The following is a 68,918-nucleotide window of genomic DNA, read 5'->3' as shown; positions in this document are numbered from 1 at the left end:
CTTTAATTACTGTAATTTGAGAAATTCACAATTTTTCAATACTACCTCTTGACCAATGAGGTCAAGAACAAATTTTGATAGTACCTGATATGAATAAGTTTGGGTTTTTGAGTGATATACTCTATTTGAATATGTTTCATTTTAGTTCATTGTTTTCAGCCAATCGTATGGTTAAACCGCCGGTTATTTCTCTTAAGTAGCTAATTTTATAGGAAACATCGTTACTTTGTATTAGCATGTACTTTTGTTTGTTATCTTTATATATTAATTCATTTCTCTCTTGATATGGTTTTAATAATGCTTTGGGTTATATTGTTTCCTTTAGTTAAAACATGTTGTAGATCGTGGGTACGGTTCTCGTGACACGATTCGCAATGTGTACAAAACCAAACAAGTGCGTGACAGCACTACTTGTTCAAATAATTCCATAAATAATTAAAAACGGTTAAAAAGTAAAAATGCACAATAGGCTTTAAATATGTAATAAATCAGATAATTAGGCCAATTATTAATAGTTGAGCGACCGCGCTACAACCGCGGAACTCGGGAGTGTCTCACACCTTCTTCCGGGTTAACAGAATTTCTTACCCGATTTTCTATGTTCGCAGACCATAAATAAGAGTCAATTTCTTCGATTTGGGATTTTAAAATAAACCGGTGACTTGGGACACCATAAATTATTCCAAGTGGCGACTCTGAATGAATAAATAATTCCATTTCGAATATTGTCACTTTAATTGGAAAAAATTCCCCTATCCCCCTGCGGAAAAAAGGAGGTGTGACAGCTCTGGCGACTCTACTGGGGACCGAACCCAGAATCTCTGGTTCAGGGTTCAGAATTCGAGCTTAGATGACTGTTATACTTGGCTTTTACTTATTATCTGATTTTTTACGTGTTTGAGCCTAATGTGCTAAATGTCTATTTTTACTGCTTTGATATTGTTTGGACTATATATAAACTGTCACGAAACCATTCTCCTCTCTGAGTCTTCTAAATCTTCTGGGAAGTGCACGCTGGCGTGACTTCTTTTCTGTTAGTGTCATATCCTAATTTAGAACGAGGATCGGATCAGTTACAAAGCCAGATGGCCTTTTGGTTACCGGTACGTTGCCCCTCCCCCCCCTCCCCCCGGCTCGAGTTGTCCGCTCGGGTAAGCCAGGTCTAGAACCATACACCTAGGGTTTTAAGCCTAGAATAACATAGCCTCATGCTGGATCCCTAGTAGGTACATTTGTTTGCATCACGTGCATTTGACTTTGGAGACTCAACATAGGGGTTGGGTCTGTCTAGGACAGGTGTACCCAATTTAAAAGACCATTCTGATGCATTTTTTTTTTACATGCTACTTGTGTATTTATCGGTTTCGGCTTGTATGTTGACCGGCTTTTAGAATAGGAAAAGAAAATCCAGCAAAATCAAGAAGTGAGGTAGGATAGAGAAACATCCAAAAAATACCAGTGTTCAAAATATCCTGAAACCCTGCCGAATTTTTAAAAAAAGAGAGAAAAGAAAAGGATGAGTCTTTGAAAAAAATAAGTCCTATTTTTCCATGAGTCAAAACTCATCGAACTACGCGGGTTTGATTCTCACCAGGTGTGGGATACGTAGGCAACCCTCATCGGGTCCAGTCCCATTTTTGTAAAAAAGAATAATCAAAATAGGGAAATGTTGTCATAAATAAAGTTCGGCGATGCCATTTTTGCCCAAATAGCCAAAAATGTCTCGACGGGACGCCAGAAGGCATTTTGCAAAGAATAACCACTCATGTTTTTTTTTTAAAAAAAAAAAAAGAAGAAGAAAAAAACAAGAAAAAAAAAAAGAAAAATTGGCCACTTAGCAAACACAGCCCTAAAATCTTCTCCTCCGAAGTGTTGAAAGGTCGTATTTGCAAAAGTAGCCGTGATTTGTTTTCGGTTGTATTTTGCAAAAAATAATCTTTTCATGGTCAGTTTTGTACAAAATTTTAATCTGGTCACCCTAATTTAAAAATGTGCAGAATGAGCACCGTTCAGAACTTACATGTGAAGGTTATGGATCAGATTCCACTAGCACTCCACATGTGGTGGGAGGATTTGGGAAAACAAGGACGAGACATGGTCAACCAATACCTGGGGCGCGCACTGGACTATTGAAAATTCAACCTAGAAGGGACCTGATAGAGGCATTAGTGGCATTCTGGGACCCCGCTCATAATGTTTTGCACTTCTCAGATTTTGAGCTTACGCCTACTTTGGAAGAAATGGCGGGTTATACTGAGAGCACGGAGGGATTGAGATACAAGTACCCGGTATCTCCAAGGACTGTTACTCCCCACAAGTTTCTGGACTTACTAAAGATAAGCAGACAAATCAAGACTGGAAGTCTAGCAGGGGGAACTTCCACTTTTCATTTTCTATATCAGCGATACGGGCATTTAAGGGGATTCGAAGACCCGGAAAATGGACTCTGCAGTAAAGGAAACCGATCAAAATGGGAGACCCATAGATGTTTTGCCTTCATGGTGGCGTTTTTAGGCCTTTTGGTGTTTCCAAGGGAAGATGGGCATATTGATTTACGAGTAGCCGGGGTTGTCCACGTTCTGACTACTCAGGCCAAGAGTACTCTCGCACCCATGATCGTATCAGATATATTCCGAGCCCTCACATTCTGTAAGGTCGGAGTCAGTTTTTTCGAGGGATGCAACCTGCTGTTGCAAATGTGGATGATCGAACACCTTTGTCATCGTCCTCGATACATGAACTATGGGTCTACGGGAAAAAACTGCATTGAAGAGTTTGGTATACGAGTAACAGGATTCAAAATGCTGAAAGGGGTCAAAGATTGGATTACCCGCCTTCGATCTACGACCGCAGATCAGATAGAGTGGACATTGGGTTGGCTTCCCGTTGATGAGATTATTTATATGCCTGCCACTGGTCCCTACTTCCTGCTAATGGGTCTCCGAAGCATCCAACCCTATGCTCCGCACCGGGTTTTGAGACAACTTGGAAGATGCCAGACAGTTCCTAGAGATGAAGATCTTAGCACTTATGTGGTCGAAATCCGCTCTGATGCCCAATTTCTCGAAGAAGCGGTTCGCCAAATTTGGAGCGAATGCCAGTATTTGGGGGCAAACACCCGAGTACGTGATTTGTCTAGGGGTGAGGTATTACCTAGTTATGTTGCCTGGTATGGAAAGAGAGTCACAACGAATGGTGAATCTGAATGGCCAACTAAAAGACCTCATATCCAAGAATTTGTTGACGCATCGCAGGAGCAGTGGGCTTGGTTAGCCAAAGAAAAGGAATACCGGGCCACCATAAGCAAATTAGAACAACAAATCGGAAAAATCAAATTTGATAGTAGTTTGCAAGCTGCCGAGGATGAAGGAGAAAAGAAGAGATTGGTTCGGGAAAATAAGGCGCTCCGAGCCCAACTCCGGGACATGAGGATGGTCGCTGAAACACCGATGAGGAGCGAGAGAGATGAAAAACTCATCGGCAACCTAAGGATGAAGGTGCATGACTATGCGACTGACTTGACAAAGGCCGAAAGAGACTTGTTAAATGCTCAAGCAAGGTTGGCCAAAGGTGCGGAAGAACAAGCTAGATTAGTCCACCAGTTGAAGCAGAAATATGACAAAGAAGCAGCAATTTTACAGAAAAGGATGGTTGCCCTTGAGAATGAAATGGTCAAGCAAACAAAGGATTTCAAGGCAGAAAGAAAGCATTGCTACGCATTGATTTATCAATTACAAGAAAGCATGCAGCAGTTACAAGACCAAAACAACACAGATGCACAAGTGTTGGAGGCTCGGGCCCAGCAGATTGGGCGTTTACTTCAAGAAAAGGGTGTCATCAGAATGAGGATTAAAGAGATAGCTGATTATACTGTAATAAAATGCCATGAATGTGAAAACATGGCCAGGTCTATGTTTTTTGCTTCTGTGATGACATTTGTTCGCCAGGTGATGGTTGACCTAGACCACCTTCAAGAAGATATTGCCCGTAGGCCCGTGCGGAGGCCGACCGATGTCCCGCAGACCCTCGGAGTACCAGTGGAGGCTCTTATGTATTTTTGATTGTCCATTTTTTTTTTGAGTCTGTATTTTACTTTTTATCAAGTTTTATTTGTCTTTGTCAAGGTTGCGTATTGCTTTATTTCGAGTCTATAGATTTTCTTTTGTAGTCATCACTACTTTTAAGTCTTTGTTATAGAAAATCCAAAAAGATGTCTTTTATTAATGAAATATTAAAAAAACCCAAAAAAAAAAATTCTTTTCTTTCCTTTCGCATTTATATCTCTGAACTACGTAATGATCTGATTCATGCGGCGTCATGATACGTAGGCAATCCCCATAGGATTCGATCATAGTCTTTAAAAGAAAATAGAAAAAAAGAGAGAGGGAAGAAAGAAAAGAGGGGCCAAACTAAAGAAAAGAGGAAAGAATAAGTATTAAAAGAGCGAAACATAGCAAAGGAGAGAGGGAAAATCAGGATTGGAGAATTTGGAAAAGCCGGGATGAAACATATGAGCCGTCGCAAAGCATTTAAAAACATTTAACTGCTCAGGTGCATTGCATCCCCAATATGCGATTACCTATCTGTAAATTGCTTTAAAACTGACCAAGTTGTTGTGTGTGCATAAAGCTAGGTTCTGTTTTAGGTGGTTAGTTTGTTGGCATTCTGGCAAGTCACCCCTATAACACCAGATCAAAGTGCAAGGGAGTCATGACTAGCAGAGAATTGGATACGGGTGTTACCGACCCGCCAAGGGAGATTGCAGAATCAGAGTCTGAATTGAAAGAGGAGGTCTACAGGTTGAAGCATCAGATGGCAGAAATGTATCAAGCCTGGGTCAGGGGGCATCCTCCACCTTCATTCCCCGCTAACTACCCAGAAAATCCTGCTTTCATCCCACCGCTGTCACAAGCCCAAGATCCCATTACCATTGATCTTTCCCCTCAGCACGCACCAGGCTTTACCCCTTATCGCCACTACCCTGGTACCTCGTCCCAAACCTTTTATGCTCCACCAGCCAAAACAACCGCATACCCTGCTCCGACATCCGCTCCTGTTTTCGTAGCCCCTCCGCGAACTACCCTTCACAGATCTTCTAGTGAACCCGCGTTCCAAGCTCCAGATACCCAATATTATGTTCCGGAACCAACTTTCAAAGTCGCGGATCCTTATTCCCATGCCCCTCACTTTGAACCTCTTGTCGAAACTGAGAAACCATCCCGGAATGTGGAGCAGGACGAGATGTTCAGGAAAGTGAAGAGCCTAGAGCAATCTTTAAAGAACATGCAAGGGATAGGAAGCCAAGTAAGTGTGGCTTACAAGGATTTATGCTTAATTTTGGATGTTCAACTGCCCGCTGGGTTCAAGATGCCCAAGTTTGACCCGTACGATGGACATGGAGATCCCGTGGCCCATTTGAGAGGCTTCTGCAGCAATATGAGAGGTGCCGGTGGGAAAGATGAATTATTAATGGCATATTTCAGTCAGAGTCTGAGTGGGGCAGCTTTAGAATGGTACACCCGCCAAGACACTAGCAGGTGGTACACATGGGATGACTTGGCTCAGGCCTTTGCTCGGCACTTTCAGTACAATATAGACATTGTCCCGGATCGCCTATCTTTGACCAAGGTAGAGAAGAGGCCCAATGAAAGCTTTAGGGAATATGGTTTCAGATGGAGAGAACAGGCTGCACGAGTCTACCCTCTGATGGAAGAAGATGAGATGGTCGAGTACTTTATTCAAGCCCTAGAGCCCACTTACTTTGGCCATTTGATCTCAGCCATAGGTAAGTCCTTCAACGATGTGGTAAAGATGGGAGGAATGGTGGAAGAGGGACTCAAGTCAAGCAAGATCATGAGCTACTCTTCAAACTACACAAGCAATTCAAAGTGGCACTGGAAGCCTGTTAGGCAAAAAGAAGAAAGAAGATGTCGCTATGTTTGTCTCTGGATCATGGCGTGGCCCAAGGGGTCCGCCTCACCAGTACACCCAAACTCAACCCCGGCCTCAAACCTACACCCAAGCTCCATATAATCCATCCCAGCATTATTTTCCACCACAAGACCCTCGATATTCTGTCGAGCTACCCCAATACCATGTTCACCACGCACAGTCATATGCTTAACCCCCTCCCTACCCGCAATGGCATGCTCCAACTCCACAAAATCCTTATACGCCCCCACAACCATACCAAAACCCTACTGGTCCAAGTTTTCGACCAAGGCCAGATTACAGAAAAGAGAGGCAGCAGCGGAAAGAAACCTTCACCCCTCTTGGAGAGTCCTATACCAGTTTGTTTCAGAGGTTGAGGCAGTTGGACGTTTTAAGGCCGATTGAGCCAAAGATACCAAATCTGCCTCCAAGGAACCTTGATTACTCCATTAGATGTGCATATTGTTCTGATTCCCCGGGGCACGACACGGAGAAGTGTTGGCATTTGAAGAGGGCGATCCAAGAGCTTATTGATACAAATCAAATTGTGGTCCAGAGCCCGGAGGCGCCAAACATCAACCAAAATCCTTTGCCGGCCCATGCAGAGACACATATGATCGAGATAGTTCATAAGGATGGGGAGCCCAAAAACTCTTCCAAGTCTGTCATGATGATCCGGGCTAGCGAAAGTAATCCAATCGAAGCTCTAGATTCTACAAAAGCAATGTCCTTGACAGTTAAAGGGGTGTCGGAGAAGCCAAGCACGCTCAACATGAAGCCATCTGTATTGGTTGTGAAAGGGCCTCCGGTTGATGTTGAAGCGAACCAGGAAAAGCAAAAAGTAATCATACCAGGGGTCCCAGGAAAACCTGTCATAATCGTGGAAGGGGCTCGTGTTACCCCCGTTATTATTAAGCCAGTGACCCAGTTACCAATGGTTGACACAAAGGCCGTCCCGTGGAATTACAAACAGGTGATAGTAACATACAAAGGGAAAGAAGTAGAGGAAGAAGTCAATAAAACCGGAGGACTGACTCGTTCTGGGAGATGTTTTACCCCAGAAGAACTGAGGAAAACCAAGCCATTCAAGGACGGCCACATCCCAGTAAAAAAGCCGGTCACCGAAGAAGAGGCTGAGGAATTCCTGAAAAAGATGAACATGCAAGACTATTCCATTGTAGAACAGTTGAGGAAAACACCAGCTCAGATCTCTCTTTTGTCTTTGCTGATACATTCAGATGAACACCGCAAAGCCCTGATGAAGATTTTGAACGAGGCCCATGTTCCTGATAAGATCACGGTGAACCACTTGGAAAAGATTGCTAACAAGATTTTCGAAGCAAACAGGATCACTTTCTCAGATGATGAACTCCCTATAGAGGGTACAAAACACAATCGAGCTCTTTATCTCACAGTGAAGTGCGAGGATTCTGCTGTCTCAAGGGTACTGGTGGATAACGGTTCTAGTGCAAATATTTGCCCTCTGTCCACTTTGCAAAAGTTGAAGATTGGCACTGAAAGGATCCACATTAATAATGTATGCGTTCGAGTCTTCGATGGAGGAGGGAAAGATTCTGTCAGTGATATAATGCTCAATTTGTCAATAGGGCCGGTTGAGTTCACTATGGAGTTCCAAGTGCTAGATGTGGCTGTCTCTTATAACTTGTTATTGGGCAGGCCCTGGATCCATGCTGCCAAGGCAATCCCGTCTTCTCTGCATCAAATGGTAAAGTTCGAATGGGACAGGCAGGAAATAGTTGTGCACGGTGATGAGAACTTATCTGCTTACAATGACACAATCATTCCATTTATTGAAGTTGAAGATGATAAAGGACCTTGGGTTTACCAAATGTTCGAAACAGTGTCTGTCGAGAAAATTCCCGAAGGAGAATGCGCTCCAGGTCCGAAGATACCATCTGTGTCCGTCATGGTAGCAAATAAAATGTTGAAGAATGGTTTTTTGCCGGGCAAAGGTCTGGGTTCATCTCTGCAGGGTATTGTGCATCCGGTGTGTCCACGCGAAAGTTTCGGTACATTTGGTTTGGGATTCACACTCACAGGGAAGGACGTGAAAAGGGCTAAGAGTTTGAAAGGAAAGGCATGGTCACTCCCTAAACCTGTTCCACATATCTCCAAGTCTTTCGTCAAGTCAGGGGTCGCCAAACGCCCAATATCAGTGGTCCCAAAACCTGTGGTCGACTTTGATGAAGAGCTGATCAAGAGGTTCCAGAGTCTGTTCGATGAGGTTAATATGGTCGAAATCGGGGAAGGTTCCAGTAATGTCGATGTGCAGCTTGTTGGGCCAAATATGAAGCTTAGCAATTGGAAAGCTACTCCTCTCTCCATCCGGAAGGAGTTTTGGTAGTTTGCTTTGTTTTCCTTTCTGTTATCTGGGTTATTCCAGGGTTGTAATCCAGATTTTTCTTAGTTTTGCTTGTTTCGATGTACTAACCCTTCTATCCTCTTATTTTCAATAAAATACAATTTCCTATTTTCCATTAGTTCTGATAGCGTTTCATTTTTGTTTTTTGCTTTTTCTCTCTGTACAGTTCTTTTTATGCTGGTTTCAATGACATGACATGCATGAGGAATTTTCAGCCAAATCTTAAAAGCCAATCCAATTCTGAAATAACGATCCAAGAAGTAGAGGGTGATAATGAAACAGAATACGATGAAGAAGCGGCATTTGAGGAAGTCAGTAGAGAACTAAAACACTTCGAAGAAAAACCCAAGACTAATTTGAATGAAACCGAAGCAATCAATTTAGGAGATCAAAATAATGTCAGGGAAACCAAGATAAGTGTGCATCTGGAACTGCAAATCAAGAAAGAAATAATCAAAACACTGTTTGCATACAAAGATGTCTTTGCATGGTCGTATGACGACATGCCGGGCTTGAGCACTGATTTGGTAGTTCATAAATTGCCAACTGACCCTACATTCCCTCATGTCAAGCAAAAGTTAAGAAAGTTCAAGACTAACATGAGTGTGAAGATTAAAGAAGAAATCACAAAGCAACTAGAGGCAAAAGTCATTCGGGTCACTCAGTATCCCACTTGGTTAGCTAATGTGGTGCCAGTACCAAAGAAGGATGGTAAGACGGGGGTGTGTGTTGATTATCGTGATCTCAACAAGGCAAGTCCAAAGGATAACTTTCCATTGCCGAACATCCATATTCTGATTGATAATTGCGCCAAGCATGAGATCGGGTCTTTTGTGGATTGTTATGCGGGATATCATCAGATCCTGATGGACGAGAAAGACGCAGAAAAGACAGCATTCATCACGCCATGGGGGACGTATTGCTATCGGGTAATGCCATTCGGTTTAAAGAATGCTGGGGCAACTTACATGAGGGCAATGACTACCATATTTCATGACATGATACACAAGGAAATTGAGGTTTATGTAGATGATGTGATCATAAAGTCAAAGAAGCAGTCCGACCATGTTGGGGATTTGAGAAATTTTTTCCAAAGGCTCTGTAGTTACAACCTCAAGCTCAATCCGGTGAAATGTGCATTTGGTATCCTGTCGGGGAAACTATTGGGATTCATAGTCAGTCGACGCGGTATCGAGTTGGACCCGTCAAAGATTAAGGCTATCCAAGAATTACCACCACCAAAGAATAAAACTGAGGTGATGAGCCTGCTCGGGAGGTTAAACTACATCAGCAGGTTTATTGCTCAACTCACGACAACTTGTGAGCCCATCTTTAAGTTGCTCAAGAAGAATGCTGTGATTAAGTGGACTGATGAGTGTCAGGAAGCATTTGATAATATCAAGAATTACCTGCTAAACCCCCCTGTGTTGGTCCCGCCAGAACCTAGGAGACCTTTAATCCTCTATTTGACGGTCATGGATAATTCTTTTGGTTGTGTGTTGGGTCAACACGACATCACGGGCAAGAAAGAGCAAGCCATTTATTACCTCAGCAAGAAGTTCACTCCTTATGAGGTTAAGTATACTCTTCTTGAAAGGACATGTTGCGCCCTGACTTGGGTGGCGCAAAAGTTGAAGCATTATCTGTCATCCTACACTACTTACCTCATTTCTCGCATGGATCCTCTAAGGTATATCTTTCAGAAGCCTATGCCCACTGGGAGGTTGGCAAAGTGGCAGATTTTACTCACAGAATTTGACATCATCTATGTGACTCGGACCGCGATGAAAGCCCAAGCCCTAGCCGATCACTTGGCCGAGAATCCGGTGGATGAAGTATATGAGCCACTGAAGACTTATTTTCCTGATGAAGAAGTGATGTATGGTGACGAGGCTGATCATGATGAAAAGTCAGGTTGGAAACTCTTCTTTGATGGAGCTGCTAACATGAAAGGTGTCAGAATAGGGGCTGTACTCATTTCTGAAACAAGGCATCACTACCCCGTAACAGCTCAACTTCAATTTTATTGCACTAATAACATGGCTGAATACGAGGCATGCATTCTGGGTTTGAGGCTAGCTATAGACATGGGAGTTCAAGAAATATTGGTTTTGGGAGATTCAGATTTGTTGGTTCACCAGATTCAGGGAGAATGGGAGACTCGTGATTTGAAGCTCATACCGTATCGACAATGTCTGCATGATCTTTGTCAACGATTCAGGTCGGTAGAATTCAGGCATATTCCCAGGATTCATAATGAGATTGCCGATGCCTTGGTTACTCTGACGTCAATGTTACACCATCCGGATAAGACTTATGTCGACCCTCTACATATCTAAATCCGTGATCAGCATGCCTATTGCAATGTGGTTGAGGAGGAACTTGATGGTGAGTCTTGGTTCCATGATGTCAAGGAATACATCAAATCGGGGGTATATCCGGTACATGCCACAGGCGATCAAAAGAGAACCATTCGATGTCTGGCTAGCGGATTTTTCTTAAGTAGGGGAATATTGTACAAGAGAACTCCAGATCTAGGATTACTAAGGTGTATAGATGCTAAACAAGCCTCGACTATCATGGCCGAAGTGCATTCCGGGGTTTGCGGGCCACATATGAGTGGGTATGCCTTGGCGAAGAAGATTCTTCGAGCAGGTTATTATTGGCTCACCATGGAACGTGATTGCATTAGCTTTGTTTGCAAATGTCATCAATGCCAGGTGCACGGTGATTTGATTCATTCCCCGCCATCTGAGCTGCACACAATGTCGGTACCTTGGCCCTTTGTTGCTTGGGGCATGGATGTTATTGGACCGATTGAGCCGGCAGCGTCAAACGGGCATAAGTTTATTCTTGTGGCCATTGATTATTTTACCAAGTGGGTCGAAGCTGTGACTTTCAAGTCCGTGACCAAGAAGGCAGTGGTAGATTTTGTTCATTCAAACATCATTTGCCGGTTCGGAATTCCCAAAGTAATCATCACAGATAATGCTGCTAACCTCAACAGTCATTTGATGAAAGAGGTATGCTAACAGTTCAAGATCATTCATCGAAACTCCACTCCATATCGTCCTAAGGCAAACAGAGCTGTTGAGGCTGCTAACAAGAACATAAAGAAGATACTTCGTAAGATGGTGCAAGGTTTTAGGCAATGGCATGAAAAGTTACCTTTTGCTTTACTGGGTTCTAGGCGCAACTCCCTATTTGCTGGTATATGGAACCGAGGCAGTTATACCTGCGGAAGTTGAGATTCCATCCCTGCGGATCGTTGTTGAAGCTGAAATTGATGATGATGAGTGGGTCAAAATCCGGCTAGAGCAATTGAGTTTGATTGATGAAAAAGGATTGGTGGCAGTATGCCATGGACAATTGTATCAGAGAAGAATGGCAAGAGCATACAACAAGAAGGTGCATCCCCGAAAATTTGAGTTGGGTCAGCTGGTATTGAAACGCATCCTTCCACATCAGGCTGAAGCTAAAGGCAAGTTCGCCCCAAACTGGAAGGGGCCTTTCATTGTGACGAAGGTATTGCCCAATGGTGCTTTGTATTTAACAGACATAGAAGGTAAATGTGTGGATATGGCCATCAATTCCGATGCAGTCAAGAGATATTATGTATGATTTCTTTGCTTATCTTCAATCGCATTTTGTACTGGGCATGTTCAAAGTTGGAATGATGAAGGCATTTTATTCTGCTATCCCAAACACTTTTATCATTTGTTACCCCTTTTTGAGCCTTATTTATTTTCTTTCATACCCCTCTTTTGGAGTCAGAAGCAGAATTAGAAATATAAAAGAAAAGAAAAAAGAAGGAAAAGATAGAAGCAAAAGAAAAAAGAGAAGGAAAAGAGAAAAACAAAAGAAAGAAACGAGAAAAAGAAAAATAGAAGCAAAAAAAAACAAAAACAAAACAACTTTTACTAGTTTGAACTACGTTCGACCTGATTCCTTTTAAGGATACGTAGGCAGCCTTACACAGTTCGGTCCCATCAAAATAAAAATCCAAAAATTCCCCAGATTCAAAGAAACTGGGGCAGAAGTTTAGTTTTGTAAAAAGATCTGATTCCAAAAGTTATAATTTTGAAACCCTTCATCTTAAATTATTTTGAGCCTGCATGCCACCCTTTCTTTCTAACCCTGTCCAAAACCTACACTACAGTCCAAAGAAAGACCTTCTGATCAACTTTAAGGATGCCAAGTCAAGTGAGATGGAGGTATTATTTGCATCATGGGTAGCACCTTTGTTCACGGGCACGAGGAAAAGTGAACAGTCTTATTGGTGAAAACCCTCACGGGCACCATAAGGCGATGGTGAGCTGAGGAAAAAATTAAAATGAGAGAGTCTTATTGGTGAAAACCCTCACGGGCACCGTAAGGCGGCGGTGAGTTAAGAGATGGACAAATGAGAGAGGCTTATTGGTGAAAACCCTTCGGGGCACTACAAGTCAAAAGAGGTTGGTGACTTTACGGAAAAGTTGGATCGTTGAAAGCCCGGGTTTTGAAGTATGAAGACATGACATGAACAGAAATGTGATTAGTTGGATGGATTAGGCTGATCAATCTGAAATGTATGTCATGATCATTAGAGCCAGCTGATTTATTCAGATAAGTCTCTTTTCAATTTTTCTTCAAATAGTCATCTCAGTTGTTCTTTTTTATTCCTAATTCTCGAAGTCACTTCGCTTCGTTTTCTTTTGGGTCTATTTTTCTAAGTCTCTGTAAAATTAGTCTTTTGTGAAGCAAGCAAGAAAGGACTTCAAAGCTCATTACCGACTTTTTATTTGCACCAAGCGAAATTTGGCCAGGCACATTCCAAGTGACATGGTTTAGAATGAGCAATGCGATGGTAACTGAAGTTCAGGTGGTCAAGTGATTCGTGAATTTGTAGGAAATGCAAAGGTTCCACAGTTGTCAGAATGAAAGTGTTATACGACGAGTTTAGTGTAAGTGATTCAAGTCATTCAGAAGTTTTGTGTTCGAGGTCCGATTGAAAGGTCAAACAATTCTTCGTAACCCGAAGAAGCTAATCAGAATGAAGCAGGATAGTGGCAGAAGCAGACACCTTCAGCAAGGATGCCACAAACTAACCGCCACAGTTTCAAACTGACAAAATTTTCTTTGTTTTAAGCAGGGGAAAGAAATCTTGTTTGCTTTGCTAGGGATCCCCCATGAGGAAAGTATGTTCCAGATAAGTTCAGTCTTAAGTTTACAGGACCCTCCTGGATAATGGGATCTAGTTTTAATTTTTCAGGACCCTCCTGGATAATGGGATGCAACTAACAATCAATGAATGTTCCTGGTACAAACTGGGGCAGAAAATTTTCTCTGTTTTGTTTGTGTTGTCATGATTGCAGGCGCCCACCTGGAGAACGAGGCAATTTATTTCAATTTTTAAAGTAAGCAGGCACCCACCTGGAGAATGAGGGAATTTATTTTAAGTTCAAGTCAGTCATCAGGCACCCACCTGGAAAACGAGGGAATTCATTTCTGTTTTAAGTCAGCAGGCACCCACCTGGAAAATGAGGAAATTTATTTCAGTTTTTAAGTCATCAGGCGCCCACCTGGAGAATGAGGGAATTCATTTTAAGTTCAAGTCAGTCATCAGGCACCCACCTGGAAAACGAGGGAATTCATTTCAGTTTTAAGTCAGCAAGCACCCACTTGGAAAATGAGGGAATTTATTTCAGTTTTTAAGCCATCAGGCGCCCACCTGGAGAACGAGGGAATTCATATCAAGTTAAAGTCAGACGCAGACGCCCACCTGGAGAATGAGGGAATTTATTTTAAGATCAAGTCATTTGCAGGCGCCCACCTGGAGAACGAGGAATTAATTTCAAGTTTTAAAATCATCAGGCGCCCACCTGGAAAACGAGGGAATTCATTTCATTTTTAAGTCAGCAGGCACCCACCTGGAAAATGAGGGAATTTATTTCAGTTTTTAAGTCATCAGGCGCCCACCTGGAGAACGAGGGAATTCATATCAAGTTAAAGTCAGACGCAGACGCCCACCTGGAGAATGAGGGAATTTATTTTAAGATCAAGTCATTTGCAGGCGCCCACCTGGAGAACGAGGGAATTAATTTCAAGTTTTAAAATCATCAGGCGCCCACCTGAAAAATGAGGGAATTCATTTCAGTTTTAAGTCAGCAGGCGCCCACCTGAAAAATGAGGGAATTCATTTCAAGTTTTAAGTCAACATCAGGCACCCACCTGGAGAATGAGGGAATTTATTTCAAATTTTTAAGTCAGCAGGCGCCCACCTGGAGAATGAGGGAATTTGTTTCAATTTTTAAGTCATTATCAGGCACCCACCTGGAGAATGAGGGAATTCATTTCTGTTTTAAGTCAGGCGCCCACCTGGAGAATGGAGGAATTTATTTCAAGTTTTTTAAGTCAGCAGGCGCCCACCTGGAGAATGAGGGCCCACTTGGAGAATAAGGGAATTTATTTCGAGTTTTAAGTCATCAGGCGCCCACCTGGAGAACGAGGGAAGTCATTTAAGAATTCAATTCAAGTTAGAAGTAGCAGAAGCTCGCTTCAAGAATGCGAGCTGGCAGTCCGAGATGACCAAAGGAAGAAGTCTCAATCCAGAAAAAAAAGAAAAAAAAAAGAAGTGAATCCAAAATGCAGAAGTAGATGAAAAGATATGAGCTGCTCAAGACATGATTGAAGTCGCAAGCTTTGCATGTCCCATCTTGATCCGAAAAGCTGAAGAAGAAAGAACTAGCACCTGCAGTTAGCAAGCATCAAGGTTCAAGTCAAAAGTCCGTATGAAGAACCATTCAAGACTCAAGATCAAGCTTCAGAAGACTCATAGATAGAAATCTTGTAACTCGTAGCTGATAGGCTTAGTTAGTTTCTTTTTCATTTTGACTTTGGTGTAATATGGAGCTCAGCAAGAAAGAGCAGCAGCAACAACAACAGTGAAATCACAGCTTCTCGGTAGTTCCAGCTACCAAAACTTCCAGAACTACACTGACATGATTCCTCCATAGCCGAGGATATGTAGGCAACCTCGGATGCAAGGTTCGGTCAAACGTTTTCAAAACGCTTCCATGGAGTATACAAACGGTCAAAAATCGCTCGTATTTGCTCAATGTATCTTTGCCCGAAAATTCTTCGTGTTTCCAAGCAAAGAGGGGCAGCTGTGAGCACGTGATTTTTGCCCGACTAAAATATTCCTATAGAAATTCACAAATAGATTTTTTCTTAATTGTTTTTAGTTTTTATAGAATTCGTAGGATTTTTAGTTAATTGTTGCTTGCATTTAGTTGCATATTTAACATTCTAAAATCATAAGAAAAATACCAAAATGTCTAAAGTATTTCGTGCATAACATTTTAGGTCTAGTTGCATTTTGGATTTAAGTGCATGAGTTAACTGCATTATTAAACAAAAATCACGAAAAATATGAGTCGTTTTTATATTTTTTTAGCTTTAAATTATAAATTAGTAATTCTTCTTTTATTAGTCTAAATTAATTAATTATGGTAAAATAGATAACTAGGTTTATTTCTATAAATTAGATTAATTTAAGACTTAATTTAGGTTTTAATTAATTAGAATTTATAATCAAGAAAAGAAAGAAATTCTGTTTGGTCTCAAACTTGGGCCAAAACAATGTCTGGCCCAAACAAACGCCCCAAGACCACCACCAGCCGCATCTCTCCACCCTTCCCACCTCTGCCATGGCATCAACCCACCAAAGAAGCCATGGATGACGACCTCTCTTCTCCACGTCATCTCATGGTCCCCCTCCTCTTACCACGTCATCTTAAACCCTAACAAACCTCTGACAGAGAATATTCCTCACCCGTTTTTTTCCATATTTTCACTCTCTTTTTTGGACGGATTTAAGATCGATGGGAACTTCAGGATTTAAGGTTGTTGATGCTAGCCTTCCATTTGTCAAAAATACGCCCATCTAAAGAGATCTATGGGCTTAAATCATTTCTTGGGAGCAAAGACAGAGGAGCTTGGATTTTGAAGATAAATACTCTCTTCTTTCGGATTTTAGGGGCACACGGTTTTGGAACAGACTTTTTGTGAGAAACAATTCTAGGGTTTGGGGGGGTTTTCTAAATTTTGGTCCAATTTTTCTTTTTCTTTTTCTTTTTTTGTCTTTTTTTAGTAGCCAGCGAAAAACAAAAAAATTTATTTCAATTATCTTATGTTATTTCGATTTTTATTTCTAAGTATGGAGTGAGTTTGAACTCCGAATTTATGCTGGAGAGTTGATTCCAGTCATCGGTTCAAGCTCTGCTAGTTTGTTTTGCTGCTGCATTTGAGCTCGCTCGTTTCTCTGTTTGTTGCGCAGAAGTCTTGCTCGAATTCCAGTTTTGACGTTATCTTCTCATTGTAATTCCGGTCAACACGTTAATCTATTGAAGTTTGCTGTTCATTTAAAAGGTTACACTTTATCTTTATTCTATTTTCAGATTTTCAGATTTCGTGTCATGAATATTTGCATTATCTGCTTGATTTCCGTTATTTCTGCTTTATGGCTTATGTGACTACATTCTGAGTTTCTTCCTGGGAATATTTCTTGCTTCTTTTGTGACTGAGTAGATAAGTTTTGTTCACTCCTCTATGAACATTTTAAAACCTTGAATGAATGAGTTCTGTTTTCAATAATCATGCCATGGATTTTGGCTCTTCTTGCTGATATGTTTATGCTATTTGTTTCTGAGTTAGAAGATCAAAATGATTGGTTTAAGCTGTATATTTGTTTATCTTTTTTGCCCCATAGTTTACTGTGAGAACGTTATTCCATATATTTAATGGATATATTTAATCTTTGGGTCTTTTCATTATTAGCTTCATATATTGGAATAGTGAGAGAGTGATTAAGAGATTATAATAAATAATTAATATCCACAACGCTGGCAAATATGGAATGGGAAGAACGTTAGAGTCAGAATAAGTTGTTACTGTAAAATGGCTATCGCTGTAATATCCAGAAATGACTTCATTCCCTGTATGAAGATTCATCTCTTTTTCTGTTTTGTTTTCTCACTAAAGTTTTGGATCACTTTTGTTTTCATTTTTTTTGCGCTTTGAAAGTTTTGTGAACATATATTTTCTTTCCTCCCACGCCTAAAACATAAGCATTTTAATTTGCCTACAATGGTTTTGAAAGTCAACCTAGACTTTAATTACTGTAATTTGGGAAATTCACAATTTTTCAATACTACCTCTTGACCAACGAGGTCAAGAACAAATTTTGATAGTACCTGATATGAATAAGTTTGGGTTTTTGAGTGATATACTCTATTTGAATATGTTTCATTTTAGTTCATTGTTTTCAGCCAATCGTATGGTTAAACCGTCGGTTATTTCTCTTAAGTAGCTAATTTTATAGGAAACATCGTTACTTTGTATTAGCATGAACTTTTGTTTGTTATCTTTATATATTAATTCATTTCTCTCTAGATATGGTTTTAATAATGCTTTGGGTTATATTGTTTCCTTTAGTTAAAACATGTTGTAGATCGTGGGTACGGTTCTCGTGACACGATTCGCAATGTGTACAAAACCAAACAAGTGCGTGGCACCGCTACTTGTTCAAATAATTCCATAAATAATTAAAAACAGTTAAAAAGTAAAAATGCACAATAGGTTTTAAATATGTAATAAATCAGATAATTAGGCCAATTATTAATAGTTGAGCGACCGCGCTACAACCGCGGAACTCGGGAGTGCCTCACACCTTCTCCCGGGTTAACAGAATTCCTTACCCGATTTTCTGTGTTCGTAGACCATAAATAAGAGTCAATTTCCTCGATTTGGGATTTTAAAATAAACCGGTGACTTGGGACACCATAAATTATTCCAAGTGGCGACTCTGAATGAATAAATAATCCCATTTCAAATATTGTCACTTTAATTGGAAAAAACTCCCCTAACCCCCTGCGGGAAAAAGGAGGTGTGACACCTAGAACTATATTAATGGTAAAGACTTGTTTGGTCTTTCTGTCAAACACATGCACCCATGATTTACCCACATCTGATGGTTATATTATTTACTATGATTATAATAAAAGTATATATTGAAGGGAATCTTAGACAAATGTCACAAATAAGTCTTAATTTACCAATCTCTAGCCATTAATCATAAACTTATCAAAATTATCCAAGCACATATAAAAATTGAAAACTCAAATAAATAAGGTTCTTCTCTCTAATAATCACACGCAATGATCTCCTTTCATATTTTTAAGCGTGATCAGCAATATTAGATGCAAGATGGAAAGAAAATTTTATAGATGAGATAGCAAATAAGTTGAAAAAATACAAAATATAAATATATGCAAGATTCTTTTTTTTAATGGGTATGATTGAAATTCATTGAAAACATATAGATGAGTCAATATTCAAAATTTGAGGAAGATTGGAGGTGATTTGGACTGATTTGGTATCAAAATTCGTAGTTAAAATCGAGTTCAAAAAATTCTTCTGCGACACATGTATCAAACATGTATCACGCATGCATCTCACACACAGGTATACATGAATATACATGTAATATATATTTAATACAAAATATGATACATATGTGATACACAAATGATACACAGTATGATACACATATCATTTTTTTCATGTTTTTCTTCTACTTCGAATTTTCAATTCAAACCACCTCAAACTCCATCAAATTATCCCAAAATTGAGATTCAAACTCCTTAAGATGTACCCGATCTATTCTAATAACACTCACTCAAAAGAAAATAAAATTTTGGCATTTTTTTGCTACAAGTAGCTATTTAGCTAATATTGGTAACATTTGGCTAAAATTAGTAATATTTTATGAATTGGCCAATTTTTGTAATGAGCTACTTATATATGGACATAGCATGCATGTTATATAACCTGTTTGGCCAAGCTTCATTTTGGCTAAAAGTGTTTTTTTTTCAAAGTTAAACTATTTGACCAAGCTTTTAGAAAAGAAAACAAAAGTGATTTTTGAGTTGAACTAGTTTTTGAGAAATAGAAAAAGTAGCTTTTTTTTAAAAGCACTTATGAAAAAAATACATTTCGAAGTATTTTCTAAAAGTTTGGTCAAACACTAATTGTTGCTCCAAAGTATTTTTTAAATTAATTAGTCAAATATAAATTAATTAATCAGCGAAAGTAATTTTTTGAAAAGTACTTTTATAAAAGTATTTTTCAAAATAAGCTGATTTCAAAGGTAACTAGGTGTGACTAGGAGTGGCAAACGGTCGGGTTGGGTTGGAAATGGTTCGGGTTGAAAACGTGTAATGGAAAAAACGGATAAATTATCCGACCCGACCCATATTTAATACGGATAAAAAACGGGTTAACCGACGGATACATGATTTCTTGAATATGAACACTTTTGAGAATTCCTAGTCTCCCAAACTTGAGAAACCCCAATTTGAGGTTTTACAAATGTAAAAGTTAAAACCATTAGTTATCCATTGGTTACCCGTTGGTTATCCATTTTCTAAATGGATAATATGGTTGTTATCCATATTTGACCCATTTTTAAAAAGTTCATTATCCAACCCATTTTTTAATAAATAATATAGGTGGTTAACTGTGTTCTTTTAACCATTTTGCCTCCCCTACGTGTGACTATGGATTTTCCCTGTAAAGCGCGAGTCTCACAAGAGATTCAGGACCAAAATTGATGGCAAACCATTGTCGTTGTATTAACGTTCATCAAACCTGGTAGTTGAACCATTATTGCAAGCCTTTACTACTTTTCTCTAATACAACTACTTCTACGCTCAAAAATAAATTCATTTAGCCCCATCTCCACGTATAGTAGAAATTTTCCTTTTTCTCCATTGAATATTTCTTGAAACAATTCAAAATAGTAATAAAAGCAAAAACCGTCCCAACTAATACTATAAATATATTGGCTTTGCCTATGCGTTTGCTCAGTCTCATTTTCTAGTCATTCTTAGTTTGAATTAAGTGAAATGGCAAAAACTCCAGAAGAAGAGCATCCAGTGAAGGCTTTTGGATTTGCAGCTAGAGACACTTCTGGGGTTCTTTCTCCTTTCAACTTTTCAAGAAGGTACTCATTTTAAGTTACACAAACTCATAACGTCATTATATTTTACACGATCAGTGTAGTTTAACCTATTCTAGTAGGTTAATAGTTACTATTCTTGTCATGTTATATACAATGACGTAGCCACATAGAATAAAGGGTGTTCAAATAGAAAAATTATAGTGAGTATATAGAAAATTATACTATGTATATAGGTCAAAAATTATTTTTTATAAATATATACTCCCTCCGTTTCAATTTATGTGAACCTATTTCCTTTTTAGTCCGTGCCAAAAAGAATGACTTCTTTCCTTATTTGGAAACAATTTACCTTTATGCAATGATTTATAGCCACACAAAATATATGTGCCTCATTTTACACCACAAGTTTAAAAGTCTTCTCTCTTTTCTTAAACTACGTGCCCAATCAAATGAGTTCACATAAATTGAAACGGAGGGAGTACTAAATTTTGACATCCTTTGCAAAATTTCTGGCTTCGCAACTGGTTATATATCACTAAATGGGACATAGATATTTACCTATTATTACATCGTAAGTGATTTGATTGTATAAATATTTTTTTATGTTGTTAGTACATAAAATTTTTGAACTTTTTCTTTTTAGAAAAATGGTTCCATGTATGTGAAATTTTTTTTGAATGGTGCAGGGCTACTGGGGAGAAAGATGTGCAATTCAAAATCTTGTATTGTGGAATTTGCCATACAGATCTTCACTTTATCAAGAATGAATGGGGAATCACTAGATATCCTGTGGTACCTGGGTAATTTATTTCTTCACTTTCTTTCCCCTTTTATTTTGATTTTTGTGTTTGGAAGTTGTGATTTTCCAGTTCATTTTTGTGTTTCTAAGTTGTGATTTTCCAGTTCCTTTTTGCATTTCAAGACAAGTATACTTTCCACCCCCTACTCCGGGGTAATTTTAAAAAAAATAGTCTACCTTTTCTTCATCATTTTTATTGAAAGATATAATTTTAAAAAGTTGATGTCGTAAAAGGATTAAAGTATGAGATGCATCCAATGGAAGAAAATCAAATTAATGTAAGGTGCAAAAAAAAAAAGGAAAAAGAATAAAATTAACACAGGGGGTAAACTTGTGCATTTGATGTTTATACTATAGTTACTTCCACAAAATAAGAAAGAATTAATCTTCGTACAATATTTCAAACCCAAAAAATGATACGGGGAAATGATTCAGCATAATTTTCTACAATTTTAATAGAAGAAAATGATCCTATAAAAAAAATTGTGTATTATTTTTAGATCTCTAAATTTTATTAATATTCTCACAAGTGATGGAGTGAAGGCAGCCTTTAAATCTTTAATGGGTTAATAAAGTTTGCCTTCAGTGCCAGCCCCAAATGTGGTTGGGACTGACATCGGAGCCAATAACTCTACTCCATGCCCCTACAAATTGTCAAAGTAGTAATGCCTCCTTTTCAATTTAGCTTATACATTTCGCTTATCGAGAGTCAAACTATGTAAGTTTGATTAACATTTAAAATATATTTTTTATAATATTTACATGAGAAAAACTGCAACTTATAATACTTTTCATATAATTTTTGAATATCTAAATTTTATTCTTAAAATATTAAATTGAACTAATCTAATTTAGCTTCAAAGTTTAGTCAAATTGACTCTCGATAAGGACTTTCTGATAAGGACTTAAGTAGCTAAGTTTCCAAAGGTGAACATCTCCGGTCCTTTATAGTATAGTCGTAAAGGGCTTCTCCGAAAATTCAGGAAGAAGGCATTCAAAAGGCCGACCACTATCTCATATAGGTATTCTGGTGATAAAATCGACAACTACACGACTATATACCAAGTCATAAGCAATAGCGAAGCCAAGCCGCTGTTAATGTGCCATCTAAATTGAAAACAGATGTAGTAGTTCGAAACTACAAAACATTAACTTATTTGACTCGTTTGTTTATTTCCTTAAAGGATTTAACTTATATGCATTGAATGCATAATATTTTTTCACTATGTAGTAATTTGTGATACTAAAGCTAGTTTCATGTTTATCCGATAATCAACTCATATGTACCAAGATAATCTGATTGTATAAAATGCTTTTTTATATTGTCCGTGCATAGAACTAAAGTCTTTACTTGAATTATTTGACATAGGCATGAGATTGTGGGTGTGGTGACTGATGTCGGTACAAAAGTTGAGAATTTTAAAGTTGGAGATAAAGTAGGAGTTGGATACATGGTAGGATCATGTCGCAAATGTGCAAGCTGTGACAATGATCTGGAGAACTACTGCCCTGGTCAGATACCGACTGTTAATGGTACTAACTCCGATGGAACAGTAACGTATGGAGGTTACTCCGATATCATGGTTTCTGATGAACATTTTGTAGTTCATTGGCCTGAGAATTTGCCAATGGAAGCTGCTCCTTTACTATGTGCTGGAATTACAACTTATAGTCCTTTGAAATATTTTGGACTTGATAAGCCTGGAATGCAAATTGGTGTTGTTGGTCTTGGTGGTCTTGGTCATATGGCTGTGAAATTTGCTAAGGCTTTTGGAGCTAAAGTCACAGTTATTAGTACCTCCATTGGTAAAAAAGATGAAGCCCTTCAACATCTTGGTGCTGATTTGTTTGTACTTAGTAGCCAGCCTCAGGAGATTCAGGTGTGTATAATTCAGTGTTTTTTTGTTTGTTGAATGGAGATTGTATATGTTATGTTGCTTTAAATTGGAGATGGCAAATGGACGGGTCAAACTTGGGCAGGTCTAAACTGGTTAATTAGTACATTGTGTAATGACCCAACGAGGTCACGGGTTCAATTCGTGGAAACAGCCTCTTGCAGAAACTTGCATACAATAGACCATTGTGACACGGCCCTTCCTCGAACCCCACGCATAGCGGAAGCTTAGTGCACCGGGTTACCTTTTTCTTAAGATGGGCGAATAACTTGTCATCGTCATAATCAATCCGTCCAACATGACCCAATCTTACCTCCTTATTGAAAGAAGTTGTAAAGGAGAATTTTTTTTTTTTTACAAATCATTTGCTCAAGTTCTTCCTAATTTGTTTGATTAGGTTTGGGTTACATTTTGACCAATAGTTTGATGGATCATTTCTGATTTAACCTGTTAGGTCAAGTCAACAAATAGGTCATGGCCTAAACCGTTTAAACTTGGACGGATTACTAAAAAAATGGGTTGATTTTACCACCTATACTAAATCTTTGTTTTTTGTGGGCTAAATATAACAGGGTGCATTGAACACAATGGATGGCATTATCGATACAGTTTCTGCAGATCATCCACTTTTGCCATTGCTTGGTATGTTAAAGCCTCACGGGAAGCTTGTTATGGTTGGTGCATATGCAAAACCACTTCAACTGCCAGTATTTCCCTTGATTTTGGGTAAGCACATAACTTTTTTTTTTTCTTACAACGACGGTATATATAACTTAAACTATTAAACTTCATACTGACGTACATAACGTGGAAAACAGGAAGGAAGCTAGTAACTGGGAGTGCTATAGGAGGAGTAAAAGAAACTCAAGAAATGTTAGATTTTGCATCAAAGCATAATATAACACCAGATGTTGAAGTCGTGCCAATGGACTACGTCAACACTGCTGTCGATCGCCTACTAAAGTCCGATGTGAAGTATCGATTCGTGCTCGATATTGGCAACCATTCAAACTCTTCTTAAGATCAAACCATTTTTGGGTTCTTGAAAATCACTGTCTATTTTCTCGCTCGTGTGTTTTAAAAGTCTTTAATAATATCTGTCTTTGCTTACAACTTGTTTGGATGATTGTTATCTATTGTATCGTATTGTATTGTTATCCAAAACAATGTTTGTTTTGATTATTTCATTAAAATTGGTTGTATTGTATTGTTAAATTCATTGTTCCGGAACAATGAAAAATCTCATTTTTTGAAACAACCGATTTGGTGTGGTGGGATTGTTTTCTATTTTTCTTTCCAATTATGCCCTAACTTATTAGTCTATAATTCTATTTACCCTTTACCTTTTTTTTATTTTAACTCCAAATCTCCAACCTATAACCTACTTTGTCTTCGTCCCTTTTTTTTTTCCAGAACTTTTGCCGCTAGGTTTGCCTTCTTTTTCTTTCGTTTTTTCCCCTAACGTGATTTTAAAACCAATTCTTTGTTAATTGCTAATAAGTGAGTTATTCAGCACCCATTTCTTCATGTAAAATAGAAGCGGCCGTTTCTTTGCATTTTGTATCCCCAACTGTTATTTTTATTTTTAATTGGTATTGGTATTGGTATTGGTATTACAAGGATAAAACGCCATTCTAATCAATAATCAAACCGAGAAAGAAGAAAATTTTGGATATTTAACACCCCATTAACATACTAACAAGCATCCCAGTAGAATCTGATGATACTTATCTTTCAATAGTTCTTAAATTATTTTTATGCGTAATTTTTGATAAATTTAATATTTAAACAATTGAGAGTATTTTAGTAAACTTATCAGTTAAAAAATAATAAAATTTTATTTAACAATAAAATCTATCTAAATTTTATATTCATAAAATGATACAACACAAATACAATACGTTATAAAATGATGAGTAATAACCGTCCAAACAAGATGTTAGCTCTATAGTTATCCAAACTTGAAAGACAGTTTCTGGTTTGTTGTATTTTTCTAATTGGCTATGCAATTTTATCACAACTTCTGGCTTCTTTCCTTTGAACTTAAACTAAATATTGAGTTATTGATAGTGCCACGGATGTTAAGTCATTTTCAAACATTGATCTGTCTAGGGGCGGACCCATGTAGAGCCTAGAAGATGAACCCGCTTCGTTAAAAATTTTTGATATTTTATATAGGTTAAATTCTATAAAATATAGATATAATTCTTTGGTTAACTCAATTGATAGAAGATGATCCTTTAGAAATATGTTCAAGTGGGTTCAAACTTTAGTGTAGTCGTGAGTTTGAAACTTGGCTGCAGCATTTGTGCAACTTTTTTTCCCTAGTTTTTGTAGGCTTAAGGGACTAATAAATAGTTACCCTTGTTAGTTAATTCTTCCTTTTCCTCGATGTGCTTTAGTTTTTATCTCTATTTTTGTACTTTATTTTTATTTTACATTTCATCTTTTTACTAAAATATAGTAGGAAATATTTTCCTTTTTATTTTACTTTATAAGGATCAAACTTTTCTACAAAATGAAATCTTACATTATTTTTGCTAAAATATGCAAGTGTAATCTTTAAATTGTTTATAATTTATTAGTTCAACTTAAATTCTTTATTTTATGTTACATTAAAATTATTAATTTACTTTATAAGCTCTCTTCTCTTATAAATTTATATTAGTTTAGCTTAAGTCATAACTCTTTATTTTTTTGTTGTCTTTTGTTTGTAAATTAGAGTCTTTTTTCATTACAGATTTTAGATTTTTTTCAATTTCTAGAGTCTAGAAGGTTTCTAAACTGGGTAAATAGATTTTTAGTTAAAGTAACAAAGGTGAAATTCTTTGAAATAAATTTTTTAAATTAAATAGATAAATTGTTAATAGATTTACTTAAAGTAAGTAGTCTTTGTTAAATATTTTAAATTTTTTGTTCAACTTTCTTTTATAGAAAAAAAGGATGTTGACTGCAACTTTTTTAAGTTGTTCATTTTGTGATAGCCTCTGTTTTAAAAGGCATTTTTGGGGCGAGCTTCAGGGCGAGGCGTACCAAAAATGTCCCGGGGCGATGATGTGGGGCGAAAGTTTCAAGAGGCGTACGCCCGGGCGTTCGGGGCGTATGCCCGGACATTCGGGGCGCGTTTTTTTTAGTAAGGAGTAAGCCCAGAGACTTTTTCAAATTAAAACAAAATTTGTTGAATTAGTCCTTCATATAATACCCAAATTCTCAAAAGTCAGTTTGGTAATTACTCAAAAAGTTTAAAAAGGAACTCAAAAGTATTAAATTTAAAAGTAAAGACCTTTTTTTATGATTTAAGCCCTAATTCATGATTTTTCCAATTTTTTATCTTGTCCGCTAGTCTGCTAATATCTCCCAAAAGTAATAAATATTTAATTTTTTTTACAAATACGAAGAGAACTACATTTTTCTTCATAGCAGCAAATTCAAAGTTCAAATTGCAGGTTAATCATCTTTTTTGTTTCTTCATATAAAAATTTTTATTTTTTTAAACTCAAATTACTTGTGCTTGTAAGTAACGTATAATAGATTATTTTGAAAACACCAGTGATAGCATTATGAATTTAAAGGTAAAAAAAGACATCGGACAAATCTTACTTGACGGTATTAACATTTTTTTTTAAACGTGCTTTCTTGAAATCCCGGGTCCGCCGGGTCCGCCACTGAATCTGTCCACTGATTTTTGGTAAGCTACTAAAGTTTATTCCATTAACCTCTTTTTCTTTGGAGGAAATGATAAAGATAATGACAGTAACAACAAAGATGCCAAACGTGTCCAAATTATGTTTAAAGAATTATTACTACTATCATTTAAGATGGCCAACGTGTTCTGTCAAAGAATTATTCAAATGAATACTTTTTCCCTACCAGTCCATATTGGCAAATGTTGGAAGGAAGCAAAAGCAACTTTTCAAGAATTTAGCTCTATAACACGTCACCAATGACGTCAATTTGTCATCATACTTATATCCACCATTAACAAGCAGCCCATCACTTGCACTTTATTTCACCCATTTTCCATAGTTCTACCACCAATAATAATATTATCTGAGCCACCCCATTTTCATTTAACTTTTTCATCTAAAAGAAAAGAGAAAATTCAAGAATTGGGATATGGAGAAATCACTAGAGGAAGTGCACCCTGTTAAGGCTTTTGGTTGGGCAGCTAAAGACACTTCAGGGTTACTTTCCCCCTTTAAATTTTCCAGAAGGTAATTGATTTTGTCTAAGATATCATTTTTTGTAATAAGGACAAGATTTTGATTTGGTCAACTTAAGGTTAAAGGATCATCTTGGTTAGTGTTTGTGATTTTCTTTGGTTTCAAATGATGTGTTTGTAGGGCAACTGGTGATAAGGATGTGAAATTGAAGATTCTTTATTGTGGTATCTGTCATACTGATCTTCATCAATTGAAAAATGAATGGGGATTTTCTCAATATCCTATGGTCCCTGGGTATGATCCCAATTTTAAATTATTGAAAGTATTATATTTCATGCATATGCAGAACTCTTTTACTAGCTTCTGGTATTTACCACATATTGCATATTTATAGCATTGCTCTTGAGCTATGGTACCACCATAAATTTTAGTTTAGCCAGGAAATAGCCTCTTAATAATTACATTTAAGAAATCACAGCTGTGAGGTGGGCATGAGTACCCCCGATTTAAAACAGGAGAATTTGTTGCTGAAACTGTATGAAGTTTCAGAGAAAAATAAATTAAACTATGATTCCCTTGAACTAATTTTTGAGTTATAGAAACCATGTTAAATGGGAGCTTAGTAGATATTAGTAAGGTCATTTATGCTTACATCCGAAAAATTTGTCCTTTGTCAAAACATTAGGATTTAACTTATAAGCGCTGACGGTATAAAGAAATTTTACACCATCAGCATATTTTAACCTCTTCTAGCTAGTAACCTGCCTTATTTCTATGTTATTAATCCCACTTTGTATGGACTGTTACTGGTAGTTATCGATTATGTGACGTACAACAACAACAACAACCCAGTATAATCCCATTAGTGGGGTCTGGGGAGGGTAGTGTGTACGCAGACCTTATCCCTACCCTAGGGTAGAGAGGCTGTTTCCGATATACCCCCGGCTCCCTCCCTCCAAGAACTCCCCACCTTGCTCTTGGGGTGACTCGAACTCACAACCTCTTGGTTGGAAGTGGAGGGTGCTCACCACTAGTGTGACATGATAGTGTAAAATTTCTTTTAAACAGTAAGTGTAAAAAAGGCAGCCCGGTGCACTAAGCTCCCGCTATGTGCGGGGTCCAGGGAAGGGCCGGACCACAAGGATCTATCGTACGCAACCTTACCCTGCATTGAGCCGTGAAGGGGAACCTTGGCGTAACTGGTAAAGTTGTTGCCATGCTGTTTCCACGGCTCGAAACAGTAAGTGTATCGAAATATAACTCAAACATTAATATTTCTTGCCTAAGGTCTAAGTGTTTTTGGCTCAGTTCAGGATCAGTCCTTGCAACGTTCAAATTCAGTAGCTCTATTTGCTTTCATACTTTTAAATTTGAATTCTAACTCGTATGATGGATGCAGACATGAGATTGTGGGTGAAGTAACTGAGATTGGTAGCAAGGTGGAGAAATTCAAAGTTGGGGAGAAAGCTGGTGTGGGGTGCCTAGTTGGATCATGTCGGTCTTGTGAAAACTGCACCAATGATCTTGAGAACTATTGTTCCAAGGGAATAGCTACCTACTGTGCAACCTACCATGATGGAACACCAACGTATGGAGGCTACTCGGACATGATTGTTGTTGATGAACATTTCGTCGTTCATGTCCCAGAAAACATGCCTCTAGCTGCTGCTGCCCCTCTCCTTTGTGCTGGAATTACAACCTACAGCCCGTTGAGATACTTTGGACTAGATAAACCAGGTCTTCATATTGGTGTAGTAGGTCTTGGTGGACTTGGTCATGTTGGTGTCAAGTTTGCCAAGGCTTTAGGGCTAAAGGTAACGGTAATTAGTACATCTCAAAGTAAACAGAAGGAAGCCATTGAACATCTCGGTGCTGATTCGTTTTTGATTAGCACTGATCCGGATCAGCTGCAGGTAACTACTTCTAATCTTTAACTCTTTCTCTCTACCATCTATTGCTGGATAAAATACTAAAGATGAATGTCCTAACTAGACGAAAACTTTATGACACACAAGGTGCAATAGCTAACAATAAATGAAGGGATAAAATCGAGGATGCAAGAAAACCGGTTTGAGGCACGCTATTGAGGTCTCTGTCTCCGTAGTAGATAAGTGCATTAGTAAAATGACGTCCTACTCCTAAAATACAACTAACCACTCAAGAATCTTCTAATGTGCACTCAAATTGAAGCTCCAAATAACTTAAATCTTCAACTGCTTTTGTAATAATTTAGATCAGACACTTTTGAGGAGAGTGAAATGATAAAGAACTAAAGGATAAAGTTAGGGGAAGTCAAGGTCATATGGAAGATTAACTGATCGATTCCTTGGGATAGTGGGGTAGGTATTCATATAGAGTGAAATATAACCAAGGCACATTTCAGTGAATAGATATGTCCTTCTACTAAGAATGGATACATCTCCTCTGTTAATGACTAGATGTGTTCTACAAAAGATTTGATACATCCTTTTACATAATATTGTGTCTTTTCAGCAATAGGCACATTAAATTTTGAAATCACTCAAAATAAGAACCAATATCTATTGTTATGGGATAACATTGTAGTACTCAACGGTGGTTCCTGTATTCATAGGCTGCTATGGGTACAATGGATGGCATTCTCGATACAGTCGCTGCTACTCATCCTATCTTACCATTGGTTGGGCTATTGAAGACTAATGGGAAGCTTATCTTGCTTGGTGCACTTGAAAAACCCCTCGAGCTACCAGTCTTTCCATTGCTTATGGGTGAGTTGATTACTCTCACTGTCTAGATTTTGGTATGACCGTGCAAGGAATGTGTTATCATCTCATATTTAAATTCTTTTAGTTGCTAGTAGTGTAAATTAGTTGAGAATTGCATATAATGACAGGGAGGAAGCTTGTAGCTGGAAGTGGAATAGGAGGGATGAAAGAGACACAAGAAATGCTTGATTTTGCTGCAAAACACAATATAACAGCAGATATTGAAGTCATTCCGATGGATTATGTAAATACTGCAATGGAGCGTCTCGCCAAGGCTGATGTTAAATACCGTTTTGTCATTGATGTTGCTAAGACCCTTAAAGCAGAATGATTAAGAGTTTTACTTCATACAATTCTAGTATTTTATGATACTTTGAGCATGAAACAGTGAGTTTCATTCCTTCTTGTGAAACATTGCTTTAGAGAATATATAATGAATTATGAGTAGCTTCTCAAATATTGGAATGGGAAGTCTTTTACCTTCAATGAAGCCAAATCTTTTTGCTTACGAGTTACTCTCTCCAGAAGATGGAAACTAATTACTCCTCTATGATCAGATCAGTTCATTAGGCCTATGGAAACCAGAGTTCGACAAGCAAGATAATCCTTGTAAACATCTTGAATGTGAAGCCATTTTAAGCATCTGCTAACATGCTAATATGTTCTCCTAAAGAATAACACATGCTAATCTGCCTCTGTGCTGCTCAGTTTCTGCTTTAAATCTATTCTACTACATTTCTCATATGCTTCTGCATAACTATTTTTTCATTGTTTTAACTTGTTGTTTTTATTCTGCTTTTATATGGCTTTTTGGTACTGTCCCTTCTTGTCTATACTTTCATTAATTAATGTGGTGCTTATGCTTTCCTGATCCAATGGTCTATTCGAAACAGCCTCTCTATCTTCACAAGGTAGGGGTAAGGTTTACGTACACACTACCCTCCCCGGATCCCACGGTATGGGATAATATTGTATGTTGTTGTTTTTGTATAACTATGTTTGTTGGAAACAGCCTCTCTATCTTCATAAGGCAGGGATAAGGTCTGCGTACACACTACCCTACCCAGACCCCACAGTGTGGGATAATACTGGATATGTTTTTTTTGTTGTTGTTTTTGCATAACTATGTTTACGAACTTCAGCACCGTACTAAAGCTTCTACGCTCACGTTACTCTATTCATGGTCTACCGTCTATACTCATAATCTCATTCTCAGCATATCTTCAGTTATACTTTACTATCAACAATCAATGTCTATTAGCAATGTTTAAATCTTTTCTTCATATCTCAATGATTCAACTCAAGATGCCCAGAATCTGAAACGTCCAATCACATTGATTTGTAAAATACTATTAAAAATGATCGACAGAAAAGGCAGGTAATTCTATTAAGCATTTCATCAAACGGCAGGTGTACATAATATACAAAAACTTTACAGAAAGAACATTCGGGTCACATGGGAGGCACATGACATGGTTACCGAACTATTTTCTTAGATTCTTATTCCAATTGTTTAAATCTTAACTAGGGCTGTAGCTATTGATTTTGGCTTTACTGAATATTGTGAAGTGGAGAATATATCTACTTGTCCACATTTGAGATTTAATATCAGTACACATATTCTAACTGAAAACCAAAATGGAAGAATTGCTTACAAGTGTTGGCGCTATTGGAACTTTGTCTTCTTCGATATATCTCTTTAGTTTATGTTTTTTCATATAGTAACGTCTTAAACATTGCCAGAATATTTCCGTGGCTATAAAACATGTTATTAAAAGTAAAATAAGAAATTTAAAATAAAAAAGAGTATCCAAATAAAAGTAAATTTGTTTTAAGCACAAAAAATAAAGAGTGCTACATAAAATGAATTAGGGGAAGTATTGAGTTAGTCATTCACGAACAGGAAGAGGAACCTTGGAGCAACGATAAAATTGTTCATGTGTGACTTACATGTCACGGGTTTGAACTGTGAAATTAGCAAACTAATGCTTGTATCAGGTATGCTCGATCCTTTTCTAGATCGCGTGTAAACACGGATGTCTGTTGTGTCTAAGGTCCACTGAAAATAACACTTTTTTTAATTGCCAGTCCGTATTGGCAACTCTGGAAGGAAACAAAGCAAATTTTCAAAGATTTTATTTCTCTAACAATTGACTAATGCCATCAAATCTGTGTCATACTTAGACACCATAATATACAGCCCATCACTTTAACATTTATCTCCCCATTACCTATAGTTCTACCACCAAATAATACAACACTTAGCAGAATTGTGCAGTGAAATTGAATTTCTTTGAGTTAGTAAAAAAATTCGAGAATTGTGTGATGGAGAAATTACCAGAGGAAGTGCACCCAGTTAAGGCATTTGGTTGGGCTGCTAGGGACACTTCTGGATTCCTCTCCCCCTTCAAATTCTCCAGAAGGTATATATATATCTTTTGATGATTTTTTTAAAAAAGATAAAAAAAAATTAAAAAGATAAATTCCTTGAGCAGAGGATCTACCGGAAACATGCTCTTTATTTTCATAAAGTAGGAGTAAGGTACCTCCCAGAAGATTACACTATGTTTGTTGTTTAAAAAAGATAAATTAACAAGAACAAAATGCAGGGGAGACTAGAGTAAAACGGTAAAACCTCTACAAAATACAAATATGGACATACCCTCAAATCTCTTTACTTTAACATGTGCTAACTAATAAAGTATGTTGCATATTACTACAATTCAAAAAGATCATATATGGATTTCTTCTTTGGCCTCTTCATTACTGTTCTCTCGTTCAAATCTACTGAGAATTGTTTGAGCCGAGGGTTTTTCGAAAACGTAAGGTTTGTCATATATTTTATTCTCCCAAGACCCCACAACGTGGGAATACATTGGATACGTTGTTGTATAGGTTTCTTCTTTGTTTTGCGCTTAAGCTTTGTTCAAAAAACACACTAGAGAATCATGGTTCAACTGATTTAGAATGTCTTCAACATGTAGTTGAACAATCTCTTTAGGATAATCATTTTTTAAAATCACATTTTCCACTGAAGAATCAAGATTGAGTTGTTCTCTAACCTCTTGCGTGCGTTATCCAACAATGGCGTTGTGCTCATCTTCAAGGTCCAAATAATCGTCGTTTCTATATGTATGCATCATCACTTTGTGTTGTTCAATTATGTTGTAATGGCACGGTCCACATAATTGTCATCTCTATATGCATCATTACTAACATTTAGAGAACCTTTTAATTGCAATTATAAGAGTGTGAGTAGCTTCACTACAGCTCATGTGACTAGGCGTAAACGGAGAAGCAAAAGCTCTTAAATTAATACACTTGAGTTTATCTGAGAAATCATTTTTGTAACAAGGACAAGATTTTGTTCTGATCATTTTGATTAAAGTTTGTAATCTTTTGGTTTGAAATGATATTTGCAGGGCAACTGGTGATAAGGATGTCAAATTGAAGGTTCTTTTTTGTGGTATCTGTCACTCTGATATTCATCAGTTGAAGAATGAATGGGGTTCTTCTCTATACCCTATGGTCCCTGGGTATGGTCTCAACTTTTAGATTCTTGATTATTAGTAAGGTCATTTTCGCTTACATGCAAAAGATTAGTCCTTTGTCAAAAGTAGTTGTTGCCTAATGTTTTAAGGGATTTGGCTCAGCATAGGATCATGCAAAAGATTAGTCCTATTCATACTTATAGTTATTTGATGGATTCAGACATGAGATCGTGGGCGAAGTAACTGAGATTGGTAGCAAGGTAGAAAAGTTCAAAGTCGGAGAGAAAGTTGCTGTGGGAGGGTATTGTGGATCATGTCGATCTTGTGAAAACTGCACCAACGATCTTGAGAACTATTGTTCCAAGGGAATAGCCACTTACAATGCAATCTACTATGATGGAACACCAACGTATGGAGGCTACTCAGACATGATTGTTGTCGATGAACATTTTGTTTTTCATGTCCCAGAAAACTTGCCCCTAGCTGCTGCAGCCCCTCTCCTTTGTGCTGGAATTACAACCTACAGCCCGTTGAGATACTTTGGATTAGACAAACCAGGTGGTCACATTGGTGTAGTAGGTCTTGGTGGACTTGGTCATGTTGGTGTCAAGTTTGCCAAGGCCATGGGGCTAAAGGTGACAGTAATTAGTACATCTCGAAATAAACAGAAGGAAGCTCTTGAACGCCTCAGTGCTGATTCGTTTTTAGTTAGCACTAATCCGGATCAGTTGCAGGTAATTACTTGTAATCTTGAACTCTTTACTTCAACCATCTATTGTCATAGAATAACATTTTGGTTCTCGACATTGTTTCCTATATCCATAGGCTGCTATGGGCACAATGGATGGCATTCTTGACACAGTATCCGCGGATCACCCCATCCATCCATTGATTGGGCTATTGAAGTCTCAGGGGAAGCTTATATTTCTTGGTGCACCTGAAAAACCCGTCGAGCTACCAGTCTTTCCATTACTTATGGGTGAGTGGATTATATTTTATCAAGATTTTCGTGTAATTACTGTCTCATATTTAAACTCTTTTTTAGCTCCTAGAAATGTAAATAAGTTGAGAGTTACTACATATAATGACAGGGAGGAAGCTTGTAGCTGGCAGTGGGATAGGAGGAATGAAAGAGACACAAGAAATGCTTGATTTTGCTACAAAACACAATATAACAGCAGATGTTGAAGTCATTCCAATGGATTATGTAAATACTGCATTGGAGCGACTCGCAAAAGGTGATGTTAAGTACCGGTTTGTCATTGATGTTGCCAAGACTCTTAAAACCGAATGATTAGGAGGTTTGCTTTGTCTAATTCTAGTATTTTATGATGTTATGGGCATAAAACAATGAGTTTGATTTCTTCTTGTGAAACATTAGTTAAGAAATTATATGATGAATTAAGAGTAGTTTCTTAAAATATTGGAAATTATGGGATGTCTTTTATCTTCAATGCAGCCAAATCTTTCGTTTACATGTTACTTTCTCTACAAGATGGAAATTTAGTACTAATAATATTAAACATATATTACAAAAAAACTGTGCAATAAACCTGATCAAGGAGAACTCAATCATCAGCATATTGACCGATGTTAGCAGTTTGAAAAATACAACGAAGACGATATTGGTGTTCAATGTTTAGCCAGATCGTGTCGGTTGTCAAATACTGAGCCAAAACTTAAACTTTATGAGTTCAGCCTTTGAGTTCCTATCATTTAATCCAAAATCATCATAGTAATGGCAATTCCAATGAAATAGCTAAATTACACTGATTCTAGTCATTGTTAAAATTAAGGAATCAAGAAAGCTGATCACTCAAGATAAGTTAACTGTAATGCAAATTCTTTAATACAATTTCCTAAAGATAAACATTATGTGCTCAATCAGCACAGCCTAACAAGTCCAGCCCATAATTGTTAACTGATGCCACTGTAGAGAACTATGAATCTATGATACAGTGAGTAGAACTATTCGTCCTGGCAATCCTCCTCTTACCGGTTTTCATCAACAAAATTCAGAATATGTAACAGAATTGTAAGAATGTATGCCAAATCCAGCTTCCATATGATCCCTGATTGCTGCTTGCAACTGACAGTGATTCTAAATCTTGCATTGTGACAAAGTTTAGACCAGCAATTACAGGAGCATGACTTAGGTTGTGACAAATTGAAGCAAACGCGCTTAATATCATCTAGAAGTCAAGGTTCCCTGTCTTCGAACTTCCAGAACAACCACTAGAAGTACCATATGAACTTCCACTTGAACCATCAACAGGGGCTTGATTAAGGCATTCTAAAATCAATGCCCTTCGCCTTCGCAGCTTTATTGAGAATGTTGTGGCTTCCAGAATTGCAGGGACCTGTTAAAAGTTTCGCATCAACTTGCCCAATAAGTTTGATAGACAGAAAATAACAGCCAATAACACAGAATTTAGAAATAGAATCGCTTCCCCCAAGGATGATTGGTTGCACTTTTGATGTTCCAAAACAAGTCTGTTAATTATCATCAAATTCCACTTTACCGGTATTTCTCTCTATCATTTCTGATAATATTCATGTAACTTAATTATGCTTTTGAGGCTTAGATAAGGAAAGAAGAGAGCGAAGAACAACATGCATTTTATCAACTCATTAATGCTTTTAGAAAATGTTTATGTTTCTTTAAGTTAAAAGCCGAACATCATTTAAATGTTTAGCTCATTTACTCATTCAAAGAAAATAAGCATTCCAGAAAATATTAGGACGCGATCAACTGCTGTAGTTAATAGTCAATGCAGAAAAGGTCATTCACCTGTGTATTTATGCGAGCCACTTTGTGTATACTCAGAAGGCCCAGCATATCTTGGTAACCAGTGAGCAGCTTTGCCAATTCCTTGTCCTCATCTGCAGCAAGCTTTAGTCACATTTGATAGCAAGCTGAAGCTTTCTCTAATGGATTAAACAGAGGCATACCAGGAATTGCTTTGACAGATATCAAGGTATCAGCCAGATGCTGCCATCTCTTTAAAAAAGTTGGTGAGACAAGTGAGGGTGGAAAAGATATGACTGCAACTGCACCCGAAGATCGAATCATACCTTTCAAAGATCTTATAAAAGAAAGCATATCCCACTCCTACAATGAGATGCAAGTACAGAATCAATTTTTGCACTGAACAGTCCTACAGGGCAATATGAACCCAAAAAGAGCCCAAAACAATTTCTCATGTGTATATTCCATTATGCTGCCCTTCCTAATACCCCCAATAGATACCACCTCTCAAGAAACAATAAAAAACTAATGATTTTGATGGCCATTAGTCCTGCAGTGAGTTATTACTGGAGAATATTTTTTCTTAAAGAATAAATAGATTACAAGTAACCAAAGTCCAGAAAATAACCTTGTCAGAGAAGTCGCACTGAGGAGAACATAGTGACTGAATGGCAATACGACCGGCACATGTGATGTTGCCATCAGATCTGACATAATATTAGAAGAAACTTTCACACATGTTCAACAGTTCAATCCTATATAGTCAGAACTAAAGGATCCACGTAATCAAAATTTATTCTCAAAAAAAATCCTCATGTAAGTAATGTTCAAAAGGTAACAGAACTTAATTGACAAAAACAACAATTTGAAAGATAACCTTGATAACAGCAATATTGAGGAGGGGCCAAACTAGACATAAAATAGCAGCTGATGCTTTTTTAACACTATCAGTAAATCACCAATTCTTTTCGATGAAACCACTAGCTTAATGATGACTTATCATGCATGTTTATTTGCTTTCCAATTGAGATGGAGTAATGATGGTTTTGAACAAAGAATGATTAACAATATCATTTATTCTTTCACTATTCAACTGATAGAAAAACATTATTCAGTCTCACTTTCTGCATAAACAACTTACGCTTATGGGGACAATTAAATAGTGTATAACTTTTCTCACTTTATATACTTTAGAAAGATGTGTCAACCATAAGAAAATATCAATTGCAGGGGAGGGAGTAAGGTAGAGGTTGGGAATACCAAAAGATAGTGCCTCTGTAAAGTTACTTGAAAAGGAAAAGAAAGCATAATAAATAGGCCTCCATGTAATACATTATAATGAAACTACAGGTTATAAGGACATTGTGTATCTGCTAGATCTTTTAATTCCCAGAATATCTATAGTAGACATCAGAATTGCACAAATGTGAAGAAGAAACGTTTAAAGTGGATTTGTGATTCTATATCAATATTTTAGATATTTTGTATCAAATGATATGAAAGATTATCCAGGCAACTTATGTCAGATTACATTCTTATCATGGATAGGCCATCAACTTTGTCTCTTCTGTCTATCCTTTTTCCCAGCATTTTTACCTATTACCAATTCCTTGATGCATGTTTCCACACAAAAGAGTCTCTAGGTTATCCCTATGGCATACCACCACTTTTAAGATAACTATGGCAGGCTGATGCACGCAATGGTATCCAACAACGCTTTGCATCTTCCAAATGCAGTCCCATATCCCATTTTCGTATCCCATTGAAATACATGTATCAAAGATATCCTTATCCTTTATTTGGAAACATGACAAATTGCAATTTTGGTTCATAAACCAAAGTCCAACATGAAAACTGTAACTGAATGTATAAAAGAACGAGTGACAATACTTTGAGATTTGAGATGAAAAGGCTGAACAACGTTCAAGTAGAGGCACTAGATTGGGAGAATCTCGAAGACTAATGCAATCAACCCGCTGCCCACTATAGAAATGCCTTTCCAGGGGCTTTCGCACGTCGAAGTCATTGCAATATTCAGCTTTTCCACCTGCATAGATGATGCACAAGCTAATCGTCAGATTCAGCATAAGTCTCGCTTTCAATTAGCAGCATAGTTACAAACAAATGAGTAGAAAGTCTTCCATATAAATAAGAGGGCAACTACAACAAGAACACTGCACAAAGTACTTGACTACAGAAACGTGACTTGTCACACATTTAAAACGATCATTTCGTAACATTCCCAAAGCCTTCTAACTGTTATCCGTTTATATTTATGATGGATGATATTATTTCGAAGAGTCAAGTAGGACAGAAACAGGGAGCCAAAAATCAACAGATACTACCAGATGTAATGATCAACGTATGCCCCTAAAGATTTTCTTCTAGAAGTAAATTTCATGAAGATAACTGGAGTCACAATGTCCACCTAAAACCTGGACAGCTATGGAAATTGCAACTCGATCTTACAAGTTGTTTAAGCGTAGAAACATTTTATTTGTGGCTTTAAGAAAATTTCAAAATAGTAAATAGCCACTTCAAGAAGGCTTCATTCAGTTGAAAACTTCACCAGAGGTATAAAATTTAATCTACTAGATTTCCTAGGGCATTGTTGAGTCAATCTCATAGCAGAATGCCCTTAGCATACTTGTGACAAGATCCATTTCCTCTTTCTTTATGCTTTAACCAGTAAATGATATCATGGACATTTTTAGTCACCTCTTCGCAAGACAGCCCAATTCAAAACAAACTTGACTTAGACACCGAGAGAAAAAATTACCGTATTCAACTGAAGCCAATCTCTTCAGAGGAAAAATAGTCATTAATAGCTGTACGAGTTCAAAAGTGAATGAATTGAAACAAATCAGCTTCAAGCGGTTTTACCTCTTTGGACCTCTGAATTCTGTTCCCCCAAATACTTCTTATATTGCCAAGCGATTCTTAAATTCGAATCCTGTAATGTAAAATGGATTAAAAGTTCAGCTTTTTAGAACCGACAAGGTCTACATTAATATAACATCATGTATCCATAGTTTCATTTATAATATTTTGTTAAGATGTCGGAAAGAAAGGTATAAACCTGTTCAGCAGGCCGTTCATATGGCTTCTCATCCTTAGAAGCCATTGGGCTAGGCAAAGTTCCAAGAAAGCCTCGTGGATCTCTTTCCGGGCTGGCATAAAGCAGGGGTTGCTTGTGAACCAGGCCCTGAGACATGAAATTTCTCAGTAAAAGCATATGATGAGGTGCCTCAGGGTCTTCCATTACCATGACTAGGTTTCCCAAAGTAAAGCCACCTCCCAAAATCTCTGGAAAGAGAATATAACAAGCAAATGGGGGAAAAAAGTTCATATATATAACGCTAGCTAGTAACAAAAGAAAGAGAAATAATAATGTTGAGAACAAAGAAAAGGAAAAGAGACATTAAAGGAGGTGTAGTGGGAATTACGGTCAAGATCTGGTATGCCTGATGAAAGAAATGATGTGCCATTTGGACCAAGCTTTACTCCAGGAATCTGAGATGTAGCTGCACTAGATATGTTTCGAGAGAAACTGCTGCCACGTGGCCTAATTGAAGCCATGAAGCTTCTTATAGATCAACTCTTCATAAAAAGAAGGAAGCAAAATTGAGAACAAAGCTCAATCAAAGTATACAAATCTCAAATCACATGTTACGGCTAGCAACTGAAAATTTTGTGGCATCATATGAACTTATCTTACTATAATTGTTTTTTTTTTATAAGGTAAATTGTATTAATCAAAAGGGAGAAGAACTCCCGTATACAAGAAGTATACCAAAAAGTAGAAAATTTACATCAAAACATGATTCTCTACAAAAGACGCTCAATCTTCTAAACAAGTAGGGGTTATTTGAGTGCACCAAAAAGCGATCAAAGATAAAAGACTATTCTTAAGATGTGAAAAAGGAGACTCAATCCCCTCAAAAGCTCTCATATTTCTCTCCCCTCTTACTATAATTTTAATAGAACATAGAGGTTAATTCTTTCTAGACTTGTCACTTCCAAGAACAAATAAATGACCAAAATAAAATATTGGGCAGACTGCAGAACTATAAAGAAAACAAAACCAAACACACAACAAAACAAATAATGAGCACCACAAAATAGTCGCAGAATCATCATAAAGCATAATTCATGAACCTCAAACTAGTTCATCTGCCCTGCAAAACCTATTGCTAGCTCACTGGTTACGTGTTCGGCCGAACCCAGTAGCTTTGGTTAGGGTTGTTCGTCGGTCGGTACATTCGGTATTTAGACATTTCGGTTCGGTATTTGGTTTCTTAAAATGCTATACCAATACCATACCTAATTAAATTCGGTATGATTCGGTTTTTCTCCTTTCGATTTCGGTTTATTCGGTTTGAATACTAACTAGAGTCATAGACTGTAACATTATTAATTAAAATACTCAAAAGTACAAAACTGAAAATGTTCGTTGACAAAAGTTTTGTCCAAAACCAGCAAATATCAACCCATAGAGAAAAAAATGTACATAAAGAAATAAATTTGATCATTAGAAATGTCTTGTTACTTGCTTATAGTTAATTGATGAACTTAGAAAATAAAGAAAAGTAAAATTTTAGATTTTTTATATTTATGTTATAATTAATAATACGTGTATTGTGTAATATAGTATATATTTCGGTACGGTATCGGTATTTCGGTATTTTATTTTAAAATACCAAATATCATACCTAATACAAATTTTTTTTAAAACTTAAACCAAATACCATACCGAATACCAAAATACCGAATACCAAATACCAAAATTTTCGGTTTCGGTACGGTAATTCGGTATTTACCAAATTATGCGCAGCCCTAGCTTTGGTTCAAACTCTGTTTTTGTCTTAAGGAATCTATGGTATATGTACAAATTATTAATTTAGAATCGCGAACTCATAAGCTTCAAATTTTTGCTCCACCTATGAATTTGCACAAGCTAATAATGCTTGTACAGTGCAAGTATATGAAATGTACTCACATTTTCAGCTTTTGAGAACATGCTAATGTCTCTAAAGAACAACAATTCAATCAGCTATGGTAACAACTCCAAAGGATATAAAAAAAGATATTACATACGTGTCACAGAATAATAATAAACCTAAAATTAGCAAAGATTTCATCTTTTCTTCATATCTCAATTTTTTTCGGTATTTTATAAAGCAATTCAAGACATCAACAATTGGGAATTTCGATTTCTTTGTATTGGTTGACATAAGAGGTTGATACTTCTAACAAGCATTTTATCAAACACCAGGCGTGCATACTGTCAACAACAAAAATTACAACAAGAGCATTCAAACTGCAACGTAAAAGAAAGATGAAAAAAGTGTTTACAAGTGATGGGCGTTAATGGAATTTTTATCTCCTCCGATATGCCTCTCTACTTTACAAACAGCTTTTTGCCCACTCAAAGGGAGCGAACGTATTTCTCTTTTGTAGGAGTTTAGAGCGGCAAAGTTATAAATTGTCTATTTGGAACTTTATAAAATTAATCAAATACCTTTTCCTTTTCTCTTTTCTTTTTTTTTGGGGGGGGGGGAGGGGTATCCTAGAAATAATACAGCAAAGGGCCAAATATACCCTTCTACTTTCGAAAATGGTCTAAGAATATCTATCGTTATACTATTCGGTTATTTATACCCCTGCAGTCATACTTTGGCTTCAAATATACCCTTCATTTAAATGGAGGGACACGTGTCATCGTCTTGTTGGTCAATTCTAAATATCTTCTAATTAATTAAAAAGACTCATTACTCATACCCGAAAAATAATTTATTTATTTATTTTGTAAAAACTGAAAAAAACTAAAAAATAATTTACTAAAAACTGGGGGAAAAAACAAAAATATTTTTTTTCCAGTTTTTACAAATACAACTGCTTTAAAAAAATTAAAAAATATTTTCTAAAACAATATTTTTGTAAAAACTGAAAATCACTTTTCTAAAGCCAGTTTTTTTGTAAAAACTGGAAAAAACTGAATTTTTTTTTACTAAAAACTGAAAAAACAAAAATATTTTTTTTTCCAGTTTTTACAAAAAACTGCTTTAAAAAAAGCTGAAAAATATTTTCTAAAACAATATATTTGTAAAAGCTGAAAAAAGAAAAACTAAAAAATAATTTTCTAAAGCAATATTTTTGTAAAAACTAAAAAAACAAATCTTTTCTTTCTTTTTTTTCAGTTTTTAGTTAAAAATAATTCAGTTTTTTCCAGTTTTTAATTGCTTTAGAAAATTGCTTTTCAGTTTTTTTCCAGTTTTTAGAAAAATATTATTTTTGAAAATATTTTTCAGTTTTTTTAAAGCAGTTTTTTTTTGTAAAAACGGGGAAAAAAAATACTTTCGTTTTTTTCAGTTTTTTGTAAAAAAACATTTAGTTTTTCCCAGTTTTTACAAAAAAAAAAAAAAATCTAGTATGGGTAATGGGTCTTTTTAATTAATTAGGAGATATTTAGAAATGATCAACAGGACGATGACACGTGTTCCTCCGTTTAAATGAGGGGTATATTTGAACCCAAAGTATGACTGCAGGAGTATAGATAACCCAATAGTATAACAAGGGTATTTTTAGACCATTTTCGAAAGTAGAGGTGTATATTTGGCCATTTGCCGAAAATAATAATGTTTTGAATAAGGATAGGCAGACCCAAATTTGAATTGACAGGGGTCCCACTGTCCAATGAAAATTTGAGCAATTACTGGGTTGGATTTCGAAGTTTTAGGGGGGCGAAAACGGTTAACCACCCATATTATCCACTAAAAATGGGCTGGATAATGAACTTTTTAAAAATGGGTCAAATATGGATAAGAACCATATTATCAGTTTAGAAAATGGATAACTGATGGTTTAACTTTTACATTCGTAAAACCTCAAATTGGAGGTTTCTCAACTTTGGAGACTAGGAATTCTTCCAAAAATGATCATATTCATGAAGCCATGGATAATATGATTACCTATATTATCAGCCGGTTAACTCGTTTTTTATTCGTATTAAATATGGGTCGGGTCAGATAATTTATCGATTTTTTCATTATCCATTTTCGACCCGTCCCTATCCGAACTCACTCCGTCCGTTTACCACCCCTAACAATGAGTAATCAAATTAAATAAAATGATTCGATAAGATCTCATACTTAGAGCTAATATCTATAACTCAATTGACACATTGTTATCTATTTGCTACTTTTAAATTTTAGATGGTAAAAATGAATTAAATTAATAAACGTTTCGAGTAATTATTTGTTCAAAGTTTACTTAAGTCATGATAAGTTTGACTAGTAACCAAGAAAAGAGGGTAAAAATTAACATGTTAGTATGTTACAAATGGTTAAACTTATTTACGCATGGGTAACTTATTTTACTTAATTAATTCCCCAAAGTTCTCTTTCCACAAAAAAAATCCATATGGAAACAAGGGGTGCGTTTGGTACTAAGGAAAATATTTTTAATGGAAAATGTTTTCCATGAAAAATATTTTCCTAGAAAAGGTTTTCATGAAAAATGAGTGTTTTTATCTCTTATTTTTCCTTGTTTGGTTGGTGAGTGAAAACCTTTTTTCGGAAAATATTTTTTAGTGTTTGGTTAGAGAGTATAAAATATTTTTTAGGAAAATAATTTTTTTACTTACTCCCCCCCCCCCCCTCCCCCCTCCCCCAAATACCCAACATTTTCATGACTCTGTTTTTTTTAAGAATTTAATTATTCTTCTAAAAATTCATACAAACCCAAAAGGAACTAATGTGTTGTTTTACTTTTTTACGCAAAAATAACGTTAAAATTTGTGCTCCATAACTAAAAGAAATACACTTTTTTTTGGTTTAAAAAAAGTACTATTTCTACAACATAAAAATAAAGTACCCATTTTGTTGAAATGAAAGAAAATATTTTTTCTACATCATGAAAAGAAAATACTCATTTTATTGAAATGAAAGAAAATACTTTTCTACATGATGAAAAAAAATACTTTTTTTGTTGAAATAAAGAAAATACTTTTTACTACACTATTTTGTTGAAATGGAAGAAAATATTTTTCTACATCATGAAAATAAAATACTTTTTTATTGAAATAAAAAAAATACTTTTTACTACACCATTATGGTGTTGAAATGAAATAAAATACTTTTTACTATATCATTTTGTTGAAATGAAAGAAACTATTTTTTCTACATCATGAAATGAAAAGAAAGTACTTTTTTGTTAAAATAAAAATTAAAAAAAAATTATATTGCGAAAAGAAAATACTCATTTGTTGAAATGAAAAAAAAAATACTCTATCTATAACATGAAAAGAAAGTACTATTAATAATATGAAGAATTAATCCAACTAGCCGCCCACCCAACTATTTACACTAAAAATAGCCGGTAAAGGTATAATATGTGCATAATTTATGTATTATATGTGTATAATCAATGTATAATATATGTATATGGCTAGAAAAAGTAAACAATGAATATTTATGTAAAGATTCCTAATAATATTTCTATTTAGGGTGGGGTGGTGTGGGGTAGGGGTGGAGGTGGGATGTGGTGGGGAGAGGGGGTAGGGTGGGGTGTGGGGGTGGGTTGGTGGGGATGGGAAATGTGAGGAAGGTTGAAAAAGAGTTTTGGAAAATAATTTCGCTTCTCTTGATAGGGAAAATATTTTCCTCCAATCGGAGAAAAATGAGTTCATGAAGAAAATATTTAAGCCAACCAAACATGAAAAAATTGAAAAATATTTTGCGGAAAATATTTTCCTTCGTACCAGTACCAAACACACCCAAGATCTTTCATCAGTCTGAATTAATATTTCTTTGCTTCTTGATGTTATGGGCTCTGAGCTTGTCTTTTGGGCCTGCAGTCACATTTGCAAAAGGAATCTTTACATAAATAGCCGTTCATCTTCATGATTTACCTTTTCAAGCCATAACATAGATTATACATTCACTATACATAATTATACACATGTAATACATAAATTAAGCATATTTTATATCTCCATTGGCTATTTTTAGTTTAAGATTTTGAGTGGGCGACTATTTAGGTTAATTTTTCTTTGCAAAGATTGGATCATAGATCCTCTCCTATCTCATAGTAGTACTTATTTTTCTGCTTCAAAAAGTAAAAAGTGTCAAAATTAAAATTTTAAGGTAAGTGTTTAATATTTCTTTTATTTTACTGCTTAAGGTACCAAACTAATAAATTTATTTCATGTATTATTTAAATAAACTTGCATCCTTTAGAAATATTATTGAATAAGTATTCTTACCTTCCTTGGTTAGTTTTTAAGTTATATTACTTGGTTTACAACAAAACTGGATAAGAATAATTATTTTCTTCAAGTAATAGACACGAAAAGCGTAATAAATATTAAGCTATAAACCAAATAGTCAGAGGGAAACCAAACTACAAAAAGTATTGTGATGGAATGGATAGATCCATCCACCTTAATCAGAGTTCTTGGTTACGTGTTCTGAAAATGAAAAAAGTTTCGATATAGACGCTTCTCATTTATTAAGCCTTATGTTGCATAAACTCGGATTAATTGAGACTCCAATGCAAGTTTTAGACACCGGGTGACAGGGGTCGAACTAATCTTAAAGATACGGTTTCGGCCGAATGCAGTAATTTTTGTTCAAACTTTGTACAAATTACAATTTAATCAGATGCGGGTCCAGAATTTTTAACTTATGGGTTCCTAAATAATCTCAAATTAATATACAATAATATCCTATTGCACTAGATCCGCCTCTGCATTTAATAGGTACAATTTTTTATTTATAACCTAGTAACTTAAAAAGACTAAAATTCCGAACACAAAAAACTTTAATCTCCTATTGCACTAGTTCCGCCTCTACATTTAATAGATACAAATTTTTATTTATAACCCAAAAACTTAAAAAGACTAAAATTTCAAACACGAAAACTTTAAATATTAGCTCCGTCTCTGCCGGTTAACAAACCAAAAACAAAACCATAGAGATAGAGAGGCGAGAGCGACATGACAAGCACGTGAGCGAAATAATACTAGCATGCGATGCTTCTACTTCAAGGCACCGTACTTTTTCCTGAGACAAAAAATAATTCTGTAACAGAAATTAAAGAAGAAGAATCTGAAACTTTGAATGAAAATGGAATAAAGAGTGTTTCAGTTCTGATTCTGTATTTCTGAAATTGTACACTGTAACACAAGTACTTGCTGATTTGCGTTGTGGAGATTTTTTGATTATTTTTGACTTAGATATGACTTCACTTCCCATACACTTTAATTTAATTTGATGTACTCTCATTCCATATGACCTTTCCCACTACTCTTTGGTCCCTTGGCCTTTAATTTTGAGGGACAGAGCTATCGTTTAGAGCTAGGTTCGGTAAACTTCGCTTGATATATGTATATAAATATTTTATTCGATACTTAAATAAATTTTCTTAACTAAAATTCATAGTCCATAAACTCAAAATGCCTCTTTTTTCACGTCATTTTATTATTTTTACTTAACAATTCTGTTACTACTAAGAGTTTGGCCACAAAAGAAGATTTTTTCTTTAAAAAAGTCTTGCAATATGGGAGTAAATTTCATCAATGATCATTCAGCTTTGGGTTCATTACGCAAAAATCATTTTTCTTCTTCTTGTTACGTAAAAGTTATTCAAATTTACGTTTATTACCTAAAAATTATTTTTCTTTGTTTAGTTACACAAAAATTATTTCACTATGCTCTAGTAATCACGATAATCACTTTGACAAGATTTTATCTACCTGAAAAGTCTATTATACCCCTGACATTATAAATCCTCCCATTTATGTAATACATATTATATTATATATTTTTACCTAGGTATTTTACTTATAATTATTTTATATAATTTTATTTATTATTTTTATAATTTATTAGTACGTTTAATTTTCCCATGATACTGAATTTGTTTAATCATATTCGAGGATGAACATATTTTAAAATATGAAAACGACAAAAAAATAGTTATTTGAAATAAAAAAAAACAGATTTGTTTAACAAATGATAGTTTTTTATAGTCAGTAAAACGTTTAATTTTTTAAAAAGATATTTGAGTTTAATATAAAATTTGTAGGCTTTATCTGTTAAAATTATTTATTTAAAAGTGTTAATATGATATGTGAGTTTACTAAATGTGGGTATTTTATTTATTGGATTAACCAATATAGTTTGACTGATAAATTTGTGAGCTTTAATTTTATAATTCTTATTAAAAATATTTTATTATGCAATTTAAGAACGTTGACTTGAGATTTGTTCATAGTAAAGTTACCGGCAAATTTAATAACGCTACCAATATATCTTGAAAATTAACGTTAAATTTTTTTAAATATATGAATATATTATAAAAAATAATATTAAGTTATTTTAATTATAAATAAAATACATAGGTAAAAATATATTATATAGTATATAATATAGAAGGTATTATATAAATAGGAGGATTTATATAATATGAAGGGCATAATTGAGTTTTCTAAGTAAAATTTACTCGCAATATAGAGATGAAAGCTGCTTTAAATGGAAAATAAAGAGTGAGGAAAAGTTACCAGAAAGAAACATGAGTATCCTTCTTTGGCTCTTTGTCGGTATAACTAAACTTCAAGTTCTATTAGCCACGGTAGGGAGCGACAAATTTATATAAGGTGATTCAATATTAAAATATCACACCTAAGATTCAGACATATGACGTGAAGTATCTTTTTAACCCCTATAATTTGCTCTTATACCAAAATCTTACATTAGCTTAAGGTGTATAGCAAAATAATTCACATTTAGCCTATTTAATTAGTGTAAGTATAATTTTTCGGCACAGGGGTTTCAATTGAACCCCTTGGCACAACCTAACTCTGCTCCAACTAACTCTGCTCCAACTAATTATACTAACTCAAAGAAGGTTTTCTATTGAAAAAGAAAAACTTAAAATGTTTTCAATGAAAATGGATATTACCAAAGCTTATAGTCTAGCGATATTAATTTATGTGGAACTCTTCACACACTAAGTATTGGCTCGATTTTCACGTCCTTTTGCCTATTTTCCCTTCCCGATCCTCTATGTAATGGGGGGGGGGGGGGGATGCATATATAATCTTTTGTAATTTTAATGCTTTTAATCCCATTATTGTCTGGGCTTCTGAAGTTGGTACGAGTCTAGCTGACTTTAACTATGTTTTTAATTCATACAGGGCTGAATAGAAACATATATAAAGCAAATCTTGTGTTGTCTTCAGTCATGTTGATCATCTTATTGAAGTACGAACATATTTTCTTATCGTTTGATCTATCCCACTTTATCAAAATATAGTAACCTCGCTAATTAAAATCTTAAAGATTATAGAAATCACGATAGTTAATTGGCAATAAATAAAGTGCAAAACAAGAATAGATGGATTCAAAGTTTAAATTTGACGGATTCAACATTTAAAGTTTTTAGTATTGAACTCATTTATTTATTCAAATTATGTGTTTAGAATTGTTGAAAATTTTAGTTATTATATATATAGTTGGAATGAATTTGTTATGAAGATCTGACCCTGCATATGAATTTGGGTCAAATCCCATCACCTAAAAAACGAATAAATGTCTTAAAAATCAAATACAAGAATATGATGTGTCCATTGATGATTTACTGACAGAGAAAATAGCAAAAAGGAATGTAATTAATAAGGAAACACATCTTCCCCTAATAAAAAAGAAAAAAGAATAAGGTAATTAATTAATCTAGGAGAAGTGGCCAGCAGGGTAGAGGAGCCCGTGAGAAGCGATGTAACGTATTGTCTGATGATGAAGGTAGGTCATCCTCTTCAAATTTGTTTGTTTTCTATTAAGGGTCATTAGGCGTTTTAGGATTCTATTAATTTGAATTCACGTCACATAAAAATTATTAAAGGGGAATCTCTCTCTATTAAAACACAAATCAAGTATATTCTCAAGAGAAAAGAATTTTCAATTATAATATACAGTTTAACTCTTATATAATGAATTTGATTGCATCATCAATATAAGTAAAACTTATTCGTACCCGATGTTTTATACCAAATCAATGAATATATACAAGACAAGCTATTTTAATAGAGACACATTTCTCACTTAACAATTTTTATGCGAGGCACATTCTCGCTTTAATACTTAACAATTAAGGTTAAACTGTTTGATTTAGTATAATTGCCTAGTGCGGATACATATTTACCCATAAAAGAAATAGTCTGATCCGTCCTTAGAGTGAGATAAGAAGAATTGTGTTGTGGAATGGGGTGAGGGAGACAGATGCGGAACCAAAATTTAAAGCTTATGACTTAGTTAAAACAAATACAAATTGAGTTTTACCGAACCCCTAAGCTATACCCTAAGGCGGGGGCGGGAGGCGGGAGGCGGGGAGGGGTTTACATCACGGCTTCATGTGTATATGCATATTGTGTTGTGTCTGTTTCTCACGGGAATCCAGCCAGCTTCTTCCTTTCACGAGATCTCTCTTTCTTAGCTCTCTCTATCTGTCACTTAGCTCTTGTTTTACGGCGTCTACACGTTTATTTTCCAGCACATACTGCAACTTATTTTGTATGCCACTCTGTTTATTTTTATTTTGTGGCATACAAATATGTCGATTTCTTCTCATGTTAAGTAGTAGCTCTTTTGGGCGGTAGTAGTGCCAAATCATATTTGTCACGCTTTAGTTCAACTCCCCACCTCATCATTTCTTGCTTTTTTAGTATATAGTAGCAATAAACCTATGGAAAGGTTTGGTGGTTGGGACCAAACTAGGACATTCCAAGATTGAAGGGTAAAAAGTTAAAATAGATTTTAATTGGTTTTGTTAAGGTACGTATATAAAAATCATATGTTGGAATGTAAGTGGAATGTAAGTGATCTCTTGATCAAGTTAGGAATGAGTTAGGATAAAATCAAGTTTATGAGTTTGGAGGTCAAATTAGACTAATACCACTAATAATGGAAAAAAAATTATAGTAATCACGCTTGCTCATCTTGTCGATTTAAGGCCGATTAAAGAGGAGAACTATAGTAGATTGATAGCCGATATACAATTAATCAATTTATGATGAATCATGATAACACACATTACGTTGAAACATGCTTGATCACCTCTTCATATAATATTGGATTGAGAATTTGAGATGAACTTACTGAATTTCCGACTTGCCTTGAATTGAGACGTAGTAACTCTATTGTTGTATTCTATTGCAAATAAGATTGAGAAACAAAATGATATTTTTAGTTTTCCTTTGGTCTTCGAATTAAAGAACAAGCTAATTAGAAGGCAACATATAAACTTAAATGCCGGGGGAAAATAATGCGAAAGGTACAAATACAAATAGTAAGTAGAGACAGTTCATAAAGGTAGAAGCTTGGTAGTATATTAACTTCTGTAGTCAATGAATCACAATCAGAACTTGGTAGCTACAGTTATTTTTCGTTTTTCTACTGCATTAATTCAGTGACCGTACGTTCATCTTGCCCATAACAAAAGAAAGGTACCATCGACTGTTCCTCTCTTTGTCCTTCTTTTGCCAAAGAGCTGTTTTAGTAATAACAATATTAATATAAAGATCAACTACCACGGGTCGTAGTAGAATGAATAGTTAGGATCACATTATCTTTAACTAGAAGTTTAGGCTTCTCAGTTTCAACCTGTGAAAAAATTTTTGGCACAAATCGAACACTTTTTCCTTTAATGGATCTTATACAATACGAATTTAGATTAGCGAAATTCTAATGTGTAAATATCGAATATCGAATCAAAAACAATAAAATAAGTATCAAAAAGCAAAAAAGGCTTATGAGGAGATAGAGGACCTTTAATTTTATTTTGTTAGAACTAACCTTGAAAATCTTTGGCTTTTTTTCAAATGTTGACTGTCGAGTAAAGTATACTACGAATTCAAGCAGCCTAGCTAGTGATTTTAAAAGGAAATGAATAATAATTGAATAAGCTCCAACAAGTTGGTAATTTCATGGAATTCTTTATATTAAAAAGGTTACTTTAAACAGTGATATCAAAAGCTATGTAAAGCTAGTTAGCGAACAAGTCTAGTCTTTTTAAATAGTACTCCTATACTATTTTCTATTTAAAAAAGAAAGTCACTCCTAATAGATATATTCTTCATTCTGTCCTATCCTAAAATTAAGAAAATTAAAGGAACTAATTCTTTTGATTTTTATTTTAATTTTTTTGCATTGTCTCTTATAAATTACACAGGCAACTCCGAGACATATTCTTTCTAACTTTTCTTTAAATTCATAACTAACCAAAACAAATAAAGTTTTTTTAACTTGAGATTGGACTTAAGCAAGCTCTCTTATAATTTTTAAAATTTCTTTTGATTAAAGAAACTTCGAGTTCATGTTTTCTTCGAAGGGGATGAACTATTGTACCTAATAAAAAGCTGTTAAACATTACATATATGCCTAGAATGTATTACACTGATAAAAGTTTTGGGTTTTTTACCAACTGTCTTATACTCGCATTGAGGACAAGCGGAATCCAAATTCGCACTGATAGGAAGATCCCACACTAAAATTAAAATGGTTCATAATAAAAGCGATTTCATACTCACGCTCGTAACACTACGGACTACTCATAATAGATTACATTAATGAAAGAGAGAATTAAATAGTGGTAGGGGGGGGGGCGGGGATGGGGTTGTAAAAGGTGTAAGGTTCTTAATATGTGGAAGCCTGCAAAAATGGTGGGGTTAAATGAGAGTAAAAGGGACATTACATAAGAAGGAAGAGACAAGGCTGTTGTCCCTGCCACTCCCACACAGCAACTGTTTCCTCTTTTCTCACACTCATCACTGAAACCCCACCACTACTAGCACTGACCCTATACACTGAGAACTCCTACTCTTTTTGTACTTTCTTCCTTCTGTATATATTATCCGTCCTATTCTAATTTATGTGACGGTATTTGATCGACATATTTGATCGAACACGGAGTTCAAGAAAAAAATCTTTAAAATTTATGGTATAAAATATGTTATAGACATATTTATGACTATAAAATTATGTTACTAAAAGAATCTAGAAAAATATTATTTTTTAACAGACTAAAAAAAAAAAAAGTATATCATGAGCAATTGAAATACTATTATACGGAGTACTTAATTTCCACTTTGATACCTACATTCTCTCCTATCACATCCATTCAGTAATTCAATGCATTAGCATGAAAAAAATTTCCATTTATTGGAGACATCTTCCCACAATTCGATATAATGGAGTTGTTTGCATGCATGCATGCATTCAATTGGTGCTAGAATTAAAGCTATTATCTAAGTTTACTGCAGTCGAGCTTGTTCTGCAGTTGTCCTACTCCTACTCATGAACTTTTGATAAGTACAAGTAAATTAGTTGTTCCTACAAAGGAATAACCATTTTAAAATATCTTGGGGAAATTGATTAATTAATAACAACTTAGTCACAGCCTATTACTCGCGATAACAAAAAATAGTTATGCTTCAATTTCAAGTAAATTGAGGTGGACTATATAATGAAGGGGAGCCTTGGCTCGCTGCCATGTGACCAGGAGTTCACGGGTGCAAGTCGTGGAAATAGCAGAAATGAAGGGTAAGGTTGCGTATATTAGACCCTTGTGGTCCGGCCCTTCCCCGGACCCCGCGCATAGTGAGAGTTTAATGAACTGGGGTTCTCTTTCTGAGGTGAACTATATAAATCATCATTAATTATGCTTCTCCATTTAAGCTCATTTGAGACGATACGTAATCGTCTATATTACCAACTATATATATATATATATATATATAAAAGTTATACATGATAAAAATAAGAAAAACAAAGCTTGATTTTCAAATTCTTTACTTAATTATCATTGGACAGCTTTTTATTATAGTATACTTAATTAATCAACTTCATCCAATATCTCATGTGAGTATTTGTTTTCAATGAAGAACACATAGCCTGAGTCCTTTCTTTCTTTTCCAATTATTTATTGTTTTTAACCTCAGTTATTACCTTTTAACTTTATTTGTTTTCACTTACATGTGGATCTCACCATTCTGCCTCATCTGTATCAGATCATCTACTCTCTTTTGTCTTTTTATATCCTTCTCTTTCTTAAACATCAGAATATATATACCTAGTCCTTTTTCTAGTGAGATCTCTAATTCTCTCTCCTATGTAACCTACTTTATTTATTCTATCACATATCTATAATAATCAAACAACTCTCTATATATATTTTTTCTTTTCTCTTCACACCCAAACTAAAAAGAAAGAAAGAAAAAACCTTCTTGATGAAGTTCACAAGCAGCCATCAACATCCTCTATTAAATCCATGCATGAAATCATTGAAAGAAATCTTTGCCTCTTCCAAAGGAAACTGAAACACAACTAATTTCCTCTATTCCTCCACCTCTCCTTTGTTTACCTTTTCCTATATATAATTTTTATTCAATTTGTACACTATTCATTATTAGGGTTTCTTCCCTAGCTCTTCACACTTGACCCCCCACAAAAAAAAAAAAAACAGCTAGCTAGAAGCTAGCTATTTGGCGTGCCGTAATCCTCCTCCTATGATGAGTCCAGATAACAAAGAGGAAAGCCAGAACTCCGGTGGCGGTGGCCGGAAGACGTCGGCGGCAAGGCCACAAGAACCATCTTTGAATTGTCCAAGATGTGATTCTCCCAACACCAAGTTTTGTTATTACAACAATTATAGTCTTTCACAACCAAGACATTTCTGCAAGACCTGCAGAAGGTACATACTATTGAATTATTTGACCATCTCATCTAATAATTTTTTTTTGTTGGTGAGATTTGAACTCATGAATTATAGCGATTTAAACTATTTGAGAGAGCACTCTTTTAATTACTTAATTATATTATGCGTCGACAGATACTGGACTAAAGGAGGAGCGCTACGCAACGTTCCAATAGGCGGTGGTTGCCGGAAAAACAAGAAGATAAAGACTTCTTCTTCTTCAAGGCTTTCTGGGGATTCAAAAGATACAAGTGTTTCTTCAGATATTGGTGGGCTTAAGTTTTTTCATGGTCTTTCACCAGCTATGGATTTTCAGCTAGGTGGATTGAACTTTCCAAGACTAAGTAGCAATACTTCAACATCTGGCAGTATTTTCAACCAGTTTTCTTCATTTGGGGACATTTCTACTACTTCTGCTGCTGCAATTAGATCAAGTTCTTGTTTTAGTCTTGATCCTTCAGGAAGCTGTTCTGGTTCTTTATTGGGATTCAATAATTTCCCTTTCGCAACTTCTATGCTAAAACAAGGTGAGAATAGTAGTGGTGTGCTTAAATTTTGGAACTATTTAAGTCGTAATACCATCACATCTAAAAGTTTAATCTGCTAGAAAAATATTTTTGATTATTTAATTATGTTATTATGTCTCAATACTAACCTAACGTGCAGGTATGATTCTTTTTTTCCGGGCCAAAAAAGTGAAATATTTAAATTTAAATTGGCTTTTTGGTGGCAATGAGATTTATGTTGAAGTGTATGACCCATATAAAAGCTTAAACGGTCAAAGACAAAACGTTTTCAATTACTTAATTATATTATGTCTCGATAGGAAATACTGGAGTTCAAGAAATGGGGTCGATGGGCGATCATCACGGCACTATGGCATCTTCTATAGAGTCCTTGAGTTCAATAAACCAAGATTTACACTGGAAATTACAGCAACAAAGATTGGCCATGCTTTTTGGTGGGAATCAAAATCAAAAAGAGAACATTGTTTCATCTCATGTTCCTCATCTTGATCAAAACCAAGTTCAAAAGCAACAGCCCATTTTGTTTCAGAACTTGGACATTTCATCAAAACAACAAGAAGAAGAAGCTGCAGTTTTTGGAAATAATATTAATTCAAGAAAAGATCACGGTAGTGGAAGTGATCATGGGAATAATAACTTAGCTACTGAATGGTTCTTTGATAACTCATTTGGAACAGTAAATCCAACTTCAACAAATAGCAGCAGTGGAAATGCAAATGATCAGAACAACAACAATTGGAATAGTATTCAAGCTTGGAGCAATTTGAATCAGTATAGTACACTGCCTTAGTTCAATTTGATGAAACAGTGGTGATAGAATTCAAATTTATACTAATCTATTTAGGCCTCTTTTAATTTCTTTGAGTTTGTTCATTTTGGTTAATGTGGAGATCAATATGGAAAAACAGCTAAGACAATTAGGAATTATTTTTTTTTTCTTTATCTTGTTATTTAAAGTTCAGTACGACACTAATCAAAAGTTTTTAGTATTCAACTTATTGTAACTATTTATGATTATGATGATGATGGTTTTTTATTGTTTATTTTGATCATGTCCTATGGTAGAAATAACATACACGTCTTAGTAGTTTTAGTTTTCTGTATTCAAGTTATATATACTGATAGTACAATGAATTATTTTACATTATTAGTGTATTTTAATATGTTATATAGCAGGTTATTTACTACTTATTGTAGGTTACAAATTACCGCTATTAAAATTGTTTCCTCCAATATCTTTCAAGTGACTGATTGTATAAATATTCTGATTGCATAAAAATGTTGTTTTTTACACTATCTGGCCATAAAACATAAATTCTAATTTTTTTTCCCTTTTTTTTGTTTATACATGGTGATTTCTTGTTCTTATATATTCTAATTGGCATATTAATCTATTTCTTTGCTTTATTGATAACACAAGACTTTGAAATGCTAATCCCACTGTCTAGTTGGTATTTTTCTTACTTCAATGTATATTCTTGGGATTGGTGATAGTCTGATAGATTTTTGGTAGAGTCAGTCAATAAATTGGAAACTTAACGGCATATCTTTTGATTTGTTATTATGTTATATTGAGTCAGACTTCAATGTATCAATATGTCTCCCTTTATCAGGTAAACCAATTGAATAACCAATTTTCAGACTTCTCAGACAAAATGTGTATGTATTACTCATGTGTTAGAAATTACTTATACAACAGTGACTGAGTTCTTTTTTGCTGTGCTATACCTGCAACTGTTTCATACTTATATAATATATACACTGCTCTGCATATATATATATATATATATATATATATATATATATATATATATATATAGTCTTTTCTACAGCATAATTCTCTCTCACATACACACACATTGCCTGGGGCTTTTCATAATAATTAGAGTTGCAGTGTGGTGTGATTTTGGTGGTGTCTGATAAAGTGGTGGCTTGAAAGTGTAATGAATGTCAAGACTGTGTCAACATTTTTAGTGAAAGAATCTAAGTGAGCTTGGGGTTCTTACAAGTTTGTTTTTTTTATTAGCTTTTTGATGTTCTTGGATAGAGTGCCTGCCCCGCTAGGGGTGTTTGTTAGTCGGTACGGTACGGTATTTAGATATTTTGGTTTGGTATTTTTGGTATTCGATTTCTTAAAATGTTATACCAATATCGTACCTAATTAAATTCGGTATGGTTCGGTTTTTCTCCTTTCGGTTTCGGTTTATTTGGTTCGGTAACTTCGGTTTATTCGGTTTGAATACTAACTAGTGCGTAGAGTCATAGAGTGTAATATTCTTAATTAAAGCACTCAAAAGTACAAAACTAAAAATGTTTGTTGACAAAAGGTTTGTCCAAAACCAGCAAATATCAAGAGAGAGAGAGAAAATTGTACATAAAGGAATAAATTTGGTCATTAGAAATATCTTGTAACTTGCTTAGAGTTAATTGATTGACTTATAAAATAAAGGAAAGTAAAATTTTAGATTTTTTATATTTATGTTATAATTAATAATATGTGTATTGTGTAATATATTATATATTTCCATACGGTATCGATATTTCGGTATTCTATTTTCAAATACCAAATACCATACCTAATACCAAATTATTTTTAAAACTTAAACCAAATATCATACCGTATACCAAAATATCAAATATCAAATAACAAAATTTACGATTTCGGTACGATAATACGTTATTTACTAAATTATGCACGGCCCTACCTCCCCCTATTCAAATTGCAAGTTTTTGGTTGGGATTAGTTTGTGTGCGTCTTTAAATTTTGTAGGTATTTGGACATAAAAATTGTAATAATATTTTTTAAAAAGTAGTATTTGAAATTTGAAATTATATTGGACATGCATTTTCTTTGAAAAAATATTACATTTTTGTTAGTGGAAAATTTTTTCTTTTGAAAATTTTGAATTGGCTTTTGAAAAACTCATTTTCAAATTTTTTTTGAAAAATTTAAAAAAATTCATGGACAAACACATTTTTGAAAAAAAAAAAAAAAAGAAATTTTTCTTATGGACAAACGGGTCATTATTTATTGAATTTCTGCTTTCTTCTTTCAATATAGATGTTAGATAATTTTGAGTATGAAAACTTAAACAAATAAGAAGAAATTATTTAAAGTTTTTGTTTCCATTGTAATTTAATTCTTGGATCCCTTATAATTTTCACTCATTTTATTGACTTTTAAGTCATAATATTGAGTGAACTCCACTAGTTTAGATTTTTGGAAAGTGCGTATGTGTAAAGAAAGATTTGCCTTTTTCTAACTACTTTTACCATGTTCATTCCTCACTTTAACCATTTAATTCAAAAGGTATATTGCTCCCCTACCTAAGGTTTTGGTTCAATTTAAAGTGTGTTATGATCATATTTCTTTTTTCTTTTTTATTTTTTTATGTTCCATTAATTAACTATACTAGTAGCGTATGCATAGGGGAGAGCTTTTTCTTTTAAAATTAATTAATGTACATGAGAGACTTATTCCCTATATACAACTTTCTTGAAAGTAAGACATGTATTGCATCATTTCATTATATATGCTTAATTAAGTTTGAATTTGTACGAAGCTCATTGCAGATTTTATTAAATAATCTCTTTATGACACTTTTTTTCCTCGTTGAATTTAATATAAATTTGGGCAACTGTTGTGAAGAAATAATAGTTAAAAATCTGTAAAACCATTTAACATGATCTATACTTCTTGATTGTATTACCTCTTTATGGCTCATATGGGTCATATATTGAGGTATAATATGGTTAAAAACAATAATATCAATATATTTTCTATTTCTCTTGTCTTCTCAATCATCAAAATAGAATAGATGTGAGTTAATATTGGTCCTTTTGTGAATTTTCTGCTATGCTAATAGTTTACTCAAGAAAACTAGAATATAAAAAAAAAGTTTTATTATATTGTAAATGTTATAAGAAAAATCAAATTATGGTGGATGTCTACTCTTTCTTCATGATCTTCTCAAATGCTTAATGACATATTCAATGACATATTTCTATGCTTAATGACATATTCAATGACATATTTTTCTTCAGTTTTCATGCCTATATAAAGGCCTTGTAATAGATAGAAAAATACACACAATTGAAGAAGAAATAAGAAATCTCCCTTCTCTTTCTCTCTATATCTCTTAGCTTGTTTTTCCTTGTTCTATATTGTTACTTTGAGCTATATTTTATAACACGTTATCAGCACGAAGTCTCTAACCTCAAGGTTGAATTCCACTTATGGTAAGGTATATTTCGATGATCTATTGTCAAAATTATCCAGATTTTATTCAAAAAGATATGTAGTATTACAGACACGTCTTTCTGCTACAGCAACAAGTCCAAGCTTTAAACGAGATAAGTTTGTACCACTATGTAGAATAAGCAATTGTCTGGTTATTAAAAAATTAGTATTTATGTGGCTGCTAAGTATGTCACCTTGTTAACTTTTCATGAACTAAATAATAGGTGGCTTGCGATACACTAAATAATCTACAAAATTAAAATGATATTTTATTATGTATGCTTATGGTTAATTTTACCTTATAATACGATTTTAGTATGCCTAGTATAATGATTATATATTAGTTTACTGTCAAATATATAATAATAATAATAATAATAATAATAATAATAATAATAATAATAATAATATTCGTAACTATTTTATTTTGATAAGATAAAATATTAGTACAAGAAGTATGTACTACACCAAAATTTTCATTGATGATAGTTTTTATCAAATTAACATGTTGAATCATTTCTATATGGAAAGCATATAGTAGTAGATAGTAGACAGAGATTTGTCCACTATTTTTTTGATTCCCTGATTGACTTAAAGGGTCTGTTATATCCTTTTGTTTTCTAGAGAGCATAATACTTAGTTTCCACAAAAGTGCATGGTAACTAGTAGTACTATTATTCTGTTTGATACATAAGTTTTTCTTAATGTTCTGGTCATATCACTTTCATCTTGAAGTAAGCTTATTGCAACAAACACCACATGTGAATTTTCAATATTATTTTGTATTTTCATATATCTGTTTGACACTAATTACTTAGCTGATTTGAGTAAATGAAAGTCTATTGTTTTGAATTATATCCAAATGACATTATGAAGAGTTTAACTTAAGAGGTGAGCATTTCCTTCGTATTTGAAATTGTTTTTGTCCTTTGCTATTAATGATATCAACTTCAATGAGTTCAAGTCGCAATGCACCATGAGGGTAAGACATTAGGATCAAGTCCTCATGCTCCATGATGATAAGAGTTGGGTTTGAGTCCCAATTCATTATGGTCTAACATGCCTTTATATTGGCAAGATATTGGGTTTGAGTCTCACTATACCATATTGATGATATAATGATAACTAAAGAAAAATAATATATTTTTTATGAAAATGCATGAATATTGTCCCACTTGATTTGCTCCATTCTTGAAGTGAATGTGGTAGCGACGCATAATAAGTCTAAATGAAGACAAGTGGTTGAACAATGAACGTGGGTGTTCCAAAGATCAAAATAATAATAATCATCACTATGATTATAAAAGGAGAACAATAAGAGTTCTCAAAATATTCCTTAAAAATATGAAGGCAATGTTTACCATCAAATTGGTATGAAAAATAATAAAGCACGCTGCTGATTATGATCCATTCCTTGAAAAGAATGTGACTTGTGATAAGCATTGAGAATGCAGACTCATCCCTAAAGGTGAATGTGGCAATATGTGATAAAAGTAATGAATAAAGACATGCAATGTATGATTAGATTAATACCACATAACTCATCTCTAATGGAGGTTTGAGTAAAATAAAGAGAATAAATATTATTGTGTGGTTACATGAATATGTCATTGGTCGCACACATGTGATACGCCAAAAAATATATATTTTGTTGTGCCTTATAAAAGGTTATTAAAGGCAAAATTAAAGCAAGAAATAATTTTGCTTATGATGATTTTGACCATGATAATTTATTATGATATAATTTTCTTCGTGAAAGAGACATTTACCATATGAATGGTGTGATAAAAGATCTTGTAGTACAAAAGTTGTTAAGACTATAAATGAAAGGAATATTGAATATCTTCATATTTCTATAATCATAACAGGTAAATATAAAAGGTTACCTGATTTTCTTTCTATTTGTACTACACAAATATAAGCATGATGATGGAATCATAATGTCGCAAGTAAACTAGAGGTTTACTGAACAAATATTAGTTGGCATGACTGGTTGACAATCCCAGTTCAATTATGATGCAAAAAATTAATTGAGAATTAAATTGGCATATATTGAAGAAATAGAAGATTCTTCAAGAATTCTCTTGTGCTGCTTAGTCTTATGATACACTAGTTAAGGTTGGGATTGAATCCCTTGATTTCTAGAATAAATAAAAGATGATAAATATATGGGCTCAGTCACCTGCCATGTGGACCGTTTACTATTATATGATTTTAATAGATGCATCTATTCTATGATCACATGTGCATTTGTTATCAACTTGCAGTTTGGCTTTTGCAAGATTGATTGCTCAAATTATTAGAGCACAATTTCAGAATATAAATTATGATGATTTATCTTGATAATACTAGTTTAAATCCAAGTCGGTTTAGCAGAAATTGTATGCCTCCAATTATATCTAAATCATTGGTTATGAGAACAAAACTGCCAAAATAAAATTTGGTATGTGATGTATTATTTAATATACAACAGCACTTGTACATATCTAGCCAAGTTATGATAAGTTCTCCCTATCACAATCAGTTCAGGGTCAGGAACCAAATAATTTCTATTTAGAAATATGAATGTGCTATATGATTTAATTGTTCCACCACAATGCATAAAGATGGATCCCCAAATAAGGCTAGGGATATGTATTGGTGATTTCAATAATAGAGGGAGAAAATGGGCAGTTGAAAAGGTAATGCATGTAATGAATTATTATGAGTACATCTAGATCCTCGTACGAGAAAAAGTGAACTTGAAGTTCAAGTGATAATTCATTTGCAAAATATTGCAGGCGTATTTGCTGACCCAAAGCTAAATGTCATATTCAGCTGCTAATGCTCCAAATAAAATAAAATTCATAATGAATAGAGTCTATGGTATGCATGAAGCATAATAGACTAATCGGTTCCAAAGATAAAACTCCTTGAACAAGAAGTGGAGCAAATGTTCAAGATGATCATAATAAGGACCATGACATAAAACTTCATAAGACTTCATGGGGCAGGCTCAGGTACCTGAAAATAATAAGATAAAGAGATCTCAATAAGTTATGTTTTTATTGAGTAATAGTAGTACCAATTTAAATGATCGTCGACGATATTGTTTATATAATGTAGCGCTCAATATTATTAATATTGACGAGGATCTTGAGCTCAAATCTGTCATGAAATTTGGACAGATAAATGATTGGCCAAATAAAAAATATGCAATGAAAATTAATTTCACCTGAAAAATATGAAGTTGGACGGATAGTCCCAACACCTAAAAGTATAAAGCCAGTGGAGGTATAAATGTGTTCTTGTGCGAAAAAAAGGTCAAGTCGATAGACATAAAGACGACTTGTGTCACAAGAAGATTTATAAATATCCTGGCATTGATTATATAGAGACATGTTCTCCAGTGGTGGATGTCCTCATTTCAGGTTTTAATCTGGCAATACAAGAAAAACGTGATATGTGTATAATGGAAATCATTGAATGATTTAAATTGTTCTGAAGCATATTAAGGTTTCCAAAAAAATTATTAAATAAGGCTTCAAAAATCCTTATACGGATTGAAACAATCAGGGCACATGTGGTATAATCACCTGAGTGAGTACCTGTTGAAAGAAGGGTACAAGAATGATTCAATTTGTCCTTGTGTCGTTATAAAAAGATCTGGATCTAAATTTGTTAATCGTTGATGATTTATATATCATTGGAACTCCTAGGGAGATTCCTAAAGCAGTAGACTATTTAAAGAAAGAATTTGAAATAAAAAATCTTGGAGTACTCTGATGGTATATAAAAGATGGAATTTTCGTCCATCAATCAACATACGCTAAAATTTTTTTAAAGCGATTCTATATGGATAAAGCACATCCATTGAGTACTCCGATGGTTGTTAGATCACTCGATATAAATAAAGATCCATTGTGACCTCATGAAAATAATGAAGAGCTTCTTGTTCCCGAAGTACCATATCTTAGTGAAATTAGTGCATTAATGTATCTTTCTAACATTACAAGGTCTGACATAATTTTTTCAGTTAATGTCTTAACAAGATATAGCTCTGCTTCTACAAGGAGATATTGGAATGGAATCGAGCATATATTGCGGTATCTAAAAGGGACTATCGATATGAGATTATTTTATGGCAATTATTGCAGTCCCGATCTTGTTGGTTATGCCGATGTTGGGTATTTATCTGACCCATACAAGACTCGATCTCAAATAGGCTATGTGTTTACATATGGAGGCACTGTCATATCTTGGCAATCGACTAAGCAATCATTCGTGGCTACTTCATCTAATCATACTGAGATAATTGCTATTCATGAAGCAAGTCGAGAATCTGTATGGTTAAGATCTATAATACACTTTATTCGAGACAAATGTGATATGAAGTGTGACAAACTACCCATAATTTTGTATGAAGACAATGCAGCATGCCCAATTGAAGGGAGGATTCATAAAAGGGGATAGGACAAAGCACATTTCACCAAAGTTATTTTTCACACATGATCTTCAAAAGAATGGTGATATCAATGTGCAACAGATCCGTTCAAGTGATAATATGGCTGATTTGTTCACCAAATCTCTACCGACGTCTACCTTCAAGAAACTAGTGTACAAGATTGGGATGCGAAGACTCAAGGATATGAATTGATGCTCTCATCAGGGGGAGTTAATACGCGTTGTACTCTTTTTCCCTTATAAGGTTTTGTCCCATTGGGTTTTTCTTCCAAGGTTTTTAACGAGGCAACCAAAAGGCGTATTTCTAAACATGTGTACTCTTTTTCCTTCACTAGAATTTTTTTCCCATAGGGTTTTTTCCTAATAAGATTTTAACGAGGCACATTATCTATGGACATCCAAGGGGAGTGTTATAAGAAAAATCAAATTATGGTGGATGTCTACTCTTCCTCCATGATCTTCTCAAATGCTTAATGACATATTCAATGACATATTTCTATGCTTAATGACATATTCAATGACATATTTTTCTTCAGTTTTCATGCCTATATAAAGGCCTTGTAATAAATAGAAAAATACACACAATTGAAAAAGAAATAAGAATCTCCCCTCTCTTTCTCTCTATATCTCTTAGCTTGTTTTTCTTGTTCTATATTGTTACTTTGAATTATATTTTATAACAGTAAAGCAATAAAGGTGGCATAAATCAATTTTTTAGCTTCATGGGACAAGTTGAGACAAAATCTTAACCTCCTTAAAAAGTTTGACAAACTTACGTAAGTCTAGTTTATATAACTGAATTTATGAACTTTAGTCTTTCAATTCTCCTTTTGTTGGTACGAATTTTTTCTTTTCCCCCATTGACTTGAAAAGGCAAAACCCCCTTTTGCCATTTCCTTAACACTAGATAAAAATAAAAATTTATATTTTCTTACCGTTTAAGCTTTCATATAAGATGAGTACACAATTAATCAATGTAATATTGGAGCAGACAAAGGTTCTAAATTTAAGTTTCACCGTTCACTTATTATAGAAAAAATTCACGTATTTGGCTCACAAAAAATTAGGTTTGCATATGAGGGAACGGATTGGGAATATAATTATGTAAATAAAACTAACATTTTTAAAGAAAGAAAAAGAGATTTATTTTTCTGTCTCAGTTGAGGAAAAAAAGGGTCAAAATACAAGATTGGTTTGTCAACTGAAACTAACTTCCTTCGTCAACCGAAAAATATATAAAATATATATTTTTTGTATATAATACTCACATATATAGAAAGTATATATTTTACCCGTTATTATTTTAAAAACAGTTAAAAATATCATTTCTATAAAACGACAGTAAAAATTTACCCGCACTCAATATTTAGTGGTGGGGTGGGGGGTTGGCATGAATAACGTGAAAGACGCTCTGGAAGAGAACTTGGGATACATCAACTGCAAATGTGTCTGTATAGTGAAGTACTTCAACTGTCATTTTAGAAACCTGCGAGAAATTCATGAGTATTATGTAATGACTCATTGGACATGATAGGGAAACTCATAGCTGCTTTTTAACCTCACGATAAATGGTTGGTCTTTTCTTCTTTTTCCTTTTTTTCCCCCATATATAAGATGAAATAAATACTGAAAATGATTTTTCATACTTCATCTTTTGCCGTGATGATTAAATTCTTGAATATTGAAATATTACCTTAGAAGTTTAATTTAAAGGGCATCCATAAAATACGGAAAGAAAAACTGTTTTTACGTACGACTATAATTATAATAGGAACAACAATACATCGGAAATATTTTGCTTCAATTTTCTTAATATTTTGCTGTTATGTTATTGTTTGTTGTCACTAATTCTTTTCATATTTTTTTTAGTAAAGGGTCTATCGGAAAAAACTTATTTGCCCTTTCAAGGTAGATGTAAGATTTGCGTACACACTACCCTCTCCAGACCCCACTTATAAAAATTCACTTGATTTATTGTTATTATTGTTGTTGTTGATACATCCTATAAAAAGCCATCTATTTTTATTTTATTTTAAAAGAGAGAGAATGAAGCTTTCCTTTTAGAATAAAAGAAGATCACGGATATAAAGGGAACATTCTACTTTACTATACACAATTAATTTGATTTTCTCTTTTAAATTTTAATTATTATTATTGTGATCTACGGGTGTCAAATAAGCTGGTATATATACAAGATATAGTTTGGGCATATTAAAATGTCATTAGTCAATATATGTACTAGTCATATATAATTCAACTTCCCTAATGAAGTATCTGACTTGAGTCATAACTCAATATTCGAGATGATAGGTTGCTTGAGTTAAACATATATAGGAGTTAAATAAAAAGGATTGTATTTAAAAAAACAAAAAGGATTGTATTTAAAAAAACAAAAAGGATTGTCGTAGGGTGAATTGGCTCGGTTTTAATGGGAAAAGCAAGTTTTGTGGATAAACAAGTCATGACCCTATCCATCCCGAGGGGTGGAAGGTGTTTATCCGAATCAGGGCGGAGTAGGTGGGTGGTAAGGGTTCGGCCGAAGATCTTTTCGTCCGAAAATTACACTGTGTATATAAGGTTAAATATTTTCGTCCGAAAATTACACTGTGTATATAAGGTTAAATATTTTCATGTACATATATTAGATGTTGAATCTCCTTAAATTCTTTGCGTGTTTACTCTTTTTATTTTTTGAATTCCCTTAGTGAAAATCAGGGGCGAATCCAGTACAATAACTATGGGTTCCCGTGAACCAATTAGCTTTTGTCTAGATCTTGTATTTACATTGAAAAATCCATTAAATATATAAAAATATTTAGTTTGGAACCTAATCCGATAATTCAAGTATTATTATATATTAACTTGAGATTTTTTTAGGAACTCATACACTTAAAATTCTAGATCCGCATATGATGAAAATCTTGATTCCGTCACTGATCATAACCCCTTTCACCATAAATCAGTGTATATATAAAGTCAAAATAAGTTTATGTATATGTAATAGACACTTAACTTCCTTGGTGAAGATCTTGTTTTTGTTCACATAATATATTGCATCCAAAACATTTTCTTCACATATATATAACGTACCAAACTGAAATCCATAACAACACTAACTTAGACGAGAAGAACTGGCAGTTAGTTATTTGTACAGAAGAATCTTTTTGGTCTATTTGTCCATTTGCTGATCAAACTTCTTGTCATATTCATATATAATCATCATATATAAACTTCTGCTCAATCAAACGTTTTCTACGATATGTGGGTTTGGTACTATTGCTACTCATTTTATTTTGTTTCTTTCCCCTCTGTTTAATTGCTGAGAGGAGGTGAGGGAGTGGGGCTATGTGAAGAAAATGGTTAGTTTCTAAAACGAGAAAAATGCATCCAATATCGTCATTTACTTTGGACACTTGTGGTATTTTTGGTTAGTTCTGAAAAAACACAATCAAGTGAGTCTTTGATTCTTGGAAACCACACACTATCCATCCCCCAAGTTAGCATTAACTATCATCATTACAATTTTGGCCTTTCTAACATAGAAACAAACTGAAAAAATGTTGTTTGGGTTTGGGTTACTTCATAAAGATCTATATCAACACTCAAGGTACGTGTGATTCAAGTTTTTTTAATATAATAGAGACAACAAAGATAAGGTAATTTTTTTTATTTGCCTAACTTTTAGTGTAAAGTTACCTAATACTCGTGTATATGCAGAGCTAGGGGCGGACGGACTTTCATCCGTACCCCCTAGTCGAAAAATTACATTGTGTATATAAGATAAAATTTTATTTTATTTGTATATATTAGATGTTGAATTCTCTTAGCTTATTCACATCTTTAATTTTTTATTTTTTCAATTCCCTTGATGAAATCCCGTCTTTGCTATACTCGTGTTGAGGAAATAGCTGATACCCGATTAAATAATTATTGTGTTTAAAAATTAATTCGGATACCGCCGTTATGGAAAAAAATGTATTCCATTTTTTTCTGTTACGCATCATATGAGAACAAAAAAAAACTACTTGTGTTCAATCATGCCTTAGGTGCGTGTCTCTGAGAACCATCCAATGCGTGGATTTTTGTCAAACTGTATTTGGATTTTTTCTTCTTGTTCTCAACAAAAGCATTCAAAAGGTGAGTAAGTAAAAATGAGGATATATCACATGAAATTGTACTACTATCGTTGGAAAAGCATAACGAGTTCGAAGTACGACTCTCAAATTGTCTAATTTTCAGTTTTAATTCGAATACTTGTCGAAAAATTGGACTAATGGGGACAGAATTTAAATAATAACCTCAAAAAGGCCATTTGTGCCAATGTCCCTTAAATCAGCTCGATACACACAGATTGTCCAAATCGCTCTATCGTCTCTGAACTTGTGGGGGGCATTTGCATCTGTACCTAATTTTTTGGGTTACCTTTTAACTTATACCCGCTTTGTAAAAATAATTGCAAGCGTACCCACTTTTCGCGTAACTTCAGACATACGGGCCTGAAGTAGCAAAAATTTATGTTTGAAGTTTGAACTTCAGAATGTTTTGCATGAAGTGTAGAAAAACTTCAGATATTTTTGCCGGACTTGCAAAGGCAATCACGCAAACTACAGTTCATAGTGCAATGACAAACTTCAGTTCAATAAAACTACAGCATGTTTTGGCTGAAGTTTTTTGTTTTGTAATTGCTGAACTTCAGCATTCCAGGAACTGAAGTTTTTGTTTTGTAATTGCTGAACTTCAGCATTCTAGGAGCTGAAGTTTGTTTTGTAATTGCTGAACTTCAGCATTCTAGGAGCTGAAGTTTTTGTTTATATTTGCTAAATTTCAGCATTCTTAGAGCTGAAGTTCTAAACAACAATGAATTTAATAGATCATGATTAGCAGCGATTGATGCTGTTCATTTCAAAGATTAAAGAATGAAAAATATTTTCGACATGAAAACAAGTTACTACAGATAAATTAGAACAAAAAAATATGTGTCTGTAAAGCTAAAATATCTAAGAGGTTAAATTATTGTGAATAAGACCAAACTGAACATAATGGGACAACCAGATATATATGAATCATCAAGTTAGAACGCATAACAATATCTCAAGTTTTAACATTCAGAAAACGAAGGAGGAGAAGGAGGAGGAGAAAGAGGCCTGAAGTTATTTAAAAAGTGAGTACAAGTTAAAATGTTTTTAAAAAGTAGGTATAGGTTAAATGGGGGCGACCAAATAGGGCGCCCCGTACAATTTTTACGAACTTGTGGTACACCGATCCGATCCTTTTTAAATGAAGTTTTGGGCTTTTTCTTGTCTATCTTCGACTTTGAAGCCCAAATTCATGTTGAGCCATGTAATCGATTGAGAAAATGATATTGTATAGCCGCTCTCAAAATAATAGCCGAAAAAATATTTTTTTTTATATATATATACATTCTGTATGTTATATAAAAAAATTATACAAATATTATATTCTTTTTGGGCTATCAAATTAAATAATTCTTGGCACAGGCTAAAAGTGAAAAAAGCCCAATTCGATTCGGCTTTTTGTGCATCATCATTTTAGGCCCAAGTTTTGAGCTTTCTGGATTGTGGCCTACATATTATTGTATGGGCTTTTCCAAAACGTTCAGATTCTTGGCCTAAAATCGCAATCTGCTTAATATTTTGGGCAAAATACGTAATTGACCGGTCGGTCAAAACTAATTGCATTGGCTAAAAAAAAGATATATATATTATATATATATATAAAATACACATATATATAATTATTTATTTTATTGACTATTATTTATAGAAGGAGATAAAATTATA

General features: G+C 34.7%; 5 protein-coding genes across 6 annotated transcripts; 4 read left to right on the top strand and 1 right to left on the bottom strand.

The window, feature by feature from the left end:
• Window positions 1-20,137: 20,137 nt before the first annotated feature.
• On the top strand, window positions 20,138-24,296 carry LOC104114759 (8-hydroxygeraniol dehydrogenase-like). The gene is made up of 5 exons (XM_009625273.4): window positions 20,138-20,357; window positions 21,002-21,115; window positions 22,484-22,994; window positions 23,582-23,735; window positions 23,828-24,296. The coding sequence occupies exons 1-5, from the start codon at window positions 20,260-20,262 to the stop codon at window positions 24,028-24,030; spliced, it is 1,080 nt and encodes a 359-aa protein (XP_009623568.1). The 5' UTR covers window positions 20,138-20,259; the 3' UTR covers window positions 24,031-24,296.
• A 2,450-nt stretch (window positions 24,297-26,746) lies between these two features.
• LOC104114760 (probable mannitol dehydrogenase) lies at window positions 26,747-30,402 on the top strand. The gene is made up of 5 exons (XM_009625274.4): window positions 26,747-27,223; window positions 27,353-27,466; window positions 28,572-29,085; window positions 29,766-29,919; window positions 30,045-30,402. Exons 1-5 carry the CDS (start codon window positions 27,126-27,128, stop codon window positions 30,245-30,247), a joined length of 1,083 nt encoding a protein of 360 aa, XP_009623569.1. The 5' UTR covers window positions 26,747-27,125; the 3' UTR covers window positions 30,248-30,402.
• A 1,692-nt stretch (window positions 30,403-32,094) lies between these two features.
• LOC104114761 (probable mannitol dehydrogenase) lies at window positions 32,095-34,882 on the top strand. 2 transcript variants are annotated; one of them, XM_009625275.4, is made up of 5 exons: window positions 32,095-32,339; window positions 33,339-33,452; window positions 33,628-34,141; window positions 34,233-34,386; window positions 34,499-34,882. In XM_009625275.4, the coding sequence occupies exons 1-5, from the start codon at window positions 32,242-32,244 to the stop codon at window positions 34,699-34,701; spliced, it is 1,083 nt and encodes a 360-aa protein (XP_009623570.1). In that variant the 5' UTR covers window positions 32,095-32,241; the 3' UTR covers window positions 34,702-34,882. The 2 variants fall into 2 exon arrangements, with proteins under 2 accessions (XP_009623570.1, XP_009623571.1); XM_009625276.4 differs by lacking the exon at window positions 32,095-32,339 and adding an exon at window positions 32,877-33,023.
• Window positions 34,883-35,134: 252 nt separating this feature from the next.
• On the bottom strand, window positions 35,135-41,630 carry LOC104114762 (elongator complex protein 4). The gene is made up of 9 exons (XM_009625279.4): window positions 41,512-41,630; window positions 39,603-39,756; window positions 39,236-39,462; window positions 39,040-39,109; window positions 38,047-38,203; window positions 36,785-36,863; window positions 36,360-36,519; window positions 36,199-36,290; window positions 35,135-35,767 (listed from the first exon to the last, which is right to left on the bottom strand). The coding sequence occupies exons 2-9, from the start codon at window positions 39,733-39,735 to the stop codon at window positions 35,600-35,602; spliced, it is 1,086 nt and encodes a 361-aa protein (XP_009623574.1). The 5' UTR covers window positions 39,736-39,756; window positions 41,512-41,630; the 3' UTR covers window positions 35,135-35,599.
• Window positions 41,631-53,305: 11,675 nt separating this feature from the next.
• LOC104110113 (dof zinc finger protein DOF5.7) lies at window positions 53,306-55,477 on the top strand. Its single transcript, XM_009619540.4, has 3 exons — window positions 53,306-53,904; window positions 54,043-54,434; window positions 54,734-55,477. Exons 1-3 carry the CDS (start codon window positions 53,720-53,722, stop codon window positions 55,222-55,224), a joined length of 1,068 nt encoding a protein of 355 aa, XP_009617835.1. The 5' UTR covers window positions 53,306-53,719; the 3' UTR covers window positions 55,225-55,477.
• Window positions 55,478-68,918: the final 13,441 nt, after the last annotated feature.

The sequence above is a fragment of the Nicotiana tomentosiformis genome, chromosome 5 (genome assembly GCF_000390325.3).
Source record: "Nicotiana tomentosiformis chromosome 5, ASM39032v3, whole genome shotgun sequence".
Classification (NCBI taxonomy): Eukaryota; Viridiplantae; Streptophyta; class Magnoliopsida; order Solanales; family Solanaceae; genus Nicotiana; species Nicotiana tomentosiformis.
Note: the sequence above shows the minus strand (reverse complement) of the source record. Positions and strands in the feature narration are given on the sequence as shown.

Excerpts from the sequence above, each read along its gene's own strand:
- LOC104114759 (XM_009625273.4), top strand. The coding sequence starts at position 20,260 with ATGGCAAAAACTCCAGAAGAAGAGCATCCAGTGAAGGCTTTTGGATTT. Across the intron at positions 20,358-21,001 it reads CCTTTCAACTTTTCAAGAAG|GGCTACTGGGGAGAAAGATG; the intron begins GTACTCATTTTA and ends TGAATGGTGCAG. Across the intron at positions 22,995-23,581 it reads GCCAGCCTCAGGAGATTCAG|GGTGCATTGAACACAATGGA; the intron begins GTGTGTATAATT and ends TAAATATAACAG.
- LOC104114760 (XM_009625274.4), top strand. The coding sequence starts at position 27,126 with ATGGAGAAATCACTAGAGGAAGTGCACCCTGTTAAGGCTTTTGGTTGG. Across the intron at positions 27,224-27,352 it reads CCCTTTAAATTTTCCAGAAG|GGCAACTGGTGATAAGGATG; the intron begins GTAATTGATTTT and ends ATGTGTTTGTAG. Across the intron at positions 29,086-29,765 it reads CTGATCCGGATCAGCTGCAG|GCTGCTATGGGTACAATGGA; the intron begins GTAACTACTTCT and ends CTGTATTCATAG.
- LOC104114761 (XM_009625275.4), top strand. The coding sequence starts at position 32,242 with ATGGAGAAATTACCAGAGGAAGTGCACCCAGTTAAGGCATTTGGTTGG. Across the intron at positions 32,340-33,338 it reads CCCTTCAAATTCTCCAGAAG|GGCAACTGGTGATAAGGATG; the intron begins GTATATATATAT and ends TGATATTTGCAG. Across the intron at positions 34,142-34,232 it reads CTAATCCGGATCAGTTGCAG|GCTGCTATGGGCACAATGGA; the intron begins GTAATTACTTGT and ends CTATATCCATAG.
- LOC104114762 (XM_009625279.4), bottom strand. The coding sequence starts at position 39,735 with ATGGCTTCAATTAGGCCACGTGGCAGCAGTTTCTCTCGAAACATATCT. Across the intron at positions 38,204-39,039 it reads GAATTCAGAGGTCCAAAGAG|GTGGAAAAGCTGAATATTGC; the intron begins GTAAAACCGCTT and ends TCATCTATGCAG. Across the intron at positions 36,864-38,046 it reads TTTTCATCTCAAATCTCAAA|ATCTGATGGCAACATCACAT; the intron begins GTATTGTCACTC and ends ATATTATGTCAG.
- LOC104110113 (XM_009619540.4), top strand. The coding sequence starts at position 53,720 with ATGATGAGTCCAGATAACAAAGAGGAAAGCCAGAACTCCGGTGGCGGT. Across the intron at positions 53,905-54,042 it reads TTCTGCAAGACCTGCAGAAG|ATACTGGACTAAAGGAGGAG; the intron begins GTACATACTATT and ends ATGCGTCGACAG. Across the intron at positions 54,435-54,733 it reads AACTTCTATGCTAAAACAAG|GAAATACTGGAGTTCAAGAA; the intron begins GTGAGAATAGTA and ends ATGTCTCGATAG.